Consider the following 72,089-nt stretch of genomic DNA (forward strand, 5'->3'; position numbering starts at 1 on the left):
ACAATTACACTGCATAGTGATCAGTGCTACAGGGTCCTAAGTGGTCCCTCCTGGCTCAAATTCATCTGGCACAAAACCGCCAAATTAATAAAACACCAGTGTTCCATCAAGGAGATGTACAGCCCTGGAATCCCATGTTGCTTGGAAATTTCCCACAGGGCGGATGTTGAAGTTTTACTTGCATTCTGGAATGACTGTAGAACCCTATTGTTAAACTGGAGACCAGTGGGGTGTTTGTATAATTCTTCTGTGGAATATCAAAGGATCCCCCCAACCCCCCGGAGTAAGCAGGAGGATACAAACTATTCCTTTTTCATATAATGTAACTACTTTGTGTCTGTTTCCCTTTTCAGGGTGAAATTGCTAATAAAATATAAAAGATATATAAACCTCTGGGCACTCAGAGGAATTCAAACTCTCAAAAGCATTATTGAAGTTAAATCTACTTCCGTCTAAATTCTATTTTGGCTGTTTCCAATGATTTCTCCTAAAGTTTTAACTATATGCAATAGTCCTTTCTGTTTTCTGTACCACATTTACCCTCTCCATTCCTCCCCACCCTGGGCCAGTTGGAACTAATCTCTTTGAGCCAAACATTTTTATAGGTTTATGAAAGAATCACTGGCCATTTGTATAAATTTCTTTTAATTTGGGCAGTAATGTGGCCTCTGCCAACCCCCTTTCTCATATTCCTCAGGAAAGAGCGAGAGAATTCCCTTTTTCTTACTTATAGTGTGCATGTAGAGGTGATGGTAGGATTAGAAGATGTTAGGAATGTTGCACAATTTTTGTTATGATGCAGAGAAGGCTGTGTGTTTGCTTCTCTGGGTTTCAGCTGGACTGCATTTGGATGCAAAGATCAGGATGTTTGTGTCTGGTTGCTGGAGGGAAACATGTATGTGGAGAGAAATGTGTGTGTGTATGTGTCTGTTTGTGTGTTGTGTGTGCTGGGCAGGGTGGGGGGGGTGGACTGGAAAAAGTTTTGAAGAGGAAAATAAAAAAAGTCTTTCAGAATAGTGGCATTCTACTCTTTTTCTTTTTTATAAAATCTTTTTCTTTTTTATACCAAAATAATGGGCAGAGGTAAACATCCTTGCAGTTATGAAAAGATGGCTTATGCAAGAACATATATACAAGGGAGGGGCCCAGAAAAATGTAATGGCCTGTGTGAGGCTTATTTTGATAGCAAAGACAGACTGATTGTGTGTAGCCAGCCAGGGGCTCTATACAAGCATAGTGGGGACTGGTCATTAACATTAGAAAGAGAGATTTAACAATGAGATAGCCCAAGCTGTGGCCAGGGATTCCTTGGATGGAGAAGAATCCCTCATGAGTCCTTGGCTTATGTAAACCAGGTACAATACTCAGGCTAAACTCAAGTTGTATATTAATTTTTCTAGTACAATTGAACTTATTTCTAACAAGACCTTCACTTAGCAAGTGGTAGCAACTCCAGCTTAGTAAATTCGAGGTAAATTCAGTAAATGTATTCTTTTATTCTTCGTGTTTTCTTCTTGATTCTCCATTTACATTTTGGATCAAACATAATATCAATGCACCAGGGAGAAATTATCATGCCCACTGCTATGGTTTGAATGTGTCCCCCCGAAAAAATTTATGTTGAAACTTAATCGCCAGTGCAACAGTATTGAGAAGAGGAGCCTTTAGGAGGTAATTAGGCCACAAGAGCTCTGCATTCATGAATGGGATTAGTGTCCTTATAAAAGGGATTGAGGGAGTGAGTTCAGCACCTCACTGCCCTTCTGTCCCTTCCACCATGTGAGGACACAGTGTTTCTCTCCTTTGGAGGATGCAGCAACAAGGCACCATATTGGAAACAGATAACAGCCCTCACCAGACACCAGACCTGTTGATGGTCTTCCATCAGACCTGATCATGGACTTCCCAGGCTCCGGAACTGTGAGAAACAAATTGGTATTGTTTACAAATTATCCAGTCTGTGGTGTTTTGTTATAGCAGCACAAATGGATTAAGAAACCCTCATCCCAATTGCAGGGTTTCTTAAAGCCCATAGTAACCTAATGCTATACCCACACAGCTCTTTGCAGCTTGCCATGTTACTGGGCTGGGCAGGGTCTCTGTAAAGCTGCCCTAGGCTCCTCCACTTATACATATCTCATAGCCATTGATGTGCCACTGTTCTCATGCTGTGCAGAGGGCAGCCCCTCAGAATCCCAAACGGACCTAGGGTTTTTATTTTGTCGGCAATGACCTAGACTGGGAGAAGGAGCCAGATGCACAGTGTTTTCTCAGAGGTACTGACCAACATGGGAACTTCTTACTTTTTCTTCAATTGTCCCTTTCCTTCCTTGATTTTTTCCCCTTTTCTATTATTTTCTCTGTTGTGTGTCAAAAATTGTTTTGAAATTCAAAAGTCAAAAATTGGCTGTTTTGTTTTGTTGAATCATCATCCATCCAAAAACTCAGAATGCCTCTACAGCTGCCTGTTATGCAGTATCAGTGATGGCTGGGAATGAGCAACACATCCATGAATATACCAAGTACTACCATTCTACATAGGTGTGTGTGTGTGTGTGTGCATGTACGCACACACGGATCAGAGTAAATGATACCAGGTCAGTTCTCAACAAATTACCCTTTATGTTTCCCAAAACCCCAAGCTAAAGAACCATTGATTACAAATCAGTCACAGGTTGAATTAATTGCCTGCTCCCTGTCTTGGTGCTTGGCTTGCAGCATTGCCAACATGCCAGAAACTCTCGATTTAATACAGATCTTACAGGCCAGTCTGACTGCTGCTCTGGCATGAATCCCTTCCACATGATTCTCAGCTGCTCCCAGAAGGAGGACTGGCCACCTTTGCTGAACGAGTCTCATGTTTTTAGGAGTAGGATTGGCTATGTGGAGTAAGTAAGGAAGCTCATCCTGGTGTGATTTGGTTAAAATAGCTTTATTGTGTTTTCCAAATATAGAGGAATATTTCCTTGTTACAAGAAGTAGTCAGAAAATGCAGATAAGTGATAAGTGTTTGAATAAGAAATAGTATTGGGTATAATCACACAATCCAGCTTTAACCCTCTTAATATTTTATTGTAGATTTTTTCCTATTCCTAACCAATCACATTGTACATATTGTCCATAATCTCCATTTTCCTCCTGAAGTATACTATTGTGAACATTACTTAGCCAATTACTTAACAAACTACTTAACCAATCTCCTATTGGTAAACATTTAGGTTGTTTTTCAGTTTTCACTCTGAAAGTGGTGCTGTTACAAAATCCTCAAACATTCTAAAAGAGAAATCTCTGGGTCAAAGGGAATGGACATTTAATGTCACCAAACCGCCTCCAAATATTTGTATCAATTAGACTTTAGCTAACAATGTGTCCCAATACCAGGTCCAAGTGGTGGGATTTGAAGGCCAAGCCAGTTCTGTGTAAATGTCAGTGAAACCACACCTGCTATGGCATCTTTCCCATCGGCCAGGCATTGCAGGTTCACTAATAAGGACCTTCTTAGGGATTACAGTTTTCTCCAGGAGGACATTAAAATGTGCCAGTGATTAAAATGTGCCAACGATCAGGATAAGTGGTTTCAAAAAGCTGACATGGCCAGCACATGCATGTGTGTGCATGTGCAGGCACATGCCTGAAGGGAATAGCTGTGATTACAAGTATGAGTACAGCACATACATGTTCCAGATTTTTCTAGTGCAGTCTTAATTGTATTTTCTAATAAAATGGTTTAATTTTGATGTAAACGTACTTATATAAAATGGGTTATATAATGCATTTATATAACTGCATTCACTAATTTACAAAAGTTTTTGGTCAGCTTCTTTGTTTTGCTTTTTTAGCACAGGAAGCACTGTCACTGTGCTACTATCCTGAAAGAGTAGATAAATGTCCAATCTTGGGAAGGCTGGGCATCCCCCATAAAATGAAATCTTTAGTTCTGGGCCATCAGGCAGTTTTTCAGCAGAGGCAGGCTTCTGCAGCTGTTGCTTCCTGCCCTACTCTCTAACTGCATTATAAAAAATATGGACCGCCCCCTGAGCCCTGATCCAGTGCTCCATCGTCCTCTGAGATAGTCTTGTCCCCATTGGCTCTCAGGTCATCCTCTCTTTATTTTTCAGGGTGAAGCGTGGGAGGAAGGAATCAGAAAATGCACCATTTTCCTGGAGGTTTTGTGGAGGCTTGGGGATGTTTTTGTTTAAACCTCGCTAATCTATTCCAAACAGGTGGCCGTAGGCTTTCTCTCCCACATCTTTACCCTGCCCCATCCTGCTTCAGTTTGTGTTTACTGCCACAAATTTGCCTGGCTTTTCTCTCTTCCTTTCTTCCTTTAAAAAGATATCCATGTCCAGAAAAGAAAGGACCTGGGAAAGTCCTCCTGTAGGTGTGGAGGGTGCTGATAAAGCCTTACAATATCTTTTCATGGGAGGCAGACCAGAAAACAGTGTAGTCATCACATGGGGGAGATTTGCAATAGCAAGAAGAACGAAATATATAGAGAGGGAGAAGAGCAACAGAGATGGGGACAGGGGGACAGATGCATCTGAGGGGGGCCACGCAAGTTGTTAATGCCTGCTGGATGGAAGGGGCGAGACTGCTGGCTGCTCAGTATTGATTTTCAGGATGATGCAATGCCTTCTGCAGGGAATAAGGAGTTCAATGAAGAAACAAAGGTCAAAGTTTTTCCCCAGAGAGGAACTGAGAAGAAAGACATCCATTTTTTTTGGCTATAAGTATTTCCAGAAGAAAAAAGTATCTTTTACTTTTTTTCCTTTTCTTTTTTTTTTCAATGTGCCTGCAACAAACTCACCCATGAAGGTATAGTTTCATTGTGTGCCTCCATTTATGAGCTAGGGTAGAGGGGGAAATGCATGGGAACCTCTCCCCAGTCTAGCTTTTTCTGCACAATCAAGGAGCACATTTTCTATCTTCTCTTGTTACAAATGAACTGACAGTGAGCATTTTCTGTTGCTCATTTGAAGGCTGCCTGTGTCAAGGAAATGAGGGTGATCGGTTATGATTTAGAGCTGACTTTTGAAACTGTGGTAGCCAGGATGTGACCTTCCCCCAAAGCTGGGCCTTTCAGGAGAGCTGAGGGTGGGGGAGGGCCAGCTGGGAATTGCTGGAGCTGGTTCTGGGAATAGTGGGTGCCTCCCAGGGGATTCCCAGAGAAAGGGAGAAATAGTAGCTTTTCCTAAGAGCTGTTCTGCTTCTTTTCCTAGCAGCAGCTTTATCCTTCTAATTCCTTTCAGCCTTTATACTGCCACCTCCTTCCCTTGGTTACATAGCATCTATGAAAGGTGGCAGAAGGGTGGGTTATATAGAAAGCAAAGAGCTCTTTCACATAACCTACCATATTTAATCTTCACAACAATGCTGGTTGGGTAGAAACTATAGCTTTCTCCATTTTATTGATAAGGAACTAAGCTCAGAGAGTTGAATGACTTGTCTGGGGTCACCCAGATAGCAGATAGCAGAGGCAGTACTGAAACTCAAGTATTCTGACTTCAAGTCCAGGGGCTTCCAGTATTTACTGCCTGGGTGCACCAATTTTTGCATATGGTTTTGCTGAGTTTCTTGGCAAACTAGACCATATTGTTTTTTTGTGCTATTGTATTTCAATTAGCTCCAAGAAAAGTTTCAAAAAACAAGGAAAACTTAAAAGGGTAAAAGAACTAAGCCTATGGATTCCCATGCACTCACTAATTTTTATCACCAGAGCAAAGACACAGGGTTTTTCGTTCCTGTAGGTCAAATCACAAACTGGGGTTGAAATTTAAAAATAAATAAATTAAAAAGAGAAGATATTAGTTAAAGAAAGGGGTGGAGTGGGGAGAATATGGAAACTTGAAGGTTCTGGAATTCGATTCCCTGGGATCCAGTCCCAGCCTCAGTGCTTTTTAGGTATATGGCTTTAGGCAAGTTGGCTTACGTCTGTCAGCCTCAGTGTCCTCATCTGTAAAGTGGTGATAACAGTACTTATCTCATGGGTATAAGATGAAATAACTCCTGTAGACTTATCGTTTACCTTGCATGAAAGACAGCTATTACCATGACTTTAATATGAAGGCGCAGGCAGGGTCTGTGTGAGGAGGCAGAGCCCATGCCTTAAACCTCCTTTGGGGTACACTTGGGGTCCTGTAGGTAATTTCTAAGGGCTTTCTTTCAGGAATGGGAGAGGAAGTCACAGTGGAAGAAATTGCTCGGCCTTTAATGGAAACAGTAAAAAAGGAATAAATCAGAGGGCCATAGGTCTCTAACATGTGCTGCTGCCAAACAGGTGATGCTCCGGGAACGATGAAAAAAATCTCAGAAAGAAAAAAAAAAAAAAAAAAAAAAAAGTTCTTTCATCAATTCCCCGCCCCGCTCCGCTGGAAGAAAGGAGGCTTCTGGCTGCTACGGCCGTCGCCGGACTCTGGGGCGGGGCAGTTGGAGCAGCCTGGGACCCCAGGCTGTCAGCCCTTTGCATGCGGTTCGTTGAGAAGGTCCCCGCCCGCCCGCAGCCCAGCGTCTGTTCTGCGCGCCGCGCACCGCGCCTCCCCGGAGGCTGCTCCAGTGACTGGGGGCAGAGGCCTCCAAACAGCCTTCCTGTTCCAGGGCGAGGTAGGGATGTTATGGGGGCGGGGGGTGAGGCTTGAACTTAATCTGGTCAGGGTGACCCACTTCCCGCAGCGTCTCTTGCCCTGCCAGGCAGCTGCGCCCGCGCGCGCTGCAAAGTGGGCCCGGGAACAGCCAACATCGCCTCGTTTCCTCCTGTGCTTCAGAACAGCAGAGCGCACCCCAGCAAGCCGACGCATCATTGATGCAGATTAATGAGGCGGTCACAAGGGAGCACTGCTGAGGTGCAATGAAGTGCTGCTTTGAGAAATATTTATTGTTGGGGTGTAGCGTAAAACGTTCATTCACATCTTTGCGAACAACAATTGGACGGTACATAGGGAGAGAGGAAACCCAGAGGGGTCTGTAGAAAAGAAGGCGACTCTGTGAGCAGCGTTCCTCCGCCCCCGCCGGCCCCTGCCGAGCATCCTGACATACAGGACCGGCTTTGAGCAGAGCAACAGCAGGTAACAGTGGTGGAGGGTTAGCTCTGACACAGAACTAACTGTATTAATTGCCTCTTGCACATCTGTGATGAAATACTCACCCCAGCGCCACAGGGCAGTCTAAACCCCTTCCACAGGACATCAAAGTGGTCCATTGTATTGACGTGATGTTGACTGGACATGAAGCATGAAGCATGAAGTAGCAATTCCTGGTGAGTATGAAGTAGCAATTACTCTGGCCACATTGTTAAGACTGACAGAGGGTGGGAAATAAATCCCCCCCCTCCCAAATTCAGGGGCCTTCCACCTAATTGAAGTTTCTATGAGTTCAGTGGTATGAGACATGTCAGAATATGTCTTCTAAGACAAAGGATAATTTGTTGTATCCGGTCATTCCCACAACCAAAAAAGATTATCAACACTTTGGATTTGAGAGGCGATACGTACCTCATTTGAGTGTGCTATGCCACCAGGGTGACCCAAAAAGCTGCTAGTTTTGAGTGGAGCCCAGACAAGAGAAGGTTCTGCAACAGGTCCAGGCTGCCTTGGTAAACCTCTCTGCCACCGTGTCTGAAACTGGAATATAAATTCCATGAGGGCAGAGGTTTTGTCTACTTGATTCTCAGCCGTATTCCCAGACATTATTGAGCACAAAGTAAGCACTCAAAAAAGCATTTGTTGAATGAATGAACACCCTTTGAGGTAGCAACTATTATTATCCCCATTTTAGTGACAGGGAATTGGAGATTTTGAGAGACTGAATAGCTCAAGATCACAGACAGTAAATGACAGAACCAGGAACCATGTCAACTGGGCTGCAGAGGCTCTTACATATCTGATCAGCTGGGTTCAATAGAAGTCTTGTTCTAGCTGGGGAGCAAAGGGAAGCCCACGCATCTTCCCTGAGATTGTTTATTTACTCAGCTGAGGTTGAGAGTTCGTGTCTTCTGTGGCTTTTGTCCAGTCCCTCCCAGAGCCTTGGATAGAAGGCACAGCCGAGCAAAATCTAGGATTCCTCCATAACCTATCAGCCCTGCAGAGGACACTCTAGGCAAAGTTAGAAAAGCGATGACATGGGCCATGTAATCTTTCCATTCCCTTCCCTGCTGGTTTCTTTTACAACCAGAGCTCCTTTCATTTATGTTATGTTGCTTAGTTCTTAACCTAGTTAGGAGTTTTCTCTGTTATGTGGTTTTCTTCAGTATCTATTAATTTTTATGGAATATTCTTCATGTGCCTGGTACAGCACTGCTTCCTGTATATTTTCTTATATAATCCAGGAGAGTCCAGACAGACTACAATATTTGGGAGGATTTTTAGTATTTTCCAAACTATGGTGTGATAAATAGTATTAAACCAGGACTCTGCTGTGGTTGAAGAAATCTGGGTATTAAGTAAACTTGTGGATATCCATCCGTCACCTAGACCTAGGCCATATCCAAATGAATAGTAATGATATGGTGGTTAGTTGCTTAAGAAAGACAATCTTGCCTCAGTCTCTCTTGCTCCATGACCTCTATTTTATTTTATTTTTATTTTTTCCCTTTACCAATTTCTCTCTTTCCCCTTCCCTCTCCCCTTTTCCCACCCTAGACAACCTCAGTTCTGTTCTGTCTCTTAAAATGTTCAATGTCTCATTGTGATTGTTGTATCTTTTTTTTTTTAGTTATTTTTTATTAGCTCCCACATATAAGTGAGGACATGCAGTATTTCTCTTTCTGTGCCTGGCTTATTTCACTTATTTTCTTTAATTTCATCCATGTTACTGTGAATGGCAGTATTTCTTTCTTTTTTATGGTAGACTAGAATTCCATTGTATAAATATACCACATTTTCTTTATCCATTCATCCAATGATGGGCATTTAGTTTGATTCCAACTCTCAGCTATTGTAAATAGAGCTGCAATAAACACAGGAGTACACGTGTCCTTTTGACATGATGATTTCCATTCCTTTGGGTATACCCCCAGCATTGTGATAGCTGAGTCATATGGCAGTTCTACCCATAGCTGTTTGAGTAACCACCATACCATTTTCCATAAAGCCTGCTCCATTTTACAGTCCCACCAACAGTGTAGGAGGGTTTCCCTTTCTCTGCATCCTCGACAGCATTTGTTTTTCACTGTCTTTTTGATGATAGCTAGCCTAACTAGGGTGAGATGATATCTCAGTGTGGTTTTGATTTGCATTTCCTGAATGCTGAGTGATGTTGAGCATTTTTTCATGTGTCTGTTGACCATTTGTATATCTTCCTTTGAGAAATGTCTGTTCAGCTCCTTTGCCCATTTTTTAATTGGGTTACTTGTTTTTTTGCTGTTAAGTTATTTGAGTTCCTTGTATATTTTGGATATTAATCCTTTGTTAGATGTATAGATTGCAAATATTTTCTCCCACTCTGTTGGTTTTCTTTTTGCTCTGTTAATTGTTTCCTTTGCTTTGAAGAAGCTTTTTAGTTATTATAATCCTTTTGTTATAAATCCTTTTGTTGCCTGTGCTTTTGGGGTCATATTCATAAAGTTAATGCCCAGGCCTACTTCCTGAAGTGTTTCCCCTATGTTTTCTTTTAGGAATTTTATAGTTTCAGGACATATATTTAATTTTGTAATCCATTTTGAGTTGATTTTGGTATATGGTGAGAGGTATGGGTCTAGTTTCATTCTTCTACATATGGATGCCCAATTTTCCCAGCAATATTTATTAAAGAGGCAGTCTTTTTTCCAGTGTATGTTCTTGGTGCCTTTGTTGAAAATCAGTCAACTGTAGGTATATGGGCTGATTTCTGGGTTCTCTATTCTGTTCCCTTGGTCCAAGTGTCTGTTTTTTATGCCAGTGCTATGCTGTTTTGGATATTATAGCTTTGTAGTATAGTTTAAAATCAGGTAGTGTTATGCCTCCAGCTTTATTATTTTTTTGCTCAGGATTGCTTTGGCTATTTGTGGTCTTTTGTTATTCCATGTAAATGTCTGGATAGTTTTTTCCATTTCTGAGAAAAATGTCATTGGAATTTTGATGGGGAAACTTTGCTGAAATCATTTATCAACTCTAAGAGTTTTTTGGTAAAGGCTTTAGGCTGTTCAATGTATAGGACCATATCATCCACAAACAGGGAAAGTTTGACTTCATCTTTTCCAACTTGTATGCCCTTTATTTCCTTCTCTTTTCTGATTGCTCTGGCTAGTACTTCCAACCCTGTGTTGAATAGGATTGGTGAGAGTTGGTGTCCTTGTCTAGTTCCTGTTCTCAAGGGAAAATCTTTCAGCTTTTCCCCATTCAGGATGATATTGACAGTGGGCTTATCATATATAGCTTTAATTGTGTTGAGATACTTTCCATCAATATGTAACTTGTAGAGAGTCTCATCATGAACAAATGTTAATTTTGTCAAATGCTTTTTCAGCATCTATAGAGATGATTGTATGGTTTTTGTCTTTGCTTTTATTGATGTGGTGTATCACATTTATTGATTTGCATATGTTGAACCAACCTTGCATCCTTGGGATGAATCTCACTTGACCATGGAGTATAATTTTGTGTATGTGTTGCTGTATTCTGTTGGCTAGTATTTTAGTGAGGATTTTTGCATCTATATTCATCAAGGATATTGGCCTGTAGTTTTCTTTTTTTGTTGTATCTTTGTCTGGTTTTGGTATCAGGGTGATGTTTGCCTCATAGAATGAGTTTGGGAGAATGGCCTCCATTTCAATCTTTTGCAATAGTTTGTAGAATTGGTATCAGTTCTTCTTTGAAGGTTTGGTAGAACTCTGCAGTGAACCCATCCAGTCCTGGGCTTTTCTTTGTTGGGAGCCTTCTGATAACAGCTTCAATCTCTTTTATTGCTATTGCTCTGTTCAGATTTTCTGTATCTTCTTGGCTCAGTTTTGATAGTTTGTATGTACCCAGAAATTTATCCATTTCCTCCATATTTTCAAATTTGTTGGCATATAGTTGTTTATAGTAGTCTCTAATGATTCATTGTATTTCTGAGGTATCAGTTATAATATCAACTTTTTCATTTCTAATTTTTGTTATTTGCATCTTCTCTCTTCTTTTCTTAGTTAGCCTTGCTAAAGGTTTGTCAATTTTATTTATCTTTCAAAAAAAAACTTTGTGTTTCATTGATCTTTTTTGTATCTTTTTCAGGTTTCTATTTCTTTTAGTTCTGCTCTGATTTTGATTATCTCTTTACATCTGCCAACTTTGGATTTGGGTTGTTCTTGTTTTTCTAGTTCTTTAAGGTGAAGTATTAGGTTGTTTACTTGCCATCTTTCCATTCTTCTCAAGTAAGCACTTAATGAGGTAAATTTCCATCTTAGTACTGCTTTTGCAGTATCCCAGAGTTTTTGATATGATGTGTTATTATTTTTATAGATTTCAAGAAATTTTTTGATTTCCTGTTTAATTTCTTCATGGACCCATATGTCATTAAGTAGAATGCTGTTTAATTTCCATGTGTTTGTATAGTTTCCAGAGTTCTGTCTGTTATTGATTTCTAATTTTAATCCATTGTGATTGGAAAAAATACATGGAATAATTCCAATTTTTTGAATTTGTTGAGACTTAATTTGTGACCTAACGTGGTCTATCCTGGAGAATGTTCCATGTGCTGATGAGAAGGATAAATATTCTGAAGTTGTTGGATGGAATGTTCTGTAGATATCTGCCAAGTCTAATTGGTTTAAAGTGTTGTTTAGATCTTGTGTTTCTCTACTGATTTTTTGCCTAGACGATCTGTCCAATGTTGAGAGTGGGGTGTTCAGTTCCCCTGCTATTATGCTATTAGTGTCTATCTCATTCTTTAGGTCTAACAGTGTCTGCTTTATAAATCTGGCTGCTCCAATGATGCATGCATATATATTTATGATTGTTATGTCTTCTTGATGGATAGATCCTTTAATCATTATATAGTGGACTTCTTTATCTCTTTTTATGGTTTTTGCTTTAAAGTCTATTTTATATGATATAAGAATAGCTACTCCAGCTTATTTTTCATTTCTATTTGCATGGTATGTCTTTTTCCATGCTTTCACTCTTAGTCTATGTGTGTCTTCACAGGTGAGGTGAGTCTCTTGAAAGCAGCATATTGTTGGGTCCATCTTTTTAATCCAGTCAGTCAGTCTGTGTCTTTTGAGTGGGGAATTTAATCCCTTTACATTTAGAATTGTTATTGAAAGGTGTTGATTTACTCCTAGCATTTTATTGATTTTTGTTTAGAGGTCTTAAGTACCTTTTGTCCCTTTCTTTCTGATTTTCAGTTTGTCTTCTGTATTTGTTGTTTTCTTGGGGTGGTAGATAAACTATTTTTTATCAGTATTGTTAGCATTTTTGTTTTACTGGTAGGTTTTGTTCTTTCTTGAGTATTCATGGCAGTGATGGTGGTTTTTCAGGTACCAAACCCAGTACTCCTTTGAGAATTTTTTGGAAGACTGATCATGTGGTAGTGAACCCTGGCAGTTTTTGTTTGAGAAATATACTATTTGTCCTTCATTTCAGAAGGATAGCCTAGCTGGGTAAAGTATTCTTGGCTGGCAATTTTTGTCCTTTAGTATTTGAATACATCATCCCATTCTTTTCTGGCTTTTAGAGTTTCTGATTCTGATGAAAAGTCTGGTGTTAGTCTGATGGGGACTCCCTTATAGGTGAATTGATGCTTCTCTCTTGCAGCTTTTAAGATTCTCTCTTTGTCTTTGAGGTTTGCCAGTTTGACTGTAACATGTCTTGGAGAGGACCTTTTCTGCTGTTATTACAGTGAATATGTTTTCAATGCCATTTCCTTTTTCCTACCTTTCTGGAATACCCTTGATTTGGATATTTGTCTGTTATCTCTCTTAGATTTTCTTCAATTTTCAAAAATTCTTTTTTACTTTGTTTTGGTCTGCCTGTGTTAATTCAAACAGCCCATCTTCAAGGTCAGAAATTCTCTTTTCTGCTTCTTCCAACCTGCTGGTTAGACTCTTTGTTGTGTTTTTTATTTCACTGAATGAATCCTTCAGCTCTACAAGCTCTGCTACATTCTTTTTCAGGGCATTAATTTCTTTGTACATTTCTTCTTTCAGGTCCTGTATATATTTTTTTCTCATTTCACTGCGTTGTCTAACTGAGTTTTCTTGTATCTCATTTAGTTTTCTTAGAATTGTTGTTTGAAATTTCTTGTCAGTCACTTCAAGGACTTCCTGTTCTATAGGATCTAGAGCTTGAGAGTTATTATTTTCCATTGTTAGTGTCATACTTTCTTGATTTTTCATATTTCTGGTATCTTTCCTTTGGTGTTTAGTCATTGTGTCAGGGGGTTTCATGGTCCACTTGTTCCACCCTGATGTCTGGTCTGGATCCCAAAGGGACTGCCAATTCTGGGCAGCATGGACTGGCCTGGGCTGGGGGGTCCCACAGCGCCTGCCTGTTCCAGCATGGTTGGCTTGGGGCATGTAGTCCCAGTGGCTTTTGTACCTCTCTGGGTGGCAAGGATTGGCCTGGACTGGGGGTCCCACAGTGTGCAGCACCTGCCTGTTCTGGCGTGGCTGTCTCAAGGGGATGGGCCCAGTGGCTCTCAGACCTCTCTGGGCAGTGGGGACTGGCCTGAGCTGGGGGTCCTGTGGCTCCTCCTGTTCTGGTGTGCTTGACTTGGGGCTTGCTGTATAGACCCATTTATCATTATATAGTGGCCTTCTTTGTCTCTTTTTATGGTTTTTGGTTTAAAGTCTATTTTATCTAATATAAGAATAGCTATTCCTGCTCATTTTTGATATTTGCATGGTATATATTTTTCCATTCTTTCACTTTTACTCTGTTTGTGTCTTTACAGGTGAGGTGAGTCTCTTGAAGACAGTATATAGTTGTGTCTAGCTATTTATTCCAATCTGTCAATCTGTGTCTTTTGAGTGGGGAATTTAATCCTTTTACATTAAGAGTTATTATTGAAGGGAATTATTATTGAAGTCATTATTGAAAGATTTACTCGTGGTATTTTATTAATCTTTGTTTGGATATTTTAAATATCGTTTGTTCTTTTCTTTCCATTTTATTGTTTGTCTTCTGTGTTTGTTGGTTTCTTGAGGTGGTTAGATAAGGTTCCTTTCTTTTTATCATTTGCATTTTTGCTCCACTGTTGGGTTTGTTTTTTCTTGTGTATTCATGGTAATGATGGTTGTTTTTCAGATGCAAGGTGCTGTATTCCCTTGAGGATTTCTTGTAGGGCTGATCATGTGGTGGTGAACTCCTGCCGTTTTTGTTTGCCTGGGAAATATACTATTTCTCCTTCATTTGTGAAGGACAGCCTCGTGGAGTATAGTACTGTCAGCTGGCAGTTTTTTTCTTTTAGTATTTTGAATATATTATCCCAGTATATATTATCCCAGTTTCTTCTGGCCTGCAGAGTTTCTGTTTAGAAATCTGCTGTTAGTCTGATAGGGGCTCCCTTATAGGTGACTTGATGCTTTTCTCTTGCTGCTTTTAAGATTCTCTCTTTGTCTTTGAGTTCTGTCAGTTTGACTATAATGTGTCTTGGAGAGGATTTTGGGGGGTTGAATCTTGTTGGAGATCTTTGAGCCTCCTGGATCTGAAGGTCAAATCTCTCCCTATGCCTGGGAAGTTTTCTGCTATTATTTCATTGAATATGTTTTTAATGTCTTTTTTCCCCTCCCTTTCTGGGACACCCTGATTTAGATATTTGTGCACTTAAGGTTGTCTGCTCTCTTAGATTTTCTTCATTTTTTTTAAAGTTCTTTTTTCTTTATTTTTTGTCCATCAGGGTTATTTCAAAAAGGCTATCTTCAAGATCAGAAATACTCTCTTCTGCTTGTTCCAGCCTGTTATTTAAACTCTCTGCTGTGTTTTTTATTTCATTGAATGACTCCTTCAGCTCCACAAACTCTGCTACATTATTTTTGGGGGCATTAATTTCTTTGTACACTTTTCTCTTCATGTCCTGGATACTTTTTCTCATTTTATTGTGTCATCTGAGTCTTCTTGTATCTCACCGAGTTTTCTGAGGTTTTTTGCTTGAAATCCCTTTTCAGTCATTTCAAGGACTTCCTTTCTATAGGATCTGGTATTTGAGAATTATTACACTCCTTTGATGGTGTCATATTTTCTTGTTTTTTCCTATTTCTTGTATCTCTATGTTGGTGTTTAGTTGTCTGGTAGAGCAGTTGCTTTTTCTAGTACTCTGGAGTGGGGTTTAAGGAAAGGGGTTCCTCTTGTAGATGTGTTTTATAATGATGGTAGAATGGGGTGTTTTAGTATTGGTTCCAGGTAGATGCAGTTGTATAGTCTCTGTGTAGGTACTTTGGCCAAATTCAATGTTGGAGTTGCATGAGAGTGCCTCTGTGGCCTAGTCCCTGGGACACTTAGTATTTCCTTGTTGAGGTTGGTTACACTGTATTGGTTCATTAGGATATGGGCAAGCTCTTGAATTTTTACATGGCCAGCTATTCTCTTTTCTGGTAAAGGTTTTTAACTAAGGTTTTCAGACATCTCATCTGACACACTATATCTGAATAGCACTGTATCTGAATTCATTGAGCCCTATAGGTTGTCAATTTTTACTGTAAATACATTGCATCTTTTTACACTAAATTGAAGTCAGATTATAAAATGGTTTAAAAACATATGTGCTGTCACAGATTGCTGATATCCCTATTTTAGATCATGATGACAATGATAATAGTTAACATTATTGAGAGCTTAATGTGTTTAAAAAGCATATTAAATATGTTATGTACACTATGCCATCTTTTCCTTACAATAATTTTATGAAGTTATTATATCAACCTAGAGAAGAGGACACTAAGACTTAAACTGCTTAAATGGCTTGCACAAACTCCTACAACTATTAGAGGGCATTTCTGAGTTCAGACTAAGTTAGTCTATCAACTACTTGTCTAATAACCACTGTACATACAATACAGACACTGTGAATAGGATAAGAACATGAAAATGGGGCCGGCCCGTGGCTCACTCGGGAGAGTGCGGTGCTGATAACACCAAGGCCCCGGGTTCGGATCCCATATACGGATGGCCGGTTTGCTCACTGGGTGAGTGTGGTGCTGACCACACCAAGTCAAGGGTTAAGATCCCCTTACCGGTCATCTTTAAAAAAAAAAAAAAAAAAAAAAAGAACATGAAAATGGTCACTTATTGCAATGTTTTGTGGCTTTTGCCACTTTGTGTCAATTCGTGATGGCCCACATTTGAGGTGAGTTGACCCTGTATTATTAACTGGAACGTCGAATGAACAGACTGCCTATGTACATGAAAACATAAGCCTCTAGGGCCCAACATAATACCTTAGTGATGAAGAATTAAATTTTCTAAAAAGCACTCTAGCTGTTGGGGATATGATAAAACATGTGAAATGAGTGACATATATTGTGAAAGAAAACATGATTCTTTAGTAAAGTGTGAAAAAATCACACATATTTCATTAAATCAACTAATGGTAAACAAAAACTGAGAGATATAAATCACGTCAGATTATGCGAACATTCACCTTGCTCCCACCTCTACCTACCTATACCTCTCTGCCTCTGCTCAGATTGACTGTTGGGTTAATGTAACCCTTTTCTCCAGTTCACTAAAATCAGAAACACTTTCATGTTCTCCAGTGAGATTCTAGCCACACTACTTAAAACTCCTATGATGGACTCAGGAGATTTGTTTATAAAGGTCTTCTCTTTGGAGCTTTCTCCAAGATTGTTTTGGTCAATTTTGCTATAGTTGAATGAACTGTTGATGCTAGCCAGCATGCCCACACAGTTTAGGCATTAAGGAGGTCAAAGTCTTTGGTTTGATTTTTTGGGATTGAATAGACATGTTTTGAGAACGTCCTAAATAGTACCTTACAGCAGTGCTCCTCAAACTTTAATGTATACCCAGGGTTCTTGTTGAGATGCAGAATCTCTTCCCTCCAAACAATGAGAACTGCATTCCTAACAAGCTCCCAGGTGGTGCAGATACTGCATTTATGGGCCACACTTTGAGTAGCAAGGGCTTAAAGCAGTGGTTTTTAAACCTGTCTGCATGTCACAATCCCCTGCATAGCTTTTTATTTTTTTAATGTAACAGCTTCAATGAGATATAATACATATTCCATACAATTCATTCATTTAAGTTGTACAGTTCAGTCAATGGCTTTAGTACATTCATTAAATTAGTTGTGCCATTATCCCCACAATCAATTTTAGAATATTTAAATCACCCCCTCAAGAAAACTTGTACCCATTAGTAGAACATTTCCACTCTCTGTCCCCCCCAAGATTAGGCAACTGTAATGTACTTTCTGTCCCTATAGATTTGCCTAATCTGGTCATTTCATATAAATAAAATCACAATATGTGTTGTGACTGGTTTTTTTTCACTTAGTACAATGTTTTCGAGGTTTATCCATGTTTTAGCTTGTATCAGTACTTTATTACTTTTTTTATGGGCAAATTCTATCTCATTGTATGTATAGACAACATCGTATTTATCTCTTCATTGGCTGATGAACATTTGGGCTGTTTCCAATTTTTGGCTATTATGGATAATGCTACTATAAATATTTGTATCCTGCATATTATGTTTTTAATTTTCTTGTGTATTTCTGGTTCAGATGGTGACTCTAGTTTAACCTTTCAAGGAACTTCTAGACTGTTTTCCAAAGCTGCTGAACCATTTTACATTCTTATTGGTAGTGTATGACACTTGAAATTTCACCAACACTTGTCTTTTTGATCACAACTTTTCTAATGGATATGATATCGTATTTCGTAGTGGTTTTGATTTGCATTTCCCTGGTTGTTAATGGACAGCTTTTAAAAATTATTTATTCCTATACCCCACTCCAGATCTCCTGGATCAAAGACTCTGAGAATTTGGAGATGAGAAAATTGATAATTTTTACTAAACTCTTCAGTTGATTTTGATAATCAACCAGACATCAAAACTGCTTTCCATTCTAGCAATTACCTGAAGGGAATTGGTTTAGCCTTAAGGAGAAGGGATCTCTGTATTAGAGATTTAAGAATTCCTTATTTTGCATGACTTGACAGAGTAGATTAGAAAATATATTTCTTTTAAGACACACAGATTAATGGATTCTAGGCATTCCAAATAAAAATAGCTCTTAAGACTACACTGACAATTTTCTTACTAGCAATAGATATTTTCAGCAGTGTGTATTCTTAGTAAAAATTTGATTTAGGAGTCTTCCCTGAGCATGATTACGTGACTTAGTAGTTTATTCTTTTGAATGTCTAGTCTGTAGCATCTGTGGTTTAGATGCCTATAGAATCCAGGAGCGTTCAATTGGGTAATGGTTTAAAAAAATACATGATATTGAAGAAACTGGGTGATTTAGTGGATGTGTTCAGGGAATTAGGAATAAGAATTCTTGTCCTGACTGTAATTTATCTTGGCTATTAGGCAAGTCACTGTCTCTTTTGTCTGAGTCTTTATTTAGAAATAGATTACAGAAAATATAATATTGCCAGATAATTATTTGTGTCCTTGTGCCCACTCTTGGAAGCTACCACTAAAATAGATACCATTTATTTATTGAGGGTTTTCTACCTGCCAGACATATGTTAAATGTATCCTACACTTCTCATTTAATCTTCATATCAGCCTCCAAGGTAAATATTATTAAACACACATTATAGACATGGAAATTAACACCTTTAGAAGCTAAGAAACTTGCTAAAGGATATAGAACTATTAAGATTTAGAACTGGAATTAGAACAAGGGTTGTCTTCAGACCTGACTTTAGATTCCTCAATTTTCCTTATAGGAAACAAAACAAAACAAAAAATTCCAATAACTTAACAAACCAAAAATACTTGCCATAAATGTGTAAAGACAAGAAAGTCTTATGTAATCCCACCATCCAGAAAAGAGTGAAGATTACTTTTGGTTTCTTTCTGTCCAGTCTCTTTTCTATGCCTACACAGTTGAAGGATGAACTTCAGTGCTTGTGCACGTCCAGAATGTAATGGGCAAATGCAAGGAGTTGTGGCTGAATGAAGACAGTATAGATTTTCGAGTACTGCTGGCCATGGTTTGAAACCTGGTTTAGCTGTGTGATTTGGGGCAAATTAATCTCTTGAGGCTCGTTTTCTTCATCTGCTAAATGTTGGCCACAATTTCTACTCACTGGCTTATCTAATGATTATTAAACAATGGCTAAAACATACACGACACATAGTAACTATTCAGTAATTGGAAGATAATAATGATGTTTGTTGACTGGGATGTAATAGAAACATTGGTTCATCCAGGTCACGTGACATGCAGTTGCTTAGGCCAAAAATCTTAATTGTTCTTTTTCTTTTATAACCTGTATTCAATTCATCATCAAAAATTGCCAGCTCTATTTCCAGAATATTCTCCCAATTCAACCACTTCTCATCTTCACTGCTACCACCTAGGGCAAGCCTCTCTCACCTTTCACATGGAATCCCAACAGGTCAGCTTCTGGCCTCTGGTCTTACCTTCCTACAACCTGTTTTCTGCACTGCAGACAGAGAGATCTTTCAAAAACATAAACCAGCTTATGTTACTTCCTTGATTAAAGTCCTCCAAAGTTTTCCCATTGCACTTAGAATAAAATCCAACTCCTTTTCCAGCCCACATGCATCACACCATCTTCTCCTGTCTTCCTTTCTGAAGTCATCATTGTCACCTTCTCCATCCTGTTCTGAGTTTCTTTTTGTTCCTGAAACACCAGCTGGTTTCCTCTCAGGTTTTTTCACTTGCTGTCTGTCATTCTCCACATGCCTCCCTCCTCAGCCCTCTATATGGCTGGCTCCCTTTGTTTATTTCAGATATATCCTCCTCAAAGATGTCTTCCCTGACCACCCATCTAAAATTTCACCCTCACTCTGGAATCCCTTTATCCATTGACATGTTTTATTTTTTTCATACCGTGTATAATATTTTAAAATTTGTTTCCCTATATTTGGGAAAACAACTGCTAGTTTAGTACTGATAACTAAGGAACAGAATAGTTTGAAGGCCAATTAATTGTGTGCAAGGGAGAAAATAGAGCTTAGAGAAAAGAAAATCCAGTAATTTGACTTCTAAAGTTCACAAGGAACCAGGTCTTCAAGCTGGTTAGAATCCCAATAGGAAAGGTAGGGAGACAGGCCAAGAAAATCCAGGGGGTAATAAATTCTTGCAGAATAAGGAAGCAAGAAGTCTGACATGACTGTGGAACAGTACCTGATTTGAAGAAACGAGTGTAATGCCTAGAAAGTCAGATGGAGGCAGATTGCTGAAAGTCTCAAATGCTAGTCAGAGGCATTTATGAGCCTTCCAGTAGCAAAAGACCTTTATGTTCTCTATTTTCAGAGTTGGCTTCAGTGAAGTCATATTGAGCTTCTAACATACACTCCCATGGAAGAACCTGTTGATTTAGAATTGCTTAAATACCAAGAATTTGCATTGGTGATTTTTACCCTCAGTTAAATGTGTGTTCTAACTGTCAGACAGTAGTCCAGCTGGTCAGGACCAAGCCAGGCTGGGCTCTTCTGAGCTAGAAAACAACAAAAACAACTGGAAGAAAAACCACGGTGTGCTTGTCATGCTTGCTTTGGGACAGGCAATGAATGCCATTCTGCAGTTTCTTTTTTAAAAAAGAACTTCTCAGTCAACTAAGTAGATTTACACTTCATGAACACACTTCCATTAGTCACATTATTATTGTAAAGAAAGCAGAGTTTTCTCTTTTCAGTAGTAGGTTTATAGCACTTTGCAATAGACTGCTCTGATTATTAGGGGATTATTAGTGGTGACAGGAAAATGTGCACATTTACAGCTTCTTTCTTGGCTCTCCCTTTTCTTTTGGGGAGGGAAGTTTATCTTTTCATATCTCTTAAGGACTTGAAGAATCAAAGTGGATGGAAATCAATGTGCTGTGGAGGAAGTTTTCCAAACTTCAAAGGCCAGGTGCCTTTGGGCATGGAAGGAAACACCTACCACCCAAGTGGTCCCAAGATGTCCCTCCCCACCGTGGCCTCCACCCAGCAGGCAGGTCCTAGGCAGTCCAGGGTGTTCTGAGGGCATTTGGGAGCTGAAACAGATGTCTTACCAGAAGTGTTTCTTCCCATTTGGAGGAAGAATAAGGGAACAGCGTGGGTTGTTGAACTTGTATGTTTGGAGATGGAAGGATATTGAAAGCTACTGCCAAATCATTTCTTTCCTCAGGCACCCGTCTACCGTGTGCTGGATCAGCTTTTAAGCCTGGCCTTGCAAATCAAGTTTCGACAACCACCACCCATCCTGCTGGAAACCTGCTTTGTGTTTTTAATTTTGATTCTCTAGAATCTTTTGGTTATGCTCTGAGGCACTGTGAAATCAGAGCCAATATGTGTTGGGAAGAAGGGAGGGCAATATTTTATATATTTATACATATAGATACATAAATAATAAATATATACATGAATATATGTAATATACATAATACACATACCTATATATACGTATATACATATGTATGTATATATATTTATAATATTATGTATATTAATTCTACATACTCATATATCTGTATTATATGTATGTATACATTATATAATTCAAAAAGTTTGTGGAAAGATTCTACTTTTCCATGAACTTTTTGAAGTACCCCCATATGTGGGTGTGTGTATAAATGATTTTCTAAAACCCTTTGGACTCCTGTAGTTTCCCTTTTTCTCCTTGGGTTTGTCCATCAGTCCTGCTGAGGTTGTTTAAATGGGAATTCTTTGGCTCTCCCTTGTGACAGGATGAGGGGGACAGATGAGTGAACTCCAGTTATTCTCATGGTTACAAGGCAGGAGACACTGTGGCCTACAGGAAGCTTCCTTGCTGGAGAAACACAACATAGTCCTGTCTGAAGCACTTCCGAAAGGGTGGGCTGGCGGCCCATGAATGAGGCTGGGAACAGCAGCTTTGGCTTGGCCTGGATTCATGGACGTTTGCTCTGGTTACCTAGGGGAGTTCTATTTCCAGTTCAATTTAGTAAGTGAACTATGCCCTCTTCCCCCAAGCTCATGAGGAGGTGGAGGTGGGGATGCTACATTTTGCAACAAATTCACTTTCATGGGGTAGGAGATGTCCCTTGTGCTTCTCTTCTTTATACCTGAATGTTGACTATTTCAGTTTATGGTTGCAGGCTGAAGGCAGACAAGGTTAAACTTAAGGAAAATATCTTCCTCAAGTAGAAGGTGCCAGGAAAGTAATTTATGAATGAGGAGGAGGAAGCAGTGAAAATTATTAGCTAAATGCAGTATTTGGGTTGGATATGGATTATAAACTGCTCAATGCACAGATAATTCAGAGTTGCCTGAACTTCAAATCTGACCCAGTTGTGGATTTGCTACTTAGAGGTGACTGAAATAGGCAATGAAAGGGACCCGTGAAACACTAAGAAAAGTCAACTTTTGATATTTCCATTAAGCAGATTTTTTTTCCCCCTGCATAGCTGAATGCTTAGGAATTGGGTAATTCACCCTGATAATGAATGTTTTCCCTCCAGCTGGTTACATCCTTACAGCATGTGTTGGCTTGTGGTCCCTGGTGATGTAAGAGTCGGGGAAAGGCAATTAGCTGTGTAAGTTGAAGACCACAGATGTTCCCCGTCATGCTCTGATTTTTCAGATGTAAATCTCAATGTTCTGTGAGGCCCGGTAGGAAGTTCTGGGAAATAATTCTGGGATAAAAGGAATTTTAAACAATGCCGTTGCAAACACAAGGACACTCAATAAATCAAGTCTCCTGTGTACTTCCCTTTCAGCCATGAATACATCTTTTCTTCTTCTGGATCTTACTGGCTCTTTCCTATAGGGTTTCTAAGTTGCACTGTCCTTGGCAGACTTGGTTTATTTCCACCCTTCATCTAGCCTTTCCTCAATCACCTGGCCTTCCTCTCACTCTCTTATATACAGTCCTTCCTGCAATTGCTTGAGGAACAGACACAGAGCCTTCTTTAGCCACTCTTGGGGCAAGAGTGGACAAGTAATGCAGCAATCCACTGGGAGTATAGTTCTCAAAGCCAGGATTGGGTTGTTCTCAATCATTGCATAGTTGATGAAAGTCTTTCAGATGACACCCAGGTTTGTTTTATAGTATTCGTATGTGCTGTATTATTTTCCACAGGACAAACAGAAGCCATTAAAAGAAAACTCCCTGAACCTCCCCTTCCAAGCATACCAACCTGCCTGCATCTGCATCCGTGCTTCTCTCCTTCCCAGTTGTTAAAGCAAAGCAGTACTTCTCAAAGTTTTGTCCTGGAGCATTTTCATTGCAATCATCTGGGCCTTGGGTTGAAAAAGCCTAGACCTATTGGTTCAGAAACCCAAGGGTTGAGTAGGACGTGGGAATCTGAATTTTAATGAGCACGCTTGCTGATTCCCATGTACACTGCTGTTTAAGAACTACTACCTTAACCTATTGATTGTAGTTTTTCTGATGTACTCATCTTCTTCTCTGAAGGACGTAGAGATAGGATTCCGTATGGGTTAAGATCAAGGACTCTGGAGCTCTGATGCTTATTAGCTGGGCAAGTTACTTAAATTCTGTGCTTCCATTTCCTTATCTGTAAGATGAGGTTAGCAAGAGTTCCTATTTTCCAAAGGCTGATAAGGAAGATTAAATGAGTAAATATATGTAAAGCATATACATATATTTGTATAAGAAACATATGACCAGCAAGATATTTGTTGGCTGTTATTATTACTGAATCCTCCCTATCAACATTTAAACACATTCAGGACTCTCCTATTTTTTAAAATCTTCCATAGATCCTGATAAAGTGATAAAGTGATAAACTTTCTTTCCATAGCCACAATAGTATCTCCTTCCCTTTTTATTATTTCCTCCAATATGCCCTGTTTCCATTTCCCCACTCACAGGGCTTTAGTACAAGATGAAATGCTGTTCTCAATACCACTCTAGTTGGTTCTTTTCTACTCATTCTACTATTGTCAACTCACTGGTCCCTTTTGTAGTGAACTCTCAGACTTAGCAAGTACCCCTTAGCAAATGGTAGATCCTCATAAATCTTTGTTGCATGAATGAAGTTGATGAATGAATATGACTATACATGAAAACCCTAAGGGGAGAGTGAGGCGGGGCTGCTGGGAGTACTTCAGCATTGTTTAAGAAGTCCAGCTTTGGAGAAAGACAGACCCTGGGACCAGTCCTCATCCTGTCATGTGACGGCTGTTTAAACTGGGGCAAGATTCTTAACCTTCCGAGGAACTCCCTTTCCTCATCTGTAAAAAGCCATATCTCTCTAGGAAAATGCAACTACCGTATAGAGGCGTTATGGGCATGGAAGAGATAATGCAAGCAAAGGGCTTAGCATAAAGCTTGGGCCAAAACAAATGCCCATGAAGTGTTCATTACAATGCTGATGATAATGACCTTCCTCTTGTTGACAAAACTCCCCAGAGGCTCCCAGTCTTCTCAGTGGCTAATTGCAACAGCCCAATTACTAAGGGATCCATCACGTACTTTCCCAGCCCATCTTTACTCACAGCAAAGAAAGTGAGGTACCTCAGATGTCTGCTGCTGCCCCTCTCATCAGAGTTTGCCTTCCCACCTGCTGATCTTGCTGCCTGTCACTGCTCTATAATGCTCAGCTTGCCCAGTGTTTTTTCTGCTGCTAGCCCCAGTGTGCACTTCTGTGCACATTCGTCAATTGCCACGGCCTTTGCCAGAGCTATTCTGTCATCCTCAGTGCCACCCCTGCCACTTCTTTCCCTAGCAGGGTTCCGATCTTTCTTCTCATTACTGCCTTTGGCAGGATAGACAAAAACAGTAATCCTGAACCCCCATAGTTCTCTTCTGCACTCTTCTCAGAGGGTGAGAAGATGCGTGATCTGTGCAGTGCAGCTTTGCTAATGCATCCTTTGAGCTTTGAGGTACCTTCTCTCTGGGAAACACATGGAGAGCTAAAGCAAGCAATGTCCTGATCTTCCCACAGGTTCTAGATTGTGCCCTGTCTCCCTAAATCGGTGAGACTGGGGGGCTGTGAGAAGGACAGGAAGAGTGGTCAACCCAGGGGACTTGGAAAAATGATTGTGCAAGCTCCCTTTCGATTCTAGGACTTGTGCTTTTTTCCTCTCCACACCACCCTCTTCCCCAACCCCCAGGCCAACTTTCTCTCATGGGTAAAGTCCTCTTTCCTCATACTAAGTCACACTGCCCTCGTTGAAGGGCATTTACAGATCACCCAAGGCCATTTAGAGATGGCCTGAGCAGTCTTGGATTACTGAGATGTCCCCATTTATACAATAATTTTTATGCTGTATTTTTCTTTTTGATACTAAGAAACATTAGGCTCATCTCTTCCCTTGTTGCCTTATTGGCAACAACACTCTCCTTTCATTTCATGAGGCTTTTTTTTTTTTTTTGCAGTTACAATGAAAGTACGTAGGGCAGGTAGATTATATAATCTTTTGCCTCCATAAAGTGCCTTGAAAAAGTTTTGAAAATCATAATTTGAGGAACACAGCAGGGAGAAAAATTCACTCTCGCCAGACCTCCTGCAAGGAATAAATAGAAATATAAGCAGTCAAATGATCAGTGTTCTAACTAAGCTTTGTTAATCTTTTCCCAAAGTGAAGAGTGTACATTTATTTTATTATTTTTTTTTCTCATAATGCTTCCCTGATTTTTCTTCCAAGAACAAAAGATTTGGAGTCTGAGCAGCTGGATCACTTCCTCCCAGTATTCTGTCCTTGGAGACATTTGGCCCATTAAAGGGAGCCCACGGATTCCATTTCAACAGATGCATCTCACATATATCCAGGATATAAGTGATAGGGTGACTCATTGTGCTGCTAATACAATTAGTCTTTGTTGTTTAAGGATCATATCTTGATTTCATATAGAAAAAGAGATTTATCACTATACTGTGTTGTAAGGACTGAATAAAAGGACAATGCATGTGTGGCGATGGCAGAAAAAGTGGATTGCTCCTGCTTGGGAATAAAATGCAGTTTGTCTTTTGACTCATAGCCTTGAGTGAATGCACATAGAATTTGAGGCTTTCTGCAATTCAGTAAAAAGTTGTGGATTCCTAGGTTTATGATATTGGATAACCCATCATAGGGTACTATGGGTAGCTGGCTGTTGGGAAATAGAAAAAAAAGAAAGAACTCTACTTACTTTTATATTTTGTACAAATCCTACCTCTATGTTAGTAAAAGATTCTGGCATGTACAGTATTTGACTTTTAGTTGTAATCGCTTTTGGACCAAGGCGTATATAAATTTAAATCCGCCAAAGAAAATTTTTGAAAGGATTTTATTAAACTCTTCCAGTTTCTCTTTCAAAAATGTCTGTTCTCTCCCCTTCTTTTTGTTACTTTCGGCTCCCAATTTCTGTAGGGGCTACTGAGAGAGTAGGAAAAGTGAGTGAGCTGGAGTGAGAGAGATGCTTACTCTTTTTTAGCCTCCTTTACCAGGATTCAAAAGTCTGTTTAGGTAGTTATAGGAAAGAAGGTACTTGCCTCATTCGGGGTGGTCTTGTCATTGGTAAGCAGGAAAAGCATCCCTGTGATTTCTCTCTAAGGTCTAAGTTTATAAATAATTTAAGCAGATATGGATCTGAATCCCAGCTCAGCTACTTTTTCAGTGGGTGACACAGAGCATATTATTCTAACTCCTAGTGAGAGACAGTTTCCATAAAATGGAGATATAACAGTACCCACCTCATAGGATTATCAAAGCATTATGAAATAGTATCACTGACTGCCACATATCTTAGTACCCAGTACATGTTAGCTATTTTTCCTCTTATTGTTATACTATCAAGACTCATTTGTAATTAAATGCATGAAAGTTATGGAAAATTTTAACAGTCCCAGTTAACTGAGTGAGAAAGGAGGGGGGATGTAGTTTTTGACGTGTGGTCTTTTATTCCTGTGGGTCCCGTAATCTCAAATAAAAAGAACTACGTACCAATCAGAAGATTGGGTGTTTTTTAAGGTCATTTTGATCATAATTTGATTCAACAATGAGCAGAGAGAGAATAAGAGCATAACATAGATAAAAAATTAAGAAGAAGTAAGAATCCTTGACATGGGTAAAATCTTGGCATTTTGGGCTCAAGAGTCTGTGCTGTTTATCAGAAAGCCGTGAACTTTGGAAATAGAGCTGGGTTCAAATCCCAATTCCCAGAGCTACTAGTTGTGCAAATTAGAGATGTTTTCATTTTCATCTTTTCTGTAATATGTGGCTAAACATACCTGCGTTGGAGGATTGGGGAGATTAAACGGAGTAAGACCTGAAACCGTAAAACTCCTAGAAGAGAACATAGGGGAAAACTCCTTGACATTGGTCTTGCCAATGACTTGTATATCACACCAAAAGCTAAGGCTATAAAAGCAAAAATAAATAAAGGAGACAACATCAAACTAAAAAGCTTCTGCACAGCAAAGGAAACAATCAACAAAATGAAAAGGCATACTATGGACTGGGAAAAAATTATTTTCAAACCACATATCTGATAAGGGGTTAATATCCAAAATTTATAAAAAACTCCTACAACTCAATAGCTGAAAAACAACAAAACTGATTAAAAAATGGGCAAAGGATCTGAACAGACATTTATCCAAAGAAGACATAAAAATAACCAATAGATACGTGAAAATGTGCTCAACATCACTAATTATCAAAGAAATGCAAATTAAAACCACTATGACTATAACCTACTGGGATGGCTATTATCAAAATGTCAAGAGAGCAAATGTTGGCAAGAGTATCGAGAAAAGGAGACCCTAGTACACTGTTGGAAATGTAGATTGGTACAGTCATGGAAACCAGTATGGCGGTTCCTAAAGAAATTAAAAATAGAACTACCGTACAGTCCAGCAATTCCTCTTCTGGATATATACACCTAAAGAAGATGAAATAACCACCTCATAAAAATATATGCCCTCATATGTTCATTGCAGAGTTATTCACAATAGCCAAGATATGGAAACAGCCTAAGTGTCTGTCAACAGATGAATGGCTAACGAAAATGTGATATGTGTGTATATGTGTGTGTATATATATATATGTAATATATATATGATGTTATGAAAATATATCTTTGGTCTTCCTCCCTATCTCCTGACATACAACTCCTAAATCCTTAGAATCTCCAAGGGGATGAGTCATTTTGTATGCTGATGATGGCTGGCAGCCCCTAAGTAGCTTCAGGATGGGGGCTGGTCACAGGAAAGACCGAGAACTTCTGGGAAGGGGAGAAGGACTGAAGGTTTAGTTGATCACCAGTGGCCAGTGATTTAATCAATTATGCCTATGTAATAAAGCCTCCATTAAAAAAAACAAGAGACAGTGTGGACAGTTTCTGGATAGCTGAGCACATGGAAAGCTCTGTGCCCCTTCTCCCATGTCTCCTCCTATGCATCTCTTTGTCTGTATCCTTTCTAATATACTTTATAAAAACTGCAAAACATAAATACGTGTTTCCCTGAGTATTGTGAGCTGCTGAAACAAGCTAATTGAACCCCAGGAGGGGGTTGTGGGAACTCTGATTTACAGCTGGTTGGTCAGAAGTTCCAGAGGCTGGACTTGGTGACCGGCATCTGAAGTGTGGAGCAGTCTTGGGGACTGATTCCCTCAACCTATAGGATCTGATGTTATCTCCAAGTAGATAGTGTCAGAATTGAATTGGAGGACACTCAGCTGCTGTCTGCTGGAGAATTGCTTACTACTTGCTAGTGGGGAGAAATCCCCACACATTTGGATGCAGAAGTTGGTCTTCTGTGTTGCTTGCTGTGCTATGAGAACAGAGGAAAGACAGTGTGTGTTTCTCCTGCTCACTCATTCAATATAAAATGGAATATTATTCAGTCTTAAAGAAAGGAGATTCTGCCATTTGCCACAACACGGACGGACCTAGAGGACATTGTGCTAAGTGAAATAAGCTAGACATAGAAAAAAATATTGCATGATCTCACTTATATGTGTAATCTACAAAAAGAGAAAAGATCAAATATATGGACATAGAGAATAAAACAGTGGTTACCCTGGGCACAATCCTTCTTAACTAATATGAGAGAAAGGCAAATTGTTGACTTCATTAAATTTATAATTGATGACATATAATTCTACCTGGAATTGCATTGGTTGGCCAAGTCTCTTTAACCACACCATGTAGGCAAGCCTTTACGTATGCTTTCCCAGTGACAGCTACTTCAGATTCTCTTTGAAAGTGGATTTAGTATAAATCATGAATTAATAAAATACTCTGACAGTGAAGCTGCTTCTGTATCTGGTTAAGGCGATTAATTTATGTCTTTGTAGCCATGACTGGGAGATGTCGGATCATAGTCTCAAAAAAATAGTAAACTTTGGCTCTTCCTTCCGTTCTCTCTCTGTTTGGTTTTTAGGCAAATTTCTGTGTTCTAGAGTAAGGGTCTGCAAATGACAGCCTGTAGGCCTGCTGCCTGCTTTTGAAATAAAGTTTTATGGGAACATAGCCACATTCACTTATGAATGTATTGTCTAAGGCTGTTTTCACACTACAGTGGCAAAACTGAGTAGTTGAGACAAAGACTAACATTTGACCTATCAAACCAGCAGTATTTACTCTTTGGCCTTTTACAAGAAAACTTTGCTGACCCCTGTTCTAAAGAGTTTGAAATATATCTATGTGTTAACCTATGCTTGGGCTCTCTGTAGATGGAGCCTGGGGTGTAGGGTAAGTGTTTTCCAGAGTAGCATACGGTAGGCCTGTGACAGATGTCTATTGCATTAAGTATCCACAAAGCATTAGTGCTGAAATAAGTGATTAGCAAATCTCATTATAACACAACATAATTTTTTGCTCCTCTCTGCTTGTTTGTTTGCCCTGAATGTAGAAGAGTGATCTATACTGTCAAAGAAAGGAATGGTACTATCGAAAATGGACACTCTCACCAATTCAGTGGGGATGAACGAGAGCGGGAAACTTCATAACTAGAGGTGGCTGAGCTCCACCCGACACACTGCTGGGTTCCCATGGTGTCAGGCCACTCTGAAGCATTTTTTGTGGATGAGAGGCCATTTTGTATTTTTCCTGTTAGTAAATCTTCAACATGAAGCCTCCGTGCCCTTCTTCTTGCCAAACATCTCGTTTTCCCCAGGATTAGCATGACTCTGGCCAGTCCCTTTCACAATGCTGTGACAAAGAAATGGAAAAATTATTCAGGCTGAACATTTTTACCAACTGGTATAATTTAGTCAGGTCAGTGCACTTAAAATGTCATGCATTTGCAGCTTAATTGAATGACTTTATTTATCCAGAAGGAGCTCCGGCCTCTGGTCTAGTGGCAGCTTTCATGGCCAACTCTATCCAACAGGAGCTGTTTGTATGAGTCTTTGTGTGCAGGTGAACTCTAGACCCCCTCCCGAGTCTAGGAGTGTGGGAACCAGTACCTGGCTAGAGCTGAGCCTAGACCACCCACTCATTTCACACAGTCCATTAAGTGGTTATCATATGATGCCCATGTTGACCTTGCCCTGAATGGCTGTGTGTCGAATTACTAATTATCCCTACAGCTCTGCTATGTAAATGCCATTTAATTTCCACCCCCACTTTTGGAACTCACACTGCTCAGACAGAGGCACTGTAATAACCTCGGGAGCTAGCTGTGGCTTGCAGTGCAGTGGAGTGACATTCTACCACCACCATAACCGCTTCCACCAAGAAATGTTTTCTTAAGTAAAAAATAATAGCTAATGAAACAAAGAAGGAAAGAAACGAAAGAAAAGAACACCCTGCATTATTTATTGTGGAAGTTGCACAGTTCTGGACTATTCTCCTGCTTCAATTTCATTACTGATTGAGACTGTACACTTTTCTGTGCTGTATGGTAATAACAAGCCACCATCTGGGGGTTTCATCATCTTACTCTGAGGCAAGAGTGTCTCTAAAGATTATGCTTTGCCTACTTGGCAAGGAAATCCTGCTTTAGCTTCAGTGATTAGGAAATGCAGGGGGTGGTTTCCCTCCAACTGACCCCAAAGACTAGCCCAGACAAACATAGGAATTCCCATGAAAACCCTCCCAACTGCAGGCCATAATTTACCTTATGTTGCTGCAATATGCTTAGTGGGATATTGCTAGGAAGATTTTGCAAATATTTAAACTTTAAATGACCCATTAATCTAGGTTTACAAAATGCTAAAAACATGATCATACGTGAACTACAGGAAGATAACTCGAGCAGAGTAGGTCAGATGGGAGTAGGCTATGGTGGTGAGGTGGAAAAAAAATTAGGTGGCTGATAGTACTTTTATTTAAGCATAGGATTTTTTCTGTGTTATTTGTAGCCATCATACATAATAAATATGGATCTCTCAAATATGGCTAAATTCTAAGATTCCTGATTTTAAAATAAGAACCCAGGTTTATTTGGTTCTTTTATGAATCAGCTCTAAAATCAAGTCAAGGATCTTAACCTAACTAATGTTTATTGTTTTGTTGTGTTTTTAAATAAAACTTTTATTTGTGAATTTCCTAGTTAGCTTTCAAATAGCTGACATGTATTTACCCTGACCAAGAATGAGGAAAAAAAGATGTTCATGTTTATGAATATGAAAGACAGTGCTACTTCATTCATTTCTTCTTTAAACATTTATTGAGCATCTGTTGTATACCCGGCCTGGTGTTAGGTTCTGGGTATGCAATGGTGAGAAAGATTAGATTCAGTTTCTATCTCATGATGTGTTGAGTTAAATCAGAAGAGATGTAAATTCACACATCTAAAAAGTAACAACAGATGATTGTGTAATGACATTTACTTTACCTTATGACTACAATTTTTCTACTTTATTACAATCCAGCATCATTTTTTCCCTGTCAATTTCCTTTTGGATTAGGCAAATAATTCTGTGTTTTGGAGAAATAAAAAATTTTGAAATATTTTCAGTTGGAATTACCTTTCCAAGGTAATTTATTTCAAAACCTTTCCATAATAATTCAAGTCATACTTTCTCCCAACCTGTCTTTCATTATTTCCTCAAGCAGCTCATATTCTATGAAAATACTCCTTTTCCCATCTCTCCTCTCTTTACTCATCATGTCTCCTTTGCCTGAAATGTCCTTCCTCCAACATCTTCACCTACTTAATCCTACACATGTTCCAGGAGCCTGCTTTGATGCCACGTCTTCTATGAAGATGTGCCTATAGTTCACCTCTCTTTTCTCCTCTGAACAACTACAGCACTTTTTAATTCTCTGTTGATTCTAAGCAATAATGCAGATCAGACTATAATATCTGTGTATATTTCTCTTCTTTTCTGCTAGAGTGTCGGCTTACAAAGAGCAGGATCTTGTATTACACTTTTATTATACTGATGCTCTATGAAAACATGGCACAAATATTTTTGAGAACTTCCTGTGTGTCAGATGCTGTGCAGGGCACTTCAGGAATATAGACGCACTCCCTCCTTGTCCTTCTGGTGGGCATTAAACACATGGATATTATAATTATGGCATTTGTGAGATATCAAATTAATTATGAAGTACCCTTCAAATTTGGCACAATTTTTGACCTTGTATGTGGATTGGAAGCTCCAGGGGCTGTAGAAAGAAGACTTTTTTTTAGGAATCTACATGCTCTGATCATGCTTCTTTTAGGTGGCATCTGACTCCTTACATACCTTGCATCATGAAAACTTTGGTCAGGTCAACTGGATCATCAAGAAGGAAGAGTTGGACACCTGTTTAAAGTAGGAGTTGCATTTGTAAATAAACAGGCCCAGGTGTGCAGCTTTAGCTATTTTTCAGGATTCCTTACTTTCTTTTTCAGCCAGGCAGTAGAGTGGCAAAGCGGGGAAAGAATAGTCTGCTTTGGTGTTGGCCATAGCTCCACCTAGTACTAGAGGAGAAGCCTTGAGGGTATCAATTGACCTCATCTGTAAAATAAGAATAGTAATACCCTCCTCAGTGAAGATTAAATGAAAACACATGTAAAGTCTAGAAGAGGGTCCTGCAGGCCAAATCTGGCCTGCTGTCTGTTTTGTAAATAAAGTTTCCTTGGGAGACAGAGATGCTCATTCATTATGTATTGTCTATGTCTGCTTTTGGTTACATCAGTGGAACTGAGTAGTCATGATGAAGATTGTATGGCCCACAAAGCCTAAAATATTTTCTATCTGGCCCCTTTTAAAGGAAGTTTGCTGATTTTGCTGACTCCTGGACCATAACATGGCTCTGCACCTAGAAGATGCTCAAAACATATGAATTATGATAATTATTCTCTGTTTTCACCAGACCTAATCTGAAGTGAGAGTGGAAAGAAAAGGATGAAGAGGGTTGAGTAGAAGAGGGACTGGTGTAGCTAATTGTCTCTTTCCATTTAATGGGACCTCAAACTGGAATTGAACTTGAGTCTATGACTGAAACTTTATAACAGAGATTTGAAAAAGTGAGTTTTTTCTTCCTAATTGAAAACTTTCACTGGTCCAAAGACTTTTTTTTTCCCTCCTGGAAAGCATTATGAGTCACTGTTGAAGTTAATAGTTCATTCCTGATAACGACTGTCTTTGGCAGAGACCATGAAAATATTCCATCAGAGCATAGTGCTGCCATCCCAGGCTGGTTTGCTTGCGTTGGTATTGATTTCAATTAAAACAAGTTATCTGAATCACTGGGCTTCCTGTTGGCTGTGCTCATTGCCTGGTGATGCAAATGGAAAGCCTGTTTCAAACCTACAATATCTGGTTACTTACAACAAGGCCCAGGCAGCTGGGGTCTAAGCAAAACTCAGGTGCCAATCAATGTAGAAGGAAATGATCTTGGTTTGCCCTGCATGATGTCATCCTTGGGCCTGACAATTTTCTAACAATTACCAACTGTGAGGGCAGGTGAATTTTATGAATTCATCTTATTCCTTATCAGGGCAGGTAGTCAAGCATATCGCAAAACATTTGATTTGGTTCAATTCCTTGTGTACATATCCTTTCTCTTCTTTTTTTTCCTCCATTATGTCAACCTCTGTGGGAGGAGTTTGTGTGTACGCACACAGCACAAAATGATGGTGCTCTGTGTCTTTGTGTTGTTTCATGTGTGTTTAGCACTTGAATTGCTATATTCTTTTACCTGTTAGCCCAACCCAGTGATCTTCCTAAGTAGCATAATCCAGTGATCAGACTCTTTAGTTTTCCTGGAATGGTTCTGCAATTTATATCAGAACCAGTGCTTTATAATAGCAAAACAGACCTTTGTCATTCCCAAAGGTACATGGCACAGGAGGCCTAATGTATAGAACATGTTATAATTTGTGATTTTGTAAATTCTCATATTTGAATCACTGGCCTTAGGGCTTGTGTACTGGATCAAGTCACCTAGCTAGAAAGTGAGCCTAGGTCACTATGGTACAGATTGGCTAGTTGTTTCCCAAACTACTTTCCTTTCAACACACAGCTAGACTATATGTCCCAGCTTCCTTTGCAGTTAGGTGCACCCTCGTGTCTGAGGTGTGATCAGTGAACATGGTGGAAATGCAATTCACATTTTCCAGGCCCGGACTATAAAACCCTCCTAAATGTGATCCTCTACTTTCTTTCCCTATCTCACAGCTGTATGGAGAGGACTCCGAAGACACAGAGGAGGGTGGAATGGCAAGACTGAAGAAGGCTGGGTTCCTGCATGAGTATGTGGAGCAGAACTTCTAGCTCTACCCACCTGCCACCACCAACCTACAATGGACTATGATGAAATTAAGAATAAAAATTCATTGTTAAGTCACTGAGATTTGGGGTTGTTTGTTGTAACAGTCTAGCCTGATTCATGTACTCTCTGTCATTTTTCTATGTGGCATTGCTATGTTTAGTCATCACCTTCACATGATGCAGTCTTGCTTCAAACGAAGCAGTCTTTAATGACATTATGCTTTTCTGTATTTTATGGAATAGATGATAGGCTATAAAGGTGCTTGAAAATGTGAGGATTTGTGAAGATGTGTGATCATATCCATTGAGAATATGAAGGCTCTTCACTAGTTTTTCCTCCAGCAGGAAATGTCAGGATAACAATGAGGGATTGAAGCCTTTGCTACATTTTGCAAGCAGAACATTTTTTTTTTTTTTTCTGTAGAAATCACTATCTTCCTTGAGTGGGTCCATTACTCTGTATTTACAGAGCCAGCTTATATATGAAATATCAAACTTAGTTACTGGGCAGAAGATGGCAACATATTTTGGTTTTGTTGGACTGACATTTTACCTGCAAGTGCAGTAAGGATGGCATTAAAGTGAAAAGTATAAGGAAGTTATTTTGCAGACAAGGAATCTGGGTCTGATTGATTATGTTGTCAATATACTTTCTGCTCCTTCTTCCCAGTCCTGCCTCTTTGCTTTCATAAATGAAATGTGAGTGAAAGTGACTTGTGACATTTCCAAGCAAAAGCTTTTATAGCACTGTGTGGTTTCCCTCTGCCACTGTCTGGTGTGATCTAGATAGGGGCTGCAACTTTAACCTTCGTTACAGAACCAAGAGGTTACAGAGCATAGCTTCAGACCTATTATGGACATGAGCATGAGCAAGAAATAAACCTTTATTGTTAAAACTATGAAAATTTGGGAGACATTTGTTTCTGCAACTCAGTCTACAGTGACTGGCACACTGGAGCTCAGAGAGTTTAGGTAACTTGCCTAACATCACAGGGCTAAGAAGTTGTGGAGCCAGGGTTTGAATCCAGGAAGTCTAATTCCAGAGCCTGTGCTTATAACCACTCTTGTGTAGGAGGAAGAATTTCGTGGCCTTTGTGTGCAGGATAAACTGGAACAGGGAAAGACAAGAGACAAGAAGACCATTTAGGTGTACTCTAAACATGAGGTTATGAGAATCTGGAAGAGGATACTTATTTAGTGACTATGATTTGTGTAGAGTGGATACCTCATAAATAACACTTGAAAAAGTGAATGAATTAGTTTTTCTGACTGCAGGTGCCAGTAAGTGCTGCTGTCACCACTACTTTCTAGGTAGTCATTTCCTTTACTGTAATTCTTTGCTTTGCTCACACATCCTTGCTGGCAGGAGTCACTGAGTCACAGACAGCTTCCCTGGGGATGGCTAGCCACAGCAATGGCTCAGTCCACACCATTCAGTCAGGGGGTGCCCTTTGCTAGGTCCTCCTTTGGCATTATCATGGCTCTTTCTTCCCTTTTTTCCATCTTTTCCTTTGTGCGTTCAGCACTATTAGTTGAAATTTCATTCACTCCTCCTTCACGCTACTTATAATGTCCCAGCAGAAAATCCTCTCAGTGTTATCTTTTCCCTTGCCCTTTCCCTCATCCTTTCTTTTGCATTTAGCACTAAGGATGGCATAGGGGGCTTTTTAAAAAATAGAGAAAGTCTGCTTGATTTAGCCATTCCACAATGTATACATATATCAAAAATCATGCTGTACACCATAAATATATATAATTTATTTGTCAATTAAAGAAAAAAGATAAAGGGAGGAATTGGTAAATCAACTACATTGTAAAAAAACAAATAAATTTTAAAATAAATAAATTTTAAAAATTTAAATCAGTTTGATAAATGCAATTCTTTTCTGATTTGTTGTCATTTAGAGCCAGGGGATGCAAGCCCATGTTCAAAGTTCATACTCCCTGCTGCCTACATCCTCATGCTAGAAAAGGAATTGGCAAAATTAATATCCATGATTTCTCTAAGCGGGTCTAAGCAAGTCTTATATGTCTCCAGTGGTTGGAAAATATTGGGGAAATGGAGAAGAATAAAGAAAGGAAAAATGGTAGGACAAGAGGAATGGGGTGAGAAAGGAAGAGAAGAGAGCTGAGAAATAAAATATTGACCTTACTTTGTACTAAAACATGCATTTGTATCTTCAAAATGTTCAATTAATACCCTTTTAAAGTTATATAGTAGAAGCTGATACCACTTTCTGTGGATGTAATTGGTATGATAATCTTAAATGTAATTTTTACAGGAATGAATACTTTTGTTAAATACCAAAGACAGGCTTGCATAACCAAGTAAAATTTTTTGAAAAGGATGGTTTAATGGAAAAATCTATTTTTGGTAGGTATTATTATGCCTCTCATAATGTGGTCACCTTATAAATTACAATAGTTGATCTGGGAAGAATATTCGGGCTGGGTGATGTTTACGAAATCATTAAGGATGTTGCTTCATAGTGATCAATAACTCAGTTCCATAGACGTTTATTGAGTAGTTACTGGATTTCAACCAATGCTCTAAGCCCTGAGATGAAAAAGACCCAGTCCTGCAGTGAGTTTACTGTACAGTGAGTCCTACAGTAAATCATGGAGAACAGAGGTGGGGGTGGCGGGAATACTGGAGGGCTTCCCAGACGATGTGAAAAATAGAATGAGTCTTGAATGAGCAGAATTTTGTCCTGAGAAGAAAACACTGCAGTTTTGAGGAAGAAAAGGCCTCCGAGGAACTATGAATTGTTCAGAGTTGCTAGATTTTAAATGTGAAGCAATGTGTAATTGGTAATGAGAGTGGAAAAGGAGGAATCTCTTGGTACCTCCACCTGGCAATGAGGACATTTAGGGATTACGTTATTGCAGGGAAAGGCAAACATGCGAAAATATTTCAGATAAAACTCTTAAAAAATTCATGAGGAGTTATCAGCATGCCTGGGAGTGTGTTTGATTCCATTCTCAGCATACGTATTTCATATATATATTTCTTTAAATAATTACCCTGTGGTCACTCTCTGTGCAGTATTTGCATGTTAGAAAAATCAGAAGTAGTAGAGCAGTATATATTTAAGTATAAGTGCAGGGCACAGAAACCATATCCTATGAATTCAAAAGAAAGAGAAAACCTTTGTAGATTGAGGGACATCCCTTCCTCCCTTCCTTCCGTCCTGCTGTTCTTCCTCCCTTTCTTCCATTCCCTCTCCCTTCTTCCCTTCCTTCCTTTTCTTCCATGATGATAGACTGGTCTTCCGAGTGTGAAGATGTATGCCAAGAACTGTGAATACAGTGTTGAGCAGAAATAGGCAGATGTTAAACAGTTCCACAAAACATAATTATAATAGTAATAAATGTTCCCCAGAAAGCACTTTCCAGAAAGGTGGGGCATAAGCAAGACCAAGTGGGGTAAGAGAAAATGTTCCTGGAGAGTGTTTTAAACCAACCCCTGAAGCATGATGAAGGGAAAGAGTGGATTCCTGAAGCAGAAGTAGGCATGGACAGATGGCCAGGGCAGGGGAGGACATGTGAACCTGGCTCAATGATGCGACGAAAGACAGAGACAGAACTCCCAAAGGACAGCGCAGCGGATTCATCCGGACCCATAAACAGAGCGTTGGCTGCTACAATTTCCTTCTTAATTAATCCATAGGAAAGTTTTTTTTTTTTTTTCTGACACCATGGAAATTCATCCTTTCTTCTTATATTTAGTTTATATATTATATATTTTAGTTTATATAACTTTATATTTTAGTTATTTCAGTAGGATCTACTAGGCTCTTTGTTGTCCTTTTCTCACATTCTTTTACTAGGTAATTAATTTGGAGCCCACTTATTTAGAACTTTCTTTGACACAGTTTAGGCTCACATGTATAGATTGCAGTATACCTGGAAAGAAACACCACTGCATTTCTTTGCATTTATTCTATCTCTCATCCTTTAATTCAGATATATCTCACACTGAATTAGTAAGGCTGCACTTCAGCTCCTGAAATGACTTTGGCTTTTTAACATGACAATTTCCATGGCAAACATTCATCAGTGTATGTGTGGCTACGAGATTGTGCTTCTTTCTGGATGCATTGGGCTAGTTAGGCTCCAAGGATTTGGACGTAACCTTCTTACCACTGGCAGCAGTCCAGGCAAAAAAAAAAAAAAAAAAAAATCTTGTTGCTGATGTTTCTTCCCTTCTATATTTAACAGATGGGACCATTAAACTTTGTTCAGTGCCCAGTAGCCAGTGAGCGAGAAGAGGAATATGATAGGTCTGGGATGAATCATAAAGGCTATTCTAAGTTCGCAGGCCTCTTCCCAGTTTTTCTTTTGCTCAAACCCAAGCAGCAACTTTGTTGGGGAAAAATCACAAAGCCAAGATGACTGATTCAGAATTCAGAAACCTCAAGCAGGCACTCAGCTCTGCTCTGGAATCCTATTAAGTTTCTCCATCTCTGTGAGATGACTGTACCATATCATCTCCTTTTTCCTCAAACCTCCCACACATCCTCCTCCTACTGATGACCCAGACTCATACTTCATTGAGAAAATAGAAGTCATTGAAAACGAACTCACTCATCTTCCCACCACAAAACCTGCCAACTTGGTGCATCTGCCTCCAAATTCTCCTTCTACCACAATGAAGGAAGTGTTCCTCCTCCTCCCAGAAGGAGTGTCTCCACTTCTGCTCTGGATCACATTACTTTTTGGCTTATCAAAGATTTTGCTCCTTATGTTATTTCTGATTTTTCTCAGCAGTAACACATCCCTGTTATCATACAATCATGCTCTAATATTTCCCATCTTTTAAGAAATTTTGTCATATAACCATAATACTGTTTCAGTTCTTGCCCTATTTTTCCATTTTCCTTTCTAACCAAATTCTTGACTATCCAAACAAACTGTCTCTACCTCCTCGTCCCCCTGCCACTCTGCAACGCAGTCCTTCGTGCTTCTGTACCTCTACTAACTGCAACTCCCTTTGCTAAGATCAACAATAACCTGAAGGTTGCCAAATCCCACAGACTTCTTTCCCGACTTCTTAGCAATGTTTCTCAAAGTTGACACTCTACCTGCTTGAACATGCTTACCTCTTGGTTTCCAGGATTATTTCCTTGATTTCCTTCTACTTCTCTTTGTTGGGTTCTCTTCTTACATATTGGAATTCCTCAAAGTGTATCCTAAGTCTTTTTTCATCTTTTGTTTAAATTCTGTCCTTACTTATATTGTCCACTTCCACTGTTTTAAAATTTATGCCTTGAGTTCTGATATCTCCTCTGAGCTTCAAACTTGTATTCTTGCATCTTATTTCTTGAATCTTCACTTGTATTAATTATGAACATCACATACTCAAACATCTAAAACAGAACACTAAGTTCTTTGTCTTTATCTGACTTGAGAAACTCTTCATCCAGTAGATCAAGACAAAACTTATGATCCATTCTTTTAAAAAAAATTTACTGAGATAAAATTCACGTAACATACAATTAACAATTTTACAGAACAATTCCGTGACATTTAGTACAATCACAATGTTGTGTCTCTATCTAGTTTAAAACATTTTCATCACCCACAAGAACACCCTGTACCCTTTAAGCAGTTACTCCTCAGCCTTCTCTCACACCCTGGCAACCACCAATATGTTCTTTGTCTTTATGGATTTACTTATTCTGGCTATTTCACATAAATGGAATCTGACAGTATGTGATCTTTTGTGTCTGGCTTCTTTCACTTAGCATAATGTTTGGAGGTTCACCCACATTGTAGCATGTATTAGTATTTCATTCCTGTGTAAGTCTGAATACTATTTTCATGTATGAAGTATAGCACAATCTGTTCATCCATTCATCCATTGATGGACATTTGGGTTGTTTCTACCTTTTGCACATTTTGAATAGTCTAAGATTCATCCCTGATCTCCCTTGTCCTCACTTTTACATGCAATCCATCAGAAGCTTCAGTTTACTCATGCCCAGAATATATATTGATCCATCTCCATCTCACCATTCCCTACTGCCACTCTTCTATTTCAGGCCTTCAGTATTTCTATCTTATCTTACTAAGTAAACTCTCCCAATGGATCTTCCTGCTTCCACTCTTTCTTGTTCTCCTACTTTTTGTCCATATAGCAGCAAGAGCAACAACTTTAAAATAATTTTAAAAAGTAATAGTTATATGTTTACATAAAAATAAATATGTATGGTTTATATATATTTATATATATGTAGATAATTTTTATTGAGTACTTACTATGTCTTAGCTACTGTTCTGTGGGTTTCTCATTAAATAATTTATTTAAATCTCAAAACAATGGAGTAGGCACTATTCTTATTGTTCTTTGCAGATGTGGAAACACAAAGCCACCCAGCTAATACATGATTGAGCCAAGATTTGAGACTCAATCCATCTCAAGAATCTGCCCAATGATTGTTCTGCAATGCTAGATTGTCTAAATCACATCATGTCTTTCTCCTTCTAAAAGCTGTGCCATGGCTTCCTATTCTACGGACAATATGAGTCATGACCTGAAGGTCCTTCGTAAGCTGGCCCTTGACTATTTTTTCAGCCTCATCTTGCCATTCTCCCATTGCTCACTCTTTTTTAATGACTTCTTCCCTCAGGTCTTTTATTACACTGAGCTCTCAGCTTTCTTCAGATCTATCCACATCCCCTTCCCTCAGCCTGAAATATTTATCCCTCTATCCATCTATCATAACTCAGCTTAGAAGTTAGAAGAAAACTCCTCTAAATGCCTCTTTCTGCAACAACTACATTTCCTTTGTAATTCTCTCTTTTTTAAAGCTCAAAGCTTTTAATTCAATTTTTAATTATGTTATTATTATTTTGCTTTTTTTTTTTTGGCTTATTAAACCTCTAGAATATAAGCCTTTTGAGATCAAGGACTATGTTTATATGTTTTTTCTGACCACAATTGTATTTCCTGAATTTCTCATGGTTCGTGGCACAGGTTGGATTAGTGAATAAATGGCTCTAATTCTATACTTCAGGTAAGGAAACAATAAATGGAACTACTTAGATTTTTGGTTTGGTTTGTGTATAACTCTATATCCCTCCTGTCTGTCTTCTCATGCCCCTTCAGTGAAGAAAAGAAAAAGAACAGCCCGCAGTTCTAAATGTTGCTAAATAATTGTCAACTTTATTGCCCAGGGCAGCCATTGGTTGGATACCTCTGTTGATCTCAGGAAAGATTAAGTAGAACTTGTCTAAACAAAATGCAGTTTAGCAGCATCTGGTCACTTTGTGGTATGATCTGAAGTACTTACTGGTTTGTAGCTCCCTGTTTTCCCTTCACATCTCTATTTGATTTTTAAAAAGTAATAACACTTGGAGTTATTAGAGCTGCCACCTGGCACATTGGTCAGACAGTGCAGCTTTAACCTATAATCAGCCCATCATGGGGACGAAAATAACACCATGCCACAGTGTGGCAATTGTAAGATTGCAGGAAGCAAGACAATACCCATCCTGTGATGACAACCCACATTCTGCCAACACTATAGAAAATGAGTCCACAAATTGCCTACTCCAAGTTCTCCCACATGAGTCTGTTCCCAAAGATACACTCGCCTCCGAATTCTGAAGAAATGCCACTAGAGAGATGAAGGGCAGAACTCTGCAAAGTGTCCTAATGTGGAGCTTTCTACAATGGATTTATCTAAAAATTGCACAATGGCTGTCCTTTAGGTTAATCAGGAAGGTAGTGACTCAGAAATCATGACAGCTGTCATTCATTCACTGCTAGGGGACATACATGCAATTATTTGCAATTTTTACCATTTAGCTAAGTAACCTTTCCTTGTGTTAAATGAGGAAACTGAAGCTTCTAGAAATCAGCAGGCTTGTTCTCTGACAATTAACTAGTATGTCAGAATCCTATAATTCTGAATGACTATAAAGCCAGTTTTACCTGGATGCCACACCGCTTTCAAGATTAAGGATCACTAATTATAAGTAACTTAAATACTCAATATATGTATTTGTAAAAGCCAAATCTCAAATCTGGATACATTATTGTGAATCATCAGCACTGTTCATTGCATCTTTAAAACATATCTGAGTTCTTGGTTGATTATTTTATTCATGATATTAATAGCATGTATGCACTGAGGGATTTCTCTTATCTCAAGTGCTGTGCTACCTGTATTATCTTCTTTATCTTTATAAAAACTCTGTGAAATAGATACAATGATTATCCACATCTTTTAGAAGAGAAAACTGACATTAAAGAAGTATTAGCTCACAACTATAAAGTGGCAGAAGATGGGCTATTGGACTCCCCCAAACATGCTCATAACCACCATGTTAACTGGCCTTCCATCCATCAACTGTGTTAATGCAGCTTTCCTTCCACCTGCCTCTAGAATTCATGTAGATGTTATCTGTAGATTTTGGCAGAGTCAATACTAATGGTTCTGCAACTTCTTTTAGTGATACCAAAAACTAATTATACCCCATTGCATAGAGCCATCTCAATGGCATGGACATACTGAAGGCATTGGGACTGCAGATATTTAACACAGTATTGGTTCAGTGTGTAAGAGTCTATTGAATGCAAAACAGCTGTAAGCCAGGAGCTGGCTTTTGATCAGTTGTCTGAAAATTGTAAGGCATAGATTATTAGAGATGGAAGAAAAGTTGGAGAGGAAGCCAAGTGTAAATAAGAGCACAGATGCAGGATGTAGCAACTTGGTTGGCAAGAGATTGGGCGTGACTAGATCTGGAATCTGGGATAGAGAGTCAGCAAGGGGAAGAGAGAAGAGAGCAGGTCTTTGAACAAGCTGGCATGAACTCAGAGTGTGCAGAGAATCTCTATTCTTTAAATGACCCCAGACGTTGTATAGATGATCTTGTTTCTCACTGTCTCTTTTTGCATTACTCCTCAGGCTTTCTATACATCTTCTTTTTCTTCTTCTTCCTTATTTATTTATTTATTTATTTTCTCGGTGGCTGGCCAGTACTGGGATCTGAACCCTTGACTTTGGTGTTATCAGCACCTCACTCTAACCAAGTGAGCTAACTGGCCAATCCTCTATATACTTTCTTAAACATGAAACTATTTTCTTCTTTGGTCTCATAAAACTGGCTTATATTTAATCTATAGCCATCACTGCCAACCACTAATTATCTTCTAGGTATGCCTTCCCAGGTTCAAAAGATCCTATGTATAAAAATTGCTACATTTTTCATTTATGGAGATATCATTTAATATCAGCCAGACACTGCACTATCAGTACTCAAGCAATCAATAAGCCTTTATTGAATTCCTTGAGATGCAGGGCTTGGGTCTAGGCATTGTTCCTCAAAATTAGGTGTTTTATAAAAAGCACTCACAATGATTCAGAAATTTCTGTTGCTTTGATATAAAAAGAGCTGAGTGAAATCTTTGGGCTTTGTTAAAAATGATAGAACTTGGAAGTTTTCAGACACTGAATGTGGGTGTTAAGTGGTTCTCAATGGCATTTGATTATCAAATTTTTCTTGCCATTATTCTGAGTTATTACTTTCATCTTTAAAAGTAGAATATTTGGAATGAGGAAACACTTCCTTTATTTTTCAAAATGTTTTCAGTTTCCTGAAAATAAAAATAATGAAGGAGAAAAAAGAACAAATGACATGACTACTCTATAATGCCAAGGCAGTTGAATATATTTGTGCTAATGATATGTAGGGGAACATTCAGCCCAGCAAGCATGCATACCAGTCTCATGTTCAAATCCAGCTATATGAACTACCGTTGTAGCAAGTAGAACCGGAATCTGAAACTCTTAAACTTCCCTCACCCTCAATCACTGGCCCATATTAATTTGTGTAGTGTTTAAGAGCAAGGCTCTTCTGCTCTGCCACTCACCAGCATACCTTGCAGGGCTGTTATGAGGTTTACGTGAATCAATATGCATAAAAGCTCCACAATATAAGCACTACATGTGTGTTGGCTAATAGTAATCATTAAAATAAAAATAATTAAGTTAAATGAACTCGTTACTCAACTCTGTAATTATAATACTAACATTGTCTTTGTAATAATAATGCTGATATTTTTTGAGATGAAAGTTATAATTTGTCAGGCATTGTGCGTATACTACATTGTATTTAATTCTCACTCTGAAGCCATCCATGAGTTGATGTCATTACTGTTACCTCATTTTACAGTTGGGGTCAAGTGACTTGCCTGAGGTCACAAAGGTAGGCAGTGGGAGAGCAGAATTTGAAACTAGGCAATGTAATTTCAGAAGCTTTACCTTTAGTCACTCTGCTGCACTTTTTGCATAATTGTTCCTAATTGTGGAATCAGTTCCTAAAATTCAATTAGCCATCCTGCAAGCTTTCTATCTTCACTAGGTAGCCTTAGAACCCAGGACAATCAATTCCTTCTGTAGGGTGCTCATATATTTCCACTGGGCTTAGATTACTTTGAATGCCTTTTGCTGGAAGTCACATTCCAAAGATGCCCCAAATGTTACTTTTACCTGGAGATTCAAATTAAATATGAATTATACTTCCATAATATTCTAAAGCTTTCACATACTGTCCTATGTAGTAAGTCCTGTTATTTCCATTTTATAGATAAAAACCTGAGGCTCAGATAAACTGAACGAACAACTTTCCCAAAGTCTCATAATTAGTAGATATCAAAAGCCTCTTAATTTCTTGTCTAATATTCTTTCCATTAGAGGTGTCACTGAACTAGTCAAGACTTTTTTTTTCTTACCATGTATCAGCTGGGGTGTCTGGACTGTTTTCATTTCATAGCAACTCTTAATTATAAGGGTGAACTTTGAATTAATAATCTCCTGAGTTGGTGTAAAAAGGAAAAGGCCATGCTCAGCTTCTATTTTGCTGTGCATTTTTGATGGAGAGAGGGTTTACTACAAGAGCTCTGACTGCATGTCTGTGCAATTTACATGCATGCTGTGAAATGACCCTTGGGTTCATGTTTTTGGACTTACTTGCAGGGTGATGAGACTGGACAGCTGCTTCCTGGGGGTAAGGTGAGGATGTAGATAATGTGCAGCCTTTTCTAACCAATGGAGGGATTTCTGCAAAAGGACCAAAAGACCCCTTCAGCCTTCTCTTCCACTGATGGCTTCTCAATGATCTGTTTGCGCATTCTTTTCCTGCTTGGTAATTAGCACCAGCTGTCTCAACTTAAAAGGAAGGAATCCCTTTGAAATCCTCCCTATCCTCCATAAAATGTGCTACTGAAACGTGCTAATTAGTAACTGGACTTAGGACAACACAGACATGTGTTTCCTGTGAGTACTGTAGAAGGAAGAGGAGGAGGAATAGGAACATCTGTTTAGTTGCATGTGTGTGTATGCTTTTCTAATTTTCAAAATAACATTTTTAATGAAAATCTGTCTACCCAAATGTGACCAGTAGCCAGTAGCTAGGGTCCAAGCCCCTATGCATTGACTTCTCAACCTTCACGTGTACTTCCTACCCAAGCTTGTCAGTATTCCTGTATACAAAAGGGAAGGCCAGCGGGGCACTTACGCTTTGCCTCAGCAAATTGACTTCCCTGCCAACATCCTCTCCTCTTCACCAGGGTATCAGAAACCACAGGGCTCCAAGGAAATAAAAAATAACTCCCCTTCTGTTGGGTACTCCTGTCCCAGAGTCAGTGGATAGCCAAGTGGGTCTGTAAAAATTGGCACACCCTGGAATTTGAGAAGAGAGCATAGAAGCATAACGTAGCATTGTGTTAAATGCACTTAACTAAAAATGGAGAAGCCACAGGTTTCCAAGTTTAAATAGTGATGATGTGAAAAATCTGTGTTTTCATAAATAATTCTCAGCAGCAATTTCTAGGCTTTCAAACTAACTTGCTGGCATAGGGGCATGAATTGCTCATGGCATAGAAGGGAAGCTGGTTGATTTTATGGAAGCACTTGGGGATTTACTGACAAGATGAAGGTCTGTGCTTGGGAAAACAGTGGGCAGCAACTTCCACCTCCAGCGTCATTGTCCTGGGGCATTCTGGTCAAAAATCTACCCCGGCATTTCTGCTGTCATCACTGCAGTGCTTGTTGACAGCCCAGAGGCGGCTGCTGCAATAATCTGCACCCCAACTGTTCTCATATTCTTGCCTCACCAGCTCACAGTTTAAAGTCTTAGTGTGGGTGTGTGACAGGTTGAGATTAGGTCACATCATTATCACCTGGCTGGGAATTGGGATAGGGACAGTAATCCAAAGATCTTCCCCATGGATGGGAAGTGCAGTTGGAGTTCGTTGTTATTGTTTTGTTTTGTTTTTTTCCCCACATTGCACACGGATAATTCCCCATGAGGAAATCAGGTTATTTTTGGCAAGAAGATTTGGTAAATATCTACTACGGAGACCTACCAAAGGAAGATTCTGTTTGTCCAGTGTCTGTCAGTCATGCTTAGATGCAGCCTTGCATGGCTGATGCTGAGAGACCTGCCCTGTAGATCTAAGTGTCTGGCCAGACTGGCCTTGCTCTGGGAATCCATCAATAACTGAGTCTTCTGCTGCTCCCAGGAGGGTTACAAGAACAGGAGGTGAAGTAAGCTTCTCTCCAAGGACTTCATATATCTGGTGCATTAGGTCTGCTTTAGCTCTTTGATTACTTGCCTGGCTCTGACCCATTCCCTTGTCCTGTCCTCTACTTCTGCGGGTTAACTGCCTTCTCCCAGTCTGTGATCTCAGGCTTGCTTTACCTGAGTAGGCCAGATAAGAATACCACACTTGATATTTTTTCTCCTAGATGTTTGCTCTTCTAACTGCACCAGGCTTGGCTATTTGTCCTCCTACAGCTATAACAGACACCACCATTCTTTTTCCTGCTTCTAGGGAGAGGCAAAGGGAAGAAGAGAGAATAAAAATATCTGGCTTTTCTTTTGGGAACAAAGCAGATTGACACTTGTGATATGAGCACTTTAGAGCTAATGCTAGAGCTAAAAATCCTTATGATCCTCACTGCCTTCAGAATTAAGTTCAAACCGTAGGTGCTATGGGTCACATGTGTCCCTGAAATGTTCATGTATTAGAAATTTGACCTCCATTGTAACAGTGTTAAGAGCATGGGAAATCCAATTATGGTATTTGAAAGGTGAGGCCTTTGAGAGGTAATTAGATTGTGAGGACTACTCTTGTGAGTGGACTGATCCATTCATAGAGTAATGGATGTGGTTGTGATGGCTTTCAAAGGAGAGCAACTTAGAATGTTAGAGCTCATTCTCAGCCCATCTTCTGCCTTATTCCTCCAGGAAATCTTCTTTTTTTTCCCAGGGTGGGTTTTCTCCCAGTCACTATGTGATTCCAAGTCATTTAACCTCTTGGCACCTCAGTTTACTTGCAGGATTGTCAGGAGGTTGAAAGAGTTAATAAATGCAAAATTTTAGGGCAGTACCTGATATAAAAGAAATGTTAACTGTTATTATATACTCACATAGCAACCTGTACTTACTCCCATAGAAATATTTCATATGGTTTTGGTATTACATGTTTTCTCACATCTCTCTTGAATTAGATAATGTGCTTCTTGAAAGCAAGGACTTAATTTTATTTAATTTTGTATTCCTAACACAAAATCCAATATATGTTACTTATTAGGTGCTCAATAAATGTATATGGACCAGACGAACTGCCTCTTAAGGAATTGGAATTTACCACTGGAAATGTTTATACTGTAGTCTATGACCACCGATAAGGAAAACGACTGGGAGACTGAATTCAACTTCTAGATCCTTCTGACTCTACACTCTTAGAGGACTAGATAGAGTTGGTAAAACTAAGGCAGACCTTGTCACAGGGTAGCACAGAGAAGAAATATTATTCAAGTCGCATTTCTACCCAGGGATTAGATATGTTTGCATAAGACATTAACTCTTATGTCCTGTTAAAGATTTACAACCCCAAACATTCCATTATGTAACATTGTATTTGTCTTTATATGAGCCAAAGGGTCTGTCAAACATTCTTCCAACGGCTTTGAGACCTCATGTTTCATCTGGGGAGTATGTGCCACTGTTTTCCTTAATTGGACCTGTTTATTCTGATAACTTGCAGATAAGCAGAGCTCAGGAAATATGGTCAGGAGAAAGGGTTTAATGATGTTTGCCTGATTAAGATTATGAAAGCTCTCTGCAGAGTCTTCCCCATCGTTTACTCAAGTGGTTGCTAAGTAATTTCCAATCCAGTCCTACAATTAGAATGAATGAGCCTGGCTGCTGGTAGGTCAGAACTCTGTTCTGTTAATCATTCATTCATTCATTATGGCTTGTCATGAACTGTGACTGAATGTAGCAAAAGGCTTTGCACACAGCCTAAGAAACAAAAATGAAGGAAAATAAAAAATTCTCCTCAATTCACTTTCCCCTTCTTTTAACATTGTTCTCTCATTTAGCCATTGTATACAATAAAAGTGCAGTTTTTAGTGTTTACAGCACTACAAATAGGGTTTTTCAAGACTAATTAAAAACTGAGTATCTAAAGACAATATCAAATTTTCTTTCTCTTATCAAATAATTATAACTACAATAAAATAATTGGTTTGATTATAGCAAATGCCTATATGGATAGTGCTTGCAGTGTGCTAGGCCCTGAGTGTTTTGTACATATTAACTCACTTAATCCTTATTACTATCCTACGAGGTAGGGACTGTTATTGTCCTTACTTTACAAATGAGAAAACAGAGGCATAGAGAATTAAGGATTTAGACTAAAATGTGGCAAAGCAAGGATTCAAACTCAATCCATCTGTTTCTAGAGTCTGGCTGTTTTTCAACTATGCTCCTTGAAGTAAAGAAATATTTACAGGCATTTTCCAACTAGAGAGGCCCTGTTGAGCTAGATTTTAAGAAAGGGAAATTTAAGGAAATAATATTAATACAAACTTTGTATACCTATTTTTAGTTTCATGCATATTTTAATTTTTTATTTCTGGGTGACTTGGTCTTGCTTTTATGGACTAATACACTTGTGTGATAGAAGGCTGATCGTGACATGGGTTAGTGAGTTTTCTCTAAAGAATTACGCCTTGATATTTTGAGCATCTGACATTTTGGACCTTATAGGACTTGAGACTGACCTCTCAAAATGAGGATTTTTCTGAATGAAGTGCAATCGATTGAAGAATGAAGTGCAAGGTGAGATGTGCTCTATGCCCCTGGAAACCATGTCACCCTGACATAGAGGTCTTGTTTCTATGGCAACAGATCAAGGCATTAACTGTTGCAGGGCTAACATAATGATAAGATGCTGACTCTGGATTTGCCCAGCATTATTCTTGTCCTTGGTTTCCTCACTTCCTTTTGTGTATGGTCTTATCACTAGTTAATGATAACCAGTTGTTACAGGAAGAAAAAAAAGTTCAGCATCCAGTGAAGCTTTCTAGAACCTGATAAAAGGAAAAAAATGTTGTTCCCATTAATGCACTTGACCTTTCCAAAGGGTGTCACACACAATGGTTTTCAGAGGCTTTTTTCTGTTGTATGTTATGATTATCCCCATGCCTGGCTTGAGCGTTAAATGGAAAAAGAAAAAAGAGTGATTACTTCTTCCACCCTCATTTGCACCTGTTGCTTACTTAAAAAAGGGTGCAGTGGGTATACCATGGGGATATGGAAAAAGAAAAAAGAAAACAGAGGTTGCCTTCATTGTGATGATTGTGATGGGATGACTTAGAAACTGAGCCAAGTTTTTCATATTTTTCAAGTTTCATTAAGTCCAATATGTTCAGTCTGTTGCTTTTCTTGAAAAATAAAACGATTTAGTGATACTTTAGAAAGAGAGGGCACATCCAATAGAGAAGAGATTAAGACATCTCTTAGGTTGATTTATCTAGTAAAAGAAATGATAATTATTGTAGAAAAGACTTACAGAGTTAATATGTGCCAAGCACTATTCTAAGTGTTATACCTATATTCACCCATGTATACGATGATATTTGCAGCTATTTTACAGTTGAGGTACAGAGATGTAAAACAATTTTCCCACAGCTTTAAAACTATTAACTTGTAAAGGCAGTTTTCAAATGTATGTAGTCTGATATCAGCTTTACGTAATTAACAATTATTCTGTGAAGTCTCCTAAAGTCTGATATTCCCTAGTGTGATACTTAAATATTTGAGTCATTGATTCCTATTCTCATTCATTGGCTTTGACAGAATTATGTAGTCCTTCAGCTCTGTGTCCAAATACTCACACGAGCTTTTTAATTTATGTTTATGTGTATGTGCATGTGTGTGTAAGTTAAAGAAAATTAAAATTATGTTTGAATAGAATTTTGCAATCTCTTTAGCGATAACCGTGGACAACTTAGAACATTGTAATAAAAAGTTTAGAAATTACTTATACAATATTTATATCCACACTTTTGTTAAATTTTCTTTGAAAAGGAACAGCTGAACACTCTGCTCTTTAATTCTTCAATCTTTCCCCTCCAAATTTCCCTTTAACCTTTTCTCAGTGCATCTATTATAAACCCGAGTGTGTGGAATTGATATATAACTAAATATTTAGTGATGATACTATAATATTTTTTTTAGTCACTCATATTCATCTAATGCAATATTTTTAGGAAATGAACATTAATATTTTGGGTTGTGTTTGGTTCAGGATTCAGAAAAATAGTTATTTATTCCAATTTTAAGTTCATACTTAGGTTTCAATTCATGCTCAATTTTTGTTTAATTCCTGGTGGGTAAGATCATATAAATCAATTTGATATGATTTAACTTAGAGCATAATCAAATCTTTATCAAAGAAAGAGTTTTACTAATATAGTCATAATATCATAAAATCATCATAATAGTCTTAATAATATAGTCGTAATAATATCTCCAATGACCATTTATTAGGTCTCCACTTAACTTATGGTGCTGAATTGAATTACTGCCATGCTTTACAGTTGTTAGGTGATGACAATTAGAGTGAAATACTTGAATCAGCCTTTCAAATTGTGTACATATAGAGGTGTTTAATGAATCTGTTTCAGGAAGTTTTTATTTTAGGGACCAGGAATAATTTAGCATTTTATTAAGATTTACATTACTGAATACTGAATTTGTCACCTAAATGGGAATGATTGATGATGTTTCTCTACCCTCTAGTGGCCTGATGCAGAAATGAAAAGCCAACACACAAGCATCTTCAAAGACAATTGCCTGAGAACCCTGAGGTCTCGATAGCAACACCTGTGTGTGTTTGGTCTTATGTCACGAGAGGCTATGGTAAGAAGACATTGAAGGCCAGGCTTCCAGAGTGGGGTACCAGGAGCGTGGATTTTCATCTCTAAGCTGATTTTACAGGCATGACAGAGGGAGTAGTGGTGATTTAGTAAAGTTTACCCTTTAAATTTCTTACTTCTCCTGGAATATTGGAGTTTGCAGTATGTTGAATCAAATGTTTCCTGTTAGGATTCTCATCTGTGGCATTATTGACATTTGGGCTTTGTTGTGGAGGGTCCCTTGTGCATTGCAGGATGTTTACTAGTATCTCCGGCTTCTTACCTGCTACATGCCAGTAGCACCCCATCTCCACTCCATTTCTTAGTTGTGATAAGCAAAATGTCTCCAGCATTGCCAAATATTCCCTTTGGAGGAAAAACTTCCCCTGGTTGAGAACCATCTTTTTCTTGATGGTTTCTCCCTATTAGGTAAGTTGGAAATACTATGCCAATAAAAATAAATAGTCTGTTGAGTACTTAGCATGTGTCAGGGCTGGCATTCTTTAATTTAATCCTTATAAGAATCCTCAAAAGTGAGTAATGTACTATTATTATCCAAATCTTAGAGATTAGAAAACTAAGACTCAGAGGAATTGAAAAACTTTCATGACATCACATAGTTAAGTGGTAGAGCCAGCCTTAAAATCCAGGTAGTCTGGCTCTGGAATCCGCATTTAAAAATACTCTACTAGATGTTTTCAAGATGGCAGTGGCTGCAGCGGCTGGCGCGGAGTAGCTGAGGTGGAAAAGGCCGCCACTGGGCCTCAGGCAGCTGGGAAACTTGTGGGCCTTCCTCTTGCCATCTCTTAAGGGAGGACCGCTGCTGGTGGCCGGTCGTGGGGGGTGACCGCCACTTTGCCCCCCGGCAGGAGAGGCTGCCTCATTTATAGGCAACAGCTTTGAAGTGTGGAGCAGGAAAAGAACTGTTTCTTAGCTGCAAAAGCGAGTCTCTAAAGAGGGAACACGGCGCCAGGGCTGCTGTGGATGCAGACAGGATCCCGAAGGCCGGGGCCATGCTGAAGGCGGCCAGCTGCCCTATTCAGGATTCGAGGTTTCAGGCCGGCATTAAAGAAGATTCCTGGGAGTGCCCAAGCCGCGCCACGACTGAACAGCCCGAGGCGGCAGCGGCCGAGAACGGGGAAGGCGGCAAACCAGAGGCAGAGAGTGAGCGCCCGACCTGGCACAACCCTGTGAGTGACCCCTGGACCAGCCCTGTTTGGGGGGCTGACGCCCAACCGGCTCCTGCCTGCATTACCAGGCCACTCACCGCCCCGGGGCTGCCTCCATTTTCCCAGGTGCTAGTAGCTCCGCCCGGCTCGGCCGTCACTGAGCCTTCCCACTTGCTTGGCCCGGTGCGGGGCTTGCCGGAGCCTGCGGGCCGGCCTCCCCTCCGACTCCCTCTGCGGTTCTCTGGTGGGTTGGTGGCATGGGGCATCCCCGGCCAGTGTCGGGAGGGCAAGGAAGTACGGGCGGGCCGACTGTCACTCCACCACACCCTGGACTCCGGCCCCCGGTTAACTTCCTGTTACTGGGAGGCAGTTACCATTTCTGTGGCCACCACTTCGGAAAAAACCCTAACCAATTTCTGGTTGGGAATAGTGTGGTAGGAGAGTTCCCAGGTCCGCTTGAACCTGCCGGAGAGCTGGCTGCAGGTGGGCGCTAGACTCGGTTTATACCGGGGGGATACAAAGGTGAACAACTCCCGGGAAAGATCTACACAGTGCTACAAAGGCACCCAGAGCGACCAGTCGTCTGTGCCTAGCAGAAACCTGGTAGACTTCCTAAGCGAGGCGGTGCCGAGCAGGGTCTTGAAGGCCCAGCTGATAGACGAGGGTTGCAGAAGACACGCCCCAGCCCAGCACAGTGCGCACAGAGTGGGGAGACGTGCGGCCAGGGAGGCGAGACTTGAAAGAAACCACACACCCTGTGGGGTTGCCACTGCACGATCCAACAGCCTGGGCCAGAGCACACGGAACAGGGAGAAGTCCTGCACAGGAAGTGAAAGCTCAACAGAGATCACACACCCTGTGGTACGTGATCCACCAGCCCAGCAGAGTCCAAGCTGACCAGAAAGGTGGCTCCCCGGAGAAGCCCAAGACCTGAGGCAACCACACACACAAGGCACTAGAGTCCAACTGAGCAGCCACGGAGGTAGCCATAAGAAATTGGCAACCACAGCAACATCCTAGTTAGTCATTAGTCTCAAACCGGTGGACTGTGAAACCCCCTGCCACAATGAATAAACATTAAAAAAAAGATACCAGAAATACAAAAAATCAAGAAAGTATACCCCCAAAAGTTAATAAATCTCAAACTCTAGATCCTATAGAACAAGAAGCCCTTGAAATGACTGACAAGGAATTTCGAGTGATAATTCTAAGGAAACTGAATGAGATACAAGAAAACACAGCTAGACATCATGATGAAATGAGGAAAAGTATACAGGATCTGAAAGAGGAAATGTACAAGGAAATCAATGTCCTGAAAAAAAATGTAGCAGAACTTGCTGAACTGAAGAAGTTATTCAGTGAAATAAAAAACACAACGGAGAGTTTAACCAGCAGGCTTGTCGAAGTTGAAGAGAGAACCTCTGAACTTGAAGATGGGCTGTTTGAAATAACACAAGCAGACAAAAAGAAAGAAAAAAGAATCAAGGACATTGAAGAAAATCTGAGAGAGATATCAGACAACCTCAAGCGCTCAAATATCTGAGTCATGGGTATTCCAGAAGGGGAGGAAAATGGAGATTCCATTGAAAACATATTCAAAAAAATAGTGGCAGAAAACTTCCCAGGTATAGGAAAAGTCACAGATCTTCAGATCCAGGAAGCTCAATGATCTCCAAACGTATTCAACCCAAAAAGGCCTTCTCTAAGACATGTCATAGTCACATTGGCAAAACTCAAAGACAAAGAGAGAATCTTAAAAGCTGCAAGAGAGAAGGGTCAAATCACCTATAAGGCAGCCCCAATCAGGCTAACATCAGACTTTTCATCACAAACCCTAAAAGCTAAAAGGAATGGGATGATATTTTCAAAATACTAAAAGACAAAGATTGCCAGCCAAGAATACTCTACCCTGCAAGGCTATCCTTCCGAAATGAAGGGCAAATAGTATATTTCTCAGACAAACAAAAACTGCGGGAGTTCACTACCACACGACCACCCTTACAAGAAATCCTCAAGGGAGTACTGGGTTTGGTTCCTGAAAAATAACTACCACTGCCATAAAAACCCAAGAAAAATCAATACCCACTAGTATAATAAAAATGGCATTCATGAAGAGAAAACAAACAAACAAAAACGCTATCTACAACCTAAGGAACCAACAAACACAGAAACCAAACAGTAAATCAGAAAGCAAGGAACAAAAGACACCTAAGACAACCAAACAACCAATAAAATGCTAGGAATAAATCAACACCTTTCAATAACAACTCTTAATGTAAAAGGCTTAAATTCCCCAATCAAAAGACACAGACTGGCTGACTGGATTAAAAAGGAGGACCCAACTATATGCTGCCTACAAGAGACCCACCTCACCCATAAAGATTCACACAGACTTAGAGTGAAAGGATGGAAAAAGATTTACCATGCAAACAGAAAAGAAAAACGAGCTGGAGTAGCTATTCTTATATTTGACAAAATAGACTTTAAACTAAAAACCATAAAAAGAGACAATGAGGGACACTACTTAATGATAAAAGGACTGATCCATCAAGAAGACATAACAATCATAAATATGTATGCACCCAATGTTGGAGCAGCCAGATTTATAAAACAAACTCTATTAGACCTAAAGAAGGAAATAGACACTAATACCATAATAGCAGGGGACCTGAACACCCCACTGTCAATATTAGACAGATCATCTAGGCAAAGAATCAGTAGAGAAACACAAGATCTAAACAAGACTCTAGACCAACTGCAATTGGCAGATATCTACAGAACATTCCACCCAACAACCTCAGAATATTCATTCTTCTCATCAGCACATGGATCATTCTCCAGGATAGATCACAAATTAGGTCACAAATCAAGTCTCAATAAATTCAAAAAAATTGCAATTATCCCATGGATCTTCTCAGACCACAATGGATTAAAACTAGAATTTAATTACAAACGAAACTCTGGAAACTATACAAACACATGGAAATTAAACAGCATTCTACTTAATGACATATGGGTCCAAGAAGAAATCAAGCAGGAAATCAAAAAATTTATTGAAACTAATGAAAACAATGATACATCATACTAAAACCTGTGGGATACTGCAAAAGCAGTATTGAGGGGGAAATTTATTGCATTAAATGCTCACTTCAGAAGAATGGAAAGATGGCAAGTGAACAACCTAACACTTCACCTTAAAGAACTAGAAAAACAAGAACAATCCAAACCTAAAGTTAGCAGATGGAAAGAAATCATTAAGATCAGAGCAGAACTGAATGAAATTGAAAACCAAAAAACAATTCAAAAGATCAACGAATCAAAAAGTTGGTTTTTGAAAAGATAAATAAAATTGACAAACCATTAGCATGGCTAACAAAAAAAAAGAAGAGAGAAGACTCAAATAACAAAAATTAGAAATGAAAAAGGTGATATTACAACTGATTCATCTGAAATACAAGGAATCATTCGAGACTACTATAAACAACTATACGCCAACAAATTTGAAAATCTGGAGGAAATGGATAAATTTCTGGACACACACAAGCTCCCAAAACTGAACCATGAAGACGTAGAAAGTTTGAACAGACCAATAACAATAAAGGAGATTGAAGCTGTTATCAGAAGGCTCCCAACAAAGAAAAGCCCAGGACCAGATGGATTCACAGCAGAATTTTACCAAACAATCAAAGAGGAATTGACACCGATTCTTTACAAACTATTCCAAATGATTGAAACGGACGCAAACCTCCCAAACTCATTCTATGAAGCAAACATCATCCTGATACCAAAACCAGGTAAAGATATAACCAAAAAAGAAAACTACAGGCCGATATCCTTGATGAATATAGATGCAAAAATCCTCACTAAAATACTAGCAAACAGAATACAGCAACACATACGAAAAATTATTCATCACGATCAAGTGGGATTCATCCCAGGGATGCAAGGTTGGTTCAACATACGCAAATCAATAAATGTGATACACCATATTAATAAACTCAAACACAAGGACCATATGATCATCTCTATAGTTGTTGAAAAAGCATTTGATAAAGTTCAGCACTCATTCATGACAAAGATCCTCTATAAGTTAGGTATAGAGGGAAAGTATCTCAACATAATTAAAGCCATATATGCCAAACCCACTGCCAATATCATCCTGAATGGGCAAAAGCTGAAAGCTTTTCCTTTAAGAACAGGAACTAGACAAGGATGCCCACTCTCACCACTCCTATTCAACATAGTGTTGGAAGTACTAGCCAGAGCAATCAGAGAAGAGAAGGAAATAAAGGGCATCCAGATTGGAAAAGAGGAAGTCAAACTGTCCCTTTTTGCAGATGACATGATCCTATATATCGAACAGCCTAAAACCTCTACAAAAAAACTGTTGGAATTGATAAATGATTTCAGCACAGTAGCAAGATACAAAATCAACACACAAAAATCAGTAGCATTTCTTTTCTCCAATAGTGAACATGCCGAACGAGAAATCAAGAAAGCCTGCCCATTTACAATAGCCACCAAAAAAATAAAATACTTAGGAATTGAGTTAACCAAGGATGTGAAAAATCTCTATAATGAGAACTACAAACCACTGCTGGGAGAAATTCGAGAGGATACAAGAAGATGGAAAGATATCCCATGCTCTTGGATTGGAAGAATCAACATAGTGAAAATGTCCATACTACCCAAAGTGATATACAAATTTAATGCAATCCCCATCAAAATTCCAAAGACATTTTTCTCAGAAATGGAAAAAACTATCCAGTCATTTATATGGAACAATAAAAGACCACGCATAGCCAAAGCAATGCTGAGCAAAAAAAATAAAGCTGGAGGCATAACACTACCTGACTTTAAGCTATACTACAAAGCTATAATAACCAAAACAGTATGGTACTGGTAAAAAAAAAAGACACACTGACCAATGGAATAGAATAGAGAATCCAGAAATCAACCCACACACTTACTGCCATCTGATCTTTGACAAAGGCACCAAGCCTATTCACTGGGGAAGGGAATGCCTCTTCAGCAAATGGTGCTGGGATAACTGGATATCCATATGCAGGAGAATGAAACTAGATCCATACCTCTCACCGTATACTAAAATAAACTCAAGATGGATTAAGGATTTAAATATACACCCTGAAACAATAAAACTTCTTAAAGAAAACATAGGAGAAACACTTCAGGAAATAGGACTGGGCACAGACTTCATGAATATGACCCCAAAAGCTCGGGCAACCAAAGGAAAAATAAACAAATGGGATTATATCAAACTAAAAAGCTTCTGCACAGCAAAAGAAACAATTAAAAGAGTTAAAAGACAACCAACAGAGTGGGAGAAAATATTTGCAAAATATACATCTGACAAAGGATTAATATCCAGAATATATAAGGAACTCAAACAACTTTACAAGAAGTAAACAAGCAACCCAATTAAAAAATGGGCAAAAGAGCTAAGTAGGCATTTCTCTAAGGAAGATATACAAATGGCCAACAGACATATGAAAAAATGCTCAACATCACTCAGCATCCGGGAAATGCAAATCAAAACCACACTGAGATACCATCTAACCGCAGTTAGGATGGCTAAAATCCAAAAGACTCTGAACGATAAATGCTAGCGAGGTTGCGGAGAAAAAGGAACTCTCATACATTGTTGGTGGGACTGCAAAATGGTGCAGCCTCTATGGAAAATGGTATGGAGGTTCCTCAAACAATTGCAGATAGATCTACCATACGACCCAGCTATCCCACTGCTGGGAATATACCCAGAGGAATGGAAATCATCAAGTCGAAGGTATACCTGTTCCCCAATATTCATCGCAGCACTCTTTACAATAGCCAAGAGTTGGAACCAGCCCAAATGTCCATCATCAGATGAGTGGATACGGAAAATGTGGTACATCTACACAATGGAATACTACTCAGCTATAAAAACGAATGAAATACTGCCATTTGCAACAACATGGATGGACCTTGAGAGAATTATATTAAGTGAAACAAGTCAGGCACAGAAAGAGAAATACCAAATGTTCTCACTTATTGGTGGGAGCTAAAAATTAATATATAAATTCACACACACACACACACACACACACACACACACACACACACACACACACACACACACACACACACACCCACCCACCCACCCACACAAAACCGGGGGGTGGGGTGGGGGAAGAAGATATAACAACCACAATTACTTGAAGTTGATATGACAAGCAAACAGAAAGGACATTGTTGGGGGGGAGGGGGGGAGGGAGAAGGGAGGGAGGTTTTGGTGATGGGGAGCAATAATCAGCCAAAATGTATATCGACAGAATAAAATTAAAAAAAAAAAACAACACTCTACTACCAGTGTCACCCTTAATATACCAAATGGAGTGAAGAACAGAATTACTGATTTAGGAGTCATAATCCACAGATGCCAATTTACATAATTTTTCTGACTTGACAATAGAACAGAAGAGAAAGATTGTGCACTGAGATTGTCAGAGAAAGATTCATTCATTTTTCATTCTTCTGGTGCCTAGTGTTTATACAGATACGGAAATGTACAAAACAAAGTTTCTGCCTTCTGAAGCTTACTTATATTGTTGCAAGCAATAAACAAAGGGACAAAGTCATATATAGTATTTCACATAGTAATATGCTTAGAGAAAATAAAACATGTTAAAGGGGATAAAGAGGATATGAGATAGAGCAGAGGGCTGCTATTTTGTATAAGGTAACCCAGGAGGGTCTCTGATTTGGTGACATTTGAGCAGACAATAGAGGAATGAGAGAGTGAGCCAAGTAGTGCTCTGGAGGGGAAGTGTTTCAGGTGGTGAGAACAGCAAGTGCAAAGGTCTTGAGGTAGGAGCATACTGAAGTGGGAGCAAACTTGCTAGCATGGTAAGGGAAGAACAAGGAGTCTGTGGCATTGGAGCAGAGTGAGTGAAGGGGAGTAATAAGAGATGAGGTATTGAGGTAATGGCAAGGGGACAGGAGGGGACCACAGATCCCGTAAGGTCCAGAAGGCCCTTGTAAGGACTGCACCTTTTACTCTGATTGAGATGAAAATCTATTGTAAAGAGAAGTGCCTAATTTGACTTAACTTTTCAAAGAATTATGCCTACCTTCTTTTCCAGCTTTAGGAAGTAGCTTATTATAATGGTTAAGACTAGATGTTCTGGCATCAGGCTGACCTAATTTTAAATGATGTCTCTAAGAACTCATTCCCTCTGGGCTTAGGAACGAGTAATTTAACTTACCTGAGCCTCTGTTTTCTCATCTGAAGAAAAGATATGATAATACCATAGTTAACTGAATCTAAGTGCCATCAGACAGGATACATACTGTTATTTTATACACCAATAAGATAAAACCAAACCTAACACTGCTAGTCATGCATGCATTGGTCAAACCAGGCCCTCTAAATTTGGCAATGTCATTAACGTACTCCTGGAAATTTGGTAATTTGCCTGCCGTTGCTTGCTTTGCTTGGCATGTAATAGGCAATTATTTTGTATAAATCTAAGTAGCAAAATGAAACACAATTTCATCTGTTTATTGTTAGCTTCATTTCTTAGGTCCCATGAAGCATTTGGTTGTTGCTTTGTGAAAAAAAGGATGGAATTTCTTTCCTATGATGGATATTTGCTTTACTAATACCAAATTTACACTCACCTCTTTGCTCAGTTTTTATGCTTGTAAAATAACCTTTAGTTTTAGTACTGTCACAGTATAAAAGATTTTAAAGCAGTAATTAAACTCCACGTATGCAGTGCCAATGATGTGCATTAAGTCAACTAAAGTGACAGTAAGATGAGTTTATACATTCGTAGACAATGACACAATTATAACAGATCTGCTCTTTGGCCCACATTGTGATTGTAAGGTGACATCAATTCTGTGTTAAAATGTTTATATGTATGTGTGTGTATAAAATCTGTGTGTATTTTGTGTTTGTTTTAGGATTGATGGAATATGTGATAGGTACCACTTCCACTGCAGAATGGAGTTAACATGGGAAGCTCCTGGCACGCAGTAAGCCTTCAGTAACTGTTAGTCATCATTTTCATCCCAACGAAGGCTTTATTTTACACTCCCTCATCTCTTTCCATAAGGTTCTCTAACTTAGTTTTATTTCCTATTTTTTTCTTTAACCCCCGTCTTCCAATTCTAATTATTCAGGTGGCTTCCCTTCCTTCTGCACTTTCTACTCCCAGAAGGAAATAAAATGACAAGTCTCTAACTCCCTAAACATTCCCTTTCCCCAAGTCATTAATCAATGGCTCCTAATAAGAAAAAAAATATTTCCTCAGATCTCTGGAGACTCTTTCTATGGCATAATAGATTTTCCTTTGTTTCTTGTCCCCTGAATAACTTTTAATTCAAGATAGGTATTTGCCTTGCAATTTTTTTTTATTCCCTTGATGATTTGAAAAGCTGAAGGAACGTTATCACTTTGTCTTATATCTTCCCTGTCTATTAGCCAGCCTGTTCTAATAAAATGTTGGTTGGGCCACCCTTCCCAGAAAATGTCATGGTTAACTGATAAGCTGTCCCTGAGCTCGGTATTCTGATTTATCACTGTAGTCATAATGCCATCTGAGATCATTTAGGGAAAGGCTGAGGGTAGCAACAGTGATGACTGTTATTTACTTCACACCTTTTTACATCTTCCTGGCATCATGTGCTTTTTGACCACCTGCCTCATCAAATTAAAACAAGGATGAGAACAGGTGGAGTGGGGAGCCAACAGATCAATGGAAGGCCTGGGAGGAAGCTCATGTAGGGGATCAGCTTGGTCTTTGCCCTTACTCTTTGTAAAGTGGGAATGTCCTAGGTGCTCAGCTGCACTGGAATCTCAGGCCAGGCAAAGATGTTGTCAGCCCCAGGTAATTAACAGAACCTTAAATCTTCAGATGAAATTGCTGCTAGGTCTTTTAGAGCAGATGATCTGTTCAGAACTATAGGCTGTGTAAATGTTGAAGAGAGGGAGATTGTCCATTTATGAGGGAGGGTGGGCAGCTAAAAGGCCTTGAGACTACCTTACATGACCGCACTTACTTAATCTGGGTGGAGTATAATAAAGGTGATTATTGGATTCCTTTATAATTATTGGTCATAATTTAGGGTAATCTATCTAAACTACACATTTTTTTTTTTTTTTTTTGGGTGGATACAGAGCTTAAACCCTGGATTTTGGTGTTATCAGCACCACACTCTAACCAACTGAGCTAACCAGCCAGTCCCTAAACTACACATTCTTGGTCATTAAAATTGCTCTAAGTAGTTTAATTCACTTGTTACTGGCACCTGGATTGGAATTTGCAGAGAGGTTAGTGGCCAGATATTTGCCCCAGTGGTCACCTGAACTAACGGGTTTTCCCCAGAGTTTTGAAACAACTTGCCACATTGACACTCCAACTCTTTCGACTCAACTCCAGCTGACTCTCTCAGTTGAATGTGTTTTCATCAGCATACTAATATTTCTTTGTTTTATTCTCCAAGTTTATAGGAAAAGGAACCCCAAATTTTAATATCCCATTCCCATTTGGAATGTCTAGAGTCCTTCTTTTACTTAAAGAAAAACAAAATAACTTCAAAAAATTAAAAAACCCGAATACTTTAGGGCTTTAATATGCTTTCTTCTTTGGCATATTTCAGATAAAGAAAACGGTTTCGAGGAGAGAGAAATCATTCTTTGTGGGTTGTGCCCATGCATCAATCTTATCCAGTAAGGGCCTGTCCATCTTCAGATGAGAAATGCACAGTCTAGACAGGAAGAGGAAGTGGAAGGTATGCAGAAACAGAAGGCAGAGCAAAGCATCCTGTGGCTCTAAGGATCTGTGGACCACCACCCACTATGGGTCTTGGCATTTGAGGAAGATTAGTAAAGCTGAGGGAACTAAATAAATATTCATGATCACACACAAGCAAATGATTAAAACTTAAACAATCTGTCTTTAGTAAGAGTTTGTTGTAAGCAAAATGTTCTTCCTGGAAGAAAAGGAGGTTGCTGTTAGAGATTCTCATTGGTCTTAGGGAAGCTCATTTTATTCTCTCAGATGAAGTTAGAATTAGGTTTAAAACAGTCCTGAGTTTTTTCGAGAATCTCTTCTAATCACCTGTCTGATGCCACAACTGCTTGCTATAGAAACGCCTTCGATGCCTTTTATTTGTGGAGAATATTCTGGGAAATATCGTGTTGAGTTTGGGAGGATCTGATGTGGTTTGGCTAACTTAAAGCCAATCTACCCAAAATAATTTTGATCACCTACTGTTTGCCTATTTTCCCAGTTGCTGAGATGATAACAGTATTAAAAGTGTAGTGGATTGCATCACTGGTCTTGCTTCTTCACCCTGTTCCTATACCACACTCTTTGCTGGGTGACTTTGAAGTTCATCCTACTGGAGTAGAGAGAGATGTTGAGTGATCAGCCAGTCCTGGTTTATCCAGGACTTTCTTAATTTTAGTGAGGAAATTTCTGCATTCTGGGAAGCCCCTCAATCCCAGGCAACCTGAGATGGCTGGTCACCCTTAGTATATTTTTATACCTCTTTACTTTGGTCTTTACCATGTGACATATTTGGTCAATAGAATGAGGTAGAAATTGCGGTGTGTCAGTTCTGTGCAAGGGCCTTAGTGGACTACACGTTTGTACTCTCCATGTGTCCGTCATCACCATGAGAAAGGCATGCCCTGATTATCCCTCAGTCCAAGGAGGATGTGGGTGTGTACAGTTGAGCTGAACTCAGAAAAGCAGCCCAGCCAACCCCAGTTTGTATCAATTGACCCATAGCAAAGCTATAGTTACATGAGCAGTAATAAGTAGTTGTTGCTTCAAACCACTGTTTTTTGGCATGCTTTGCTACAGAGCAATAGTTAAACTATACAAGTAAATTTTATTAGTCTCAGGTTCTTGGCTAGAAGTTTTACAGAGACCATCTACCAGGCCATATCGTAGTAATTATTATCACCATTTTACAGTTGGAGAAATGGATCTATAGAAAGATGGAATAACTGCCCAAGGTAAGCAATGGAGCTGATTTCAAACTTGTCTCCAAAGTAATCCAATACATTGAAATTTTTAAGTTATCGAATACTACAAGCTTATTGTGAAAAATTTAAGCAAACCGGAAACATAAATAAGAAAAAGTAAAATGTCATTTCCTCCCCTTCCCACCTCTTCCTCTTCTAATTTCTCTAATTCTTCCTCTCTGATGTAATTACTATTAACCTTTTGGTGTGAATCCTTCCAGATTTTCTTTGCTTTTGACAAATATGTTTATTTAAAATTTTTATAAAAATAGAAATTACATATTGTTCTGCTGTGTTTTCTCCTTGGATAACTCAGATATCTTTCCCTGCCAATCTATATGGAGACACTTCAAGCTCTTTTAACAGCTACATATCACTTCGTAAGATGGTGGTATTATAATAAGAATATTCTGTTAACAATAAACATTTCAATTCATTTTAATTTTCCCTATTCCAAATTATGATTCCATGAACTTGCTTTTTGTATATCATTGTGCACATGAGTATTTCTATGTAAAAAATTCGTAGAAGTTAGTTCTGTTCACAGCCAATTATACCTCACTGTTTAGTAATTTTTTTTAAGAAATAAAATGTCATGTGCAAAGTGTTGTAGACTAGTACTTGTGCACCATAACCAAGTTCTCATCAGATACTGAATTCTTTCTGGACCCTTCTTCCCTGTTGGGGGCATTGTGTAAGGCATTCATGGTAGCCTGTAAAGGGCATTAGCTGTATATATTTGTCCTCAGATGAAATGGGTTGTGTTGCTATCAGCTGTTGAATTTGTTGGTCTCCCACTTTACATAGCTCAGATGATCCTCTGGAAGCTTAACCTATCATCCTGATGACCGCATCAACTTCAGGCTTTTGCTGCTTAAGCAACATGTCAGTGGTGAATTTCTTCACTGGAAACATTTGTCCAATTAGAGAATGAAATCATGGTATGCACTTTGGGTACACAGTTATTGTAAGGTCACTGTTTCAGCTTAGACTGTTAATAAAGGGTCTTGTTGGAAGAGCTCCAAGGCTTCTGTCTGGTGTAGGTTCTCCTGGGTGAAAGGAAAAACTGGAGAAAGAGAGAAAGAGAAAATAAAGGGGGAGAGAAAGATATGGGGAGGGATGGGATTAACATGTATTACATACCCACCACAGAACATGCATTAATATGCATCAACATGTATCACATGCATTACATGTATAACAATGCCTGCTATAGAGAATATATTAACAGATATTACATACCTGCTATAGAAAGAGATGAGGAGGGATGGGATTAACCTGTATTCCATGCCTGCTATAGGCCAGGAATTCTTTCTTTGATTCAGAGGTATTGAGAATCATTCATGTGCTAGACACAATGCCAAGCACTGGGAAGACAGAAATAAAAGAAGCATTCTGGAGTCCTGGGTGTCTGGACTGTGGTCCAGGGGAAGGGGTGACATGGAATCTGAGTGTGACTGTTCCTTTGGCTCTATGGACTCTTTACTACATGGGATGAGGCAGGAACAGGGGCACAGTGGACCCCTCTTGCTTGGGTCTGAAGACAGTATTGTTCTTGTTTGCAGTGTAGCAGAGTCCCAGTTGTTCCACTCTTCGCCAAGACGACATATTTCAGCCATTCTGCTGGGTGTATGGCGGTATTTCATTGTGTGTTGAACCAATGATCAATGAGGTAGAACATGTTTTCTGTTCTTTTTTGCCATTTGGATATTCTCTCTTGTGAAGTGTCTGTTCAACTGTTTCCTAAAATTTTCTATTACATTGTTGGTCACTATTACCATCCCCATTTTGCATTGGGGTATCTGAAGCACAGAGGTTCATAATTTGTCCAAGGTGCCATAACTAGAGAGTAGAAACGGGGCTGGCATTTGAATCCAGGATGTCTGAGTTCATAGTCCACTCTCCTAGTCTACTCAGATGGTCAGACAAGAAACCCATTTGGATTTTTGCATTTGTTATGACTCATTTTTCTATAGTTTGTTCTCCTCCTAGCTGAGGAAAATATTTGTACTCAAAATGCCTAAGCAGAGACTACCTTAGATAAAGTAGATTCAGGGGAGGGGCTGTTTTCTGGAGACCACAATCACAGGAAAGACAATATTGAATGAAAGAATAAAAATAACCACTGACTCAATTTATCATTATAAAAACAGATTTTTACTGAGCATCTAGTATGTGCTGAGCACCATACTAAATGTCTATACGTTATCTCTAATCTTCACAGCAACCCTATGAAGACAGTATTATGTCCAGTTTACGGATGAGAAAATTGACCTTTGAGGAAGCTGAGGGCACACACCAGCAAGAGGTAAAGCCAGGATCCAAAATTAGGCCTCTTTTTGGCTCTAGAGCCAGTTTTTTCCATTCCACTATGCTTTCCTCATAGAAAAGCCAGGTGACCTGGGACACTAATTTAGTTGGGATTCCAGAATCAGAGCTGGTTGTGGAAATGGAGCTCCTCAGGCCCATGGGATATGTAGCATGGGGCTAACAGAAGCCCTAAAGGCGGTATCCCAAGACAGAGCTGGGGAAAGAAATCATCAAATTGTTTAAATATTAGAAGGAGCCAAGCAGAGAGATAAAAGCAAGGTGTGACACACACAGACACACACACACACACACACGCACACAAACCGGGGGGGGGGGGGAAGAAGATATAACAACCTCAATTATTTGAAGTTGATATGACAAGCAAACAGAAAGGACATTGTTGGGGGGGAGGGGGGGAGGGAGAAGGGAGGGAGGTTTTGGTGATGGGGAGCAATAATCAGCCACAATGTATATCGACAAAATAAAATTAAAAAAAAAAAAAAAAAAAAAAAAAAAGCAAGGTGTGAGACAATGGGACAGATATCAAGGTCACAGGAAAAATTTAGAGCAGATGGCAGTGGATTCGGGAGAGTTCTTTCTGATGTCAATGAAGGAGGCTTTTTAGGGGGCCTACAGATTATCCCATATCTGAGAAGGGCACGTTGGGGTGTGGAGCCAGTTTGGACCCTTCTCTGTGGGTCCTTGGGTCTTTGCTGCATCCTGCTCACTGAGAGGTCTGTGTGCCGCTCCACTCCCTGTTTTCTGTGTTCAGAAGCTGCAGCTCTGTGGCTCGGTCCCTTAGATTAGGTTCCAATGGCAGTTGTAACAAATTACCGTAAACATAATGGCTGTTTCAACACACTTTAATCTCTTACAGTTCTGGAGGTCGGAAGTCTGAAATGGGTTTTACGAGGCTGAAACCAAGTTGCTGGCAGGGTCATGCTCCCTACCCCCACCAGAGGCTCTAGGGAGAATTCTTTCCTTTGCCTTTTCCACCTTCCAGAGCTGTATTCCTTGGCTCATGGCCCAATACTTCATCTTCAGGGCCAGAATCTTCTAATTTTCTCTGCTGCTTCTTTACATCACCTTCTTCTCTGTGGTCAAATCTCCCTCCACTGCCTTCTCATAAGGATGCTTGGGATTGCATTTAGGGCCCACCTGGATACTCTCTCCATTACAAGGTCCTTAATTTAATCATATCTATAAAAATGCTTTTTCAGTATAAGGTAATATTCACAAGTTCCAGGATTAGGACTCGGTTATCTTTGGGGGCCAGTACCAGCCTACCATATCCCTCCATCATTTTGATTGAATACGTGTATGTCTCCTGTTTTTCTCTGTGAAGCCTTGTACTTGGAAACAAACTGATTCATTGTCTGGTCCACTTGTACTGAATGTTCAACAAAACATTCAGAAAATTTCTGTTGAGAAATTTCTTTCTTTGTGGTTACCATGAACCACTTACTTTCTTAGGACTGTTAAAGTGTTCCAGGCAAGCACAGAGAATGGTTAGCATTTATGTTTTACCTCAGATATAAATCCTTTAGATGATTCACGGGACTTCTTTCTGTGAGATCACCTTTTTAAAAAAATTCAAAATATTTTAACATTCACTTGTAAATATTTGTGGGGTACAGTATGTTGTTTCCATACATGCAGATAGTGCACAATGATTCACGTAGGCTAGATGGCATAGTTTTGTATCCATTAGTCCACCACTCTTCCTCCTCTCCCCCAAGCTTCCTTTTCTAGGAACTTGATATGCTTTCAAATTTTCTATTCAACAAATGCTTCTTCCTGCACCATTTCTGTTATGTACATCTAGAGAGTCCTTTGGTAGTGACAGGAAGCTCACTTCCGCGTGAGGGCTGGCTGGCCCTCGGGCACCTGTTGTTCTAGTGGTGAATATGAGATGTCAGACATGTGCTGCCCCTGCCCCCAGGCTGCCAGGTGGAAGTCTCAGCTGCTCCTCAGACCCAGGATTTTCATGGCTTTCTCCAGAGGCCCGAGGTTCCCTCTCATCTAGCTTTTCATCTTCCACATGATTCACATTGTGAGAAGCTTTAACTCCAGGTCCCCAGGAGAGCATTTTTATTCTGTAGCCATTTGTTGTCAGTTCATTCAACATGTGTTTGTCAAGTGCCCACTGTGTACTTGGCATTTTGCTGGGTGCTGGGGATTTAAGGATAAGTGAAGAACAGATCCTGCCCTTAGGATATTAAGTTGTTTAGTCCAGATAAGATAATCCTGCATATTAGTCCTTTCTAGTGGAAAGTGACAGAAACCAAATCCACAAAAACTTAAACATTGTGTAATGGAAAAGTCCAGGGATAGCACTGGGTACCAGTCAGTGTCCAGTCAGAGAAGGATTCAACCCATCAAAAGTGTGTGTACACACACACACACACACACACACACACACACACACGCACATGAAGAGATTTATTAGAATCTCTTATGCAATTGTGAAAGCTGATTAGCCAGTCTTTGTAAAGCTGTTGGCTTCATTTCTGATGCTGGAGCTCGAAGACATCAGAGCTAGCTGTCAGGTAGGAAAGCTGGATGTAAAGAGGGAAAGAGAAGGGAAAAACTGGTATCTGTGAGCTGGAACCTATGAGGATGGACTGGACCCTAGGTCAGTCTCTTATATCTCCAGACCATGTTGACTGTCTTGCAGAAGGGAAGCTGGTTCCCTTTGTCATGAAGCTAAACCTGCACCAGTTCCTGAAGGTGGAGTAGATGTAAACCTGGCTGCTGCCCCACGACAACAAAGGGAAGTCAGTGGATAACCAACAGCGTGCACGTGCTGCAGCAGCAACAGCTGCCCCCGCCCAGCCCTTTCAGGTGTAAAAGCAATACCGCTGTCTTCACTTCCTCCTTCTGAATCCCAAGCAAAACGTGTTTAGTAGTTCACTCTAACCAGACATTTATAGCAAAGGGGATTCTGGGAGACATAGAGCAGCTTGGCCACATCAACGCATTACAAAGCCGCCCCACACCGGTAAACGGAAGGACTGGCTGGAGGTGTTTAAACAATGTCCTCAGAAATTTCTCAAATCTGTGTTTCTCTCTTTTGTCTTCTTTCTCAAAGAGCCTCTTCTTTCAGTTCTGCTTCATGTAGTCAGTGGAAAGAGAACTTCTCTTCCTCAAGAGTTCTAGTGAGTCCTGGGTTGACACTCACAGTCTCTGATTCACCCAGGGGAACATAGCACAGTCCATTGGGCAGCCCTGGCTCACTTGTCTTCTCTTGAAATCAGGGTATGGGACCAGCCCATTCTAATTATGAGAATTGGAAATATGAGAAAGGTAGTTCCCCAAGGGAAAATCAAGATATTGGTGCTAGAAAGAAAGCAAACCAAGCCAAAAATAAAAGTTCCTTAATAAAGATAGGAAACTCAGGGAAGGGTGTTGTTGTAGGACATGACTGTGTCAAGTATGAAAGCAGTTGGATGCAGAAAGGAATGACTGGCCTGGAATCTGGAGGCCCATGGTGTCTGCTTTTATTAGCTCTTCTGTTATCCAGTTATGTGGCCTTGGGCAAGTTGCATAGATTCATAGCATAGATTCATTCATTCATCCAGAAAGCAATTATTGAAGTTTAGCCACATGCCACACCCTGCGAGAGAACAGGAAGCTCCCAGAAGCTTATCACTTGTTGAGGGAGGCAGACAGGTAAAGTTACAACATGTGTAACGGATGCTGTACAGGGAAAGGGAAGAGTGTCTCTGGGGCAAAGCGGGGCTTCTTAGGAAAGGACATCTGAAGAGAACCTTTTAAAGAGCAAGTAGGATTTTACAGTCAGAAGAGCTAGGGAAGCTTATTTAGTTGGCAAGAACAGTAGATGCAAAGGGCAGAGCTGAGAAGGAGCGTGTCACAGCTGAGGCAAACTTCCAAGGACTCAGCATGGCCAAGCGCAGGGCACCTGTGCACAACCAGCAAAAGATGTCTTTGTTGAGGATCGAAGCAAGAAAGGAATTTTGCATCATGCTAAGGTGTGTGGTTTTATCTGATGCAGGTGAGATGAAACAGGATAATTTTGAGCACAGAAGTCTCATGACTGATATTTAAGAAACTAGGAGTAAATGAGGAAGAAAGAAATGAGAACAGAGCAGAATATTAGCTAAGAAATCATTTCCACTATCCAGGTGACTGAGGTTGTGTGTCTGGTGGTGGTTTTCTGTCTGAAGTTAAGGGATATTTAGCAGGTGACATGTCAGGATGTAGTGATCTGCTTATTGTGGGGGGAAAGTAAATGCCAACTCCCAGGCTCACAACCAGAATGAAAAGGTGGGGCTGCTGTCATTCAGAATGGAAAAACCAGAGGAAGGGCAGGGGTTGGAGAGAGGTGGAGGGGAATGTTGAGTTCAATTTGGGGCGTGTTGAATTATAATAGCTTTTAGGATACACAGGTGGAGAAGTCCCTGAGGGCAGAAGCTTCTGTCTAATTCTGAAAGTCTTTGATTTTAGATTGGGTTCATTTCAGTCACGCAACTTTTCTTGTGAACTTTCCTTATCTACTACTCAGCAGGATATAAGAATATGTAACAGGATACAAAGACTTGAGAAGTGGTTGGTAGGTATGATCATGATATCTACTTTAATATTCTGTGTCCAATGTTTAGTAGACAGGGAAAGCACTAGCTGCGTTTCATGATTCATACACCAGCGAATTAAAACAACCATGTTATTTCTAATTCATTTCTATCACAAAGGAAAATCATAAAGTAAGAAATAAGAAATCTTTTGGATAGTTCTTCATAAAATGGTTTATCTACTTTTTATGTGAAATGACAGTCTCTGTGAAGAATTATTTTTGGTAAAGAAATATATTTTTTCTTCAAAATTGCTTTAAGTAAGGTAGTATTACTATTCTTCATTGTAAGAATGCAAAAGATACCCAAATAACCAGACCTTTACACTACAATAGAACATAATCTACAGTCCCATTTCTAATTAAACAAAATCATTTTCTTATAAAAATTGTGTTTTTTATTTATATAGTATTGTTTTTGTCTAGAGAGAGTAGGTTTGTGCTGAGCCACAGAAGTTCCTTCTAGAGTTATGTCAAGCACTACTGTATTTTTAAATGATTGTGGAAAATGGATTTTCCCAGCATTTTAGGGGCTTTCCGTTCAATTTGGGGACTCTCTAGTCCCATCAATTTCGATTTGATGGGAACCATACAAACTAAACAGATTTGTACATGATTGCAATTTCTCTTAGGAAGGTTTAGCGAGGTTAAGGTTCATCTTTTCTTGTCTATAATAGACAGAAGCCCAGAAGACTAAATCCAGCCTTCGTATTCACATAAGTTTTCCTTTTGGGTTCAGGAAGGAGAAGGAACTGTTATGAATTAATTCATCCATGGTAGTGAAGGGAACATATTGTTTCTACTTTAACTCTTCCTTAAGTTGAATTTATTAGTCTGATTGGAGCCAAGATTTAGTGACTTTTGACAGATTGAAAATTGGATTCTGCTTGTCTATGAGGAGGAACAGAAAGCAGTCATAAAATTGACACAATACCCTGACACGATGTGACTACATATGCATATATGCCAGGGACTGCATTTAAATGCAATATTCCCATTATTGTTGGAAATTGAACAAACCTTTTCAATAATTGTGTCAGGTAGGTAGTACTATTTATATTTTATAAATGAGAAAATTGAGATTCAAGG

Source organism: Cynocephalus volans, chromosome 12 (assembly GCF_027409185.1).
Source record: "Cynocephalus volans isolate mCynVol1 chromosome 12, mCynVol1.pri, whole genome shotgun sequence".
Classification (NCBI taxonomy): Eukaryota; Metazoa; Chordata; class Mammalia; order Dermoptera; family Cynocephalidae; genus Cynocephalus; species Cynocephalus volans.